At 30.5% G+C, this 72,089-nt stretch overlaps 1 long non-coding RNA gene across 1 annotated transcript; it reads right to left on the bottom strand.

Moving 5' to 3' along the window:
- Window positions 1-26,165: 26,165 nt before the first annotated feature.
- Window positions 26,166-70,047, bottom strand: LOC130898312 (uncharacterized). The gene is made up of 4 exons (XR_009059881.1): window positions 69,853-70,047; window positions 61,394-61,610; window positions 33,652-33,880; window positions 26,166-28,853 (listed from the first exon to the last, which is right to left on the bottom strand). It is a non-coding gene; the product is annotated as an uncharacterized LOC130898312 (long non-coding RNA).
- Window positions 70,048-72,089: the final 2,042 nt, after the last annotated feature.

Genomic DNA, 72,089 nt, shown 5'->3' with positions numbered 1-72,089 from the left:
GGAATAAGTGTATGACTCACGTAAAAATTACTTTCGAAGAACTCGTTACATGCCATGATGAAATAGCCACAGCGGGAACGTTAATACAAGAAGAAATAATGTATACCAGTATTCATGGTGCTGAGAGACCAGGAAAGCTGTAAACACTTTGCGATCTTTTATAATAGAGAAGTGCAGTAATACAGAGAATGATATTTTCTCTTCTTTATTCAATATTGAAAACTAAATTGATGTAGAAAGCGTGAATATCTGTCGTGAAATATGGATTTTGAGCGACGCATTAACATTTAGGTCTGTTTCAAGTTGGAAAAAAATGCTAAAGAAGTTTAAGTAATTATGTACCCTTTGGAACCTGTTTAAAAAGATATGATCAACTTAAAACTGGAAATTAGTTGGTTATTGATGAGAAACGATCAACCTCAGAAACAGGTGAACATGTGCAAAAAAATACAAACTAATTCCGACTGTTCCGAAGATTTGTGTGAAAATTCACATCTTTTACTGATCATTGCACATTATTTAATCATATAAATCCGAATTTTATTGAGAAAATTATTTATGATGAAAGTTGGTTATTGGAATGTGTACGAATAAAGAACTTTGACCCAATTAACAAATGGCTTTCTTCTCTAATGTGCCAACGTGTCGTTCCACAAGTTGCAGGTTTTGAGCTCCGAAAGTCTTTATGTCTTTTTACATGGCTGTGATTCGATAAAAAATATATATTCTTTTTTTTTGACTTTATACAGATTTTAGGTTATAATATTGATAAAAGTAGTGGAAAATAGTTCAAATACTATTTTATAGGTTTTGTATTGCACCAGAGTGTAGAAGCTCTATTAGAAGCACATCCGATAGTGTTTTTTCAAGTTCCGAGGCATGCGAAAATAAAAAAGCAATGGTGTGAAGTTATGAGAAGAGATAATTGTATTTTGAAAATGATGTTTGCATTGTTGTGAAGATCATTTTAATGTAATTATTGCTATATCTCCATGGTGACCTAAGATAATTAACAAAAGTAATACAATTTCCATTTGAACAACCATGCATAGGTTTCTCAAGGTACACCTTTTATTTTTCTATCTGGCTATCTGGACTATACTGACTTTATGAATTTATTTCAGATTAAGAAAGACACAGAAAAGTTATGTACAATATAAAATTATGAAACAACTAGATAGAAAATTAATACTACGGATAAAGAACGTATTTGTTCCATTGCGGAAATATGCGACCGCCACAAAGATAAATGAAGCTCTCCTCGACTTTACTGACAATAGTGATATTCCAGAACTGAGTGAATCCCCACAAATAAGTAATTATGAAGCAGGGGGCAATACTTCAGTCCTTGATATTTGTAATGATTAGGAAAGGTCACCAGTTCTTCATAAATTGAAACCTGTGAATGCAGACAAAATAAATTTTGACCATGCTGTTCACGTGATTATAATAGCATGCGGTTTGACAAATTTGTAGGATAGTTTAATTAAAAAATAAATGAATTTTATATTTGTTTCATTCAAGTTAAACATACATTTACCGTTTAAGTAATTTAGGAAAAATTGCTAGACCTCCAGAACATTATACAGTTTTCCAATTAATTTTCACACAGTTGCTTATCATAATCTCCGCTATTATAGTGAATTCTTCATATGTTTCACAATTAGTATTGGCAACACAAAAGAGGTACTTTGCTTTATTGGAAAAAAGCTGAACATATACCATATATTTGGAAGCTACTTTATTGTGTTGAGCAATGAAATAACTTGAAGTTTTTCTGTTGTAGCAGATGTTACTTCAATAAATCTACATCTATTTTTATTTTCTCTACTTCCTTCAATACTTGGCACTCCGAGGATTTTTCCCTATGCATAGCATCTTCTCCGTTAAAAACCTATCTCACAATGTGCAGCCTTATATACTTTCGAGGCTGTAACTCTTCCATATCTCAGCTCATGCTCATGTCATTTTGTTTTCGATGTAGCTTCTTCGCATGCATCTGTAGTCATTCAAATAGAAATGTTACTAAGTTCGCGTTGAAATTTCATCAAAAGATTATCTGTATCAAGTATTTTTTACCACCGACAGAATAGACAGTGTTTTTGGAATAAGATTACGCTTACGTACACTGCAAATATCATTCGCTTTTATTAATTTCAAGTAAGTACCAATCGATGATAATTTTTTTCCAATCATATTCAACATCTTTTACCTTACAGCTTTTACTTCTTTGACCTTAACCAATGTAAAATCTTGACTGTATGTAAAATATGCAGTCATCATGAATCCATCTACTTTCGGTAAATTGTCTGATTCTGATTTCACTTTCAGCCATCGTCGTAGATGATTATTAATGTCAGAATAATAATAATAAAAATCTCAAAACACTCCAGGAACACAAAAATAATCATTTTTCTTCCAAACAGAGCCAATACTCTGTTTGGTATAGATCCTGGACGTTTCATTTGACATCACGACCAATAAATATGCGCTTATTGAATTTTCATCGATTATTTTGCATTCTTCATTGATCATTTTTAGCAAATGAGAATAAACGAAATGGGGAAATAATGATCTCATAATATTGCGACTGAAATGTCTCTAAGAAAAAATAATAAAGTGAATTTAAACCATATGCCATATTTCCTATTGTAACGAGGTAAAAATTAAATAGTTTTGGGAGCATTTAAAACAAAATGATTGTGTATGAATTTGTATCAAAATTCAATAATGTGATTGATGAAATCAAAAGTGCGATTTGGATGAATAAAATATATTGTTTCATGTCTATAATCTGAACGAACTAAACCATGTTATATATTATATACAAGCACATGACGAAAAATGAAATTTTATTATAATCAACACATACCAGACACGATATCATGATAATATTAGTATTAAACCATGCAAATGAAAAATAGGAATCATTACCACAGATAAAATGCGAGTTCATATTATTGTTTATTTATGACCTTTCCTATGACATTATACTATATAACCTTTATCAACTCTAATCAACAGTATAGAGGTTCCTTTACCTATGTGGTAGGGTAACCTTTTATTGTGACCTTATTACTACATGTGACGCGTGATTTCTTCATTGTGTTTATTTTCTGGTATTTGCTCTTGTGTAGGGTTATATTATGTATATTCATTTTCACTAATATCGCAGCTATGCTGGTAAAAATGGTGCCATTATCGATATTTTGTAACGAAAGTTTTTTTCTTCTAATTAATACTTCACTAGTCTTTAAATAATATTGTTCAGTTTCTCTTCTTTTAAGTTAATCGCTGTCTTATGATTGCTTATTTCTATATCAGATCATACACCGTGGCCAGTGTGGAAAAACTAATTTTCTGAAAAGATTTCTATGTATAGCCACTCGCAGCTGAAAAACTATTCGAACTGGCTAACTTCAGTTTGTGAAATTTATTTAATAAGGGAAGTGTAGAATAGAGCTGTTGCACTGCAGATGAATTTTTGGTGCTGGGTGAGACATGCATTGTATTTATCAGCAACGATTGAGAATATATCAAATTGTTCCATTCTCGGCTACAAATTAGTAAGTGTAAGTTGTTGACAACGTTCTAGATGTTTATCTAAGAATGCATATTAGGAGCACTGGTATGTTGTATTAGGTGACATATGGGTACGAATTACTATTTTTTGGTTCCTAAGATGTTCGAAAAAATAATTTACGGTTACTCAACTTTTATTGGCTTGTTTGTTTTGTTTATTAGAGTTACTGAGATTAGCCGTTCACTTTGGATGATAATACTCAAAAATATATACATATATAATTAAAAACTATAACAATGAAAAATTATATTAATACCCAACATGAAGTGAACTGTACTTATTGCTTTTGTGGAAAGGGTACGAGGTATAGCTATTAAATAATGAGACTAGAGAGAGAAATGCTTTATTGTCAAAAAATTTGTTACAATTTGTAGACAAAAGCTTGTAAAAACTGAAAAACAAATATAAAAATAACTAAATAAAGATAAAACAAATTAAATAAAATTTCAATATACAGAAAAAACCATAATGAGTAACTAACTAGAGTTGCTATATGAGTAACCGATGGTTGAGTATTCGTGTGATTGCTGAGATTGTAGAAATTGATTAAGAATCCGTACGGCAAATTTTTCCATGACAATTTCAGCATTCGAAAAGTACGTGTCAATTAGTGACTAAGATTGATACGTTATAACAACACGAAGCAGACAGAAGATTTTTGTTCCAAACATTGAAAATTTCGTATTTATCGTTGTAGGGTTAGTTGATACTAAGTTAGTTGATGATAAGTAGAAATGTATGAATTAAAAATAGAATATTTTACAGTGGTGGTACAACCATAAAACAATAACAGACTTTTTGTCAAGGTCAACATTTTTTTTAAATAATGAAGACCATAATGGGACATAAACATATTCATCGAATATACCATCTATTTGTTGCAAAATAGCTTTATTACAAAAAATATTATAAACTAGCTTATTAAATAATATTAACATAGGGCACTAAATAGATTGATGATGAAATTGTGTTAATTAACCTGTACAAATTTACCCGAACTGCATAAATATAAAGCTTGAATACATAACTGTTCAAATATCTCTCGCATTAAGATAATTAATTGATGCATAGAGACAGACATACAGACAAGCCTTGGAGCAATAACTATTACATTTGAAGGGGTTGACTGTCATACAACAAACTTATAACAGTGATTGGCTGATCAAACCGATTATGATTATATTGATAGTAAAAATAATGAGAGATATTTCTGTGTTATCTTGACAAATTTGTTACTTCAATCTTATTTCTATTTTGTTATATTCCCCGATGTTATGACAGAAAGTTGAAATGAAGTTTTCACATTATGAAAACAATAAAAAAGAATTGATGAAAGTATTGAGAAAACGAATTATTTAAATTAAAAAAGTATTAAATAGAAACACTGTCATTTCGATACCTATTTTCATAGGTTAATGTTGAAAATAACTACCAAATATATTTTTTTCCTTGTCAATAACAAGATAAGAAAGTATAACAGAGTAATTCAGCAATATAATTTCTTTTTGTGGTTTATACAAGAACATACATAATGTCGTAAATTAAGAATATGGTCCTAAACACTTTTCAAGTACCCCCAGTTTCCACAGTATTGATATATCGATGGCCATTCAATTGGACTCCTCCTCTATATCCATTAGGTTGGAAAACTACAGCATCAACTTTGAAATGATCACGAAGAGGTCTTGCGAAATGGGTAGGCGAATCATCTTGTTGAAAGCATGTGTCTATTTCCATGTACATGATTAGGAAAATTCAGCTTTTTCTCAGCGTTCATATAGCTTAGATTCTCATTCATTCAGTATCGATTCATCTCACCACTGAACATAAAATTAGATTCATCAGAAATTTTTTTTCCAGAATATTCTGGGTGATCAAAGTATTATCATATTTTCAAAAAAAATTATTATATATTATTATATTTTGAAAATATTATCATATTTTGATGAAGACTTGAAGACTTTGAAGAAAATTTGAAACGTCAAAATTTATCTTTCTTTTAAAAACTATCATAAAAACTAATTTCAAAACAGAAGAGACCTAAAATCAAGAACAATTAGATACATTAATATACCTAAAGGTCTAAGAAATAAGAAATTGAAAAAATTGACAAATGACGAGACCAACATAAACATGATATTTAAGTCATCTACATATTGATTAGGATCCTCACTATATTAACATTACTTTAGTTACAAGTTATGACAATCGTAAAAAAAACGATCTGAATCTAGAAACAATTTTTATTTTCTGGAACATAAAAATTGCGATAAAATCTTCTTATATCTGAAATATCAATAAAAATAAGATAATATTTTTATCAAAATCGATTTTTTAGGAAATGTGGTATATACGGGATTGACGTTAACGGAAATTGGTTTTCTGGGTTTTTTTATGATCAAGTACATTTCACTGGTTTTATTAAATATTATCTGCGAGTATTGGAACAACGCTTATTCTCTTTTAAATTTTCTATTGTATATATATTGTATATGTATATTATTCATGTATTTATCAAAAACTCTGATTCAGACAACTGATGAACTGAGGATTTTCTTTAATCATTTTATCCAGATAGAGAATATCTGAGTAAACTTGATGACTTAGCGCAGTTCAAATATTTAATGGGCATTCCTATTATTCTTGGGCTTTTAAAGTAATAAATAATCACAGTTCTAAATATCGGAATGGTTTACGTATAACTGAGTTTTAAAACTTATTTTGGATAGTCCCAGTGGCAACCACGATCTCTGTGCAGAATGCAATGAAAAGGAACAAATAATAGAACACCTAATGTATCACTGCACAGCATTGGCGTCGAAACGACTACAATGCATGGGGAGTGAAACATTGGAATGTCTGGAAGAATCAGCGGAGCTGGGTGTTAAGGACCTGAATCACTTCATTGCAAACTGGAAAAGCTTGGGAAGGGGGCAACGACCTGGCAACGGAAGAGATAGGGAAGGGGAGTGAAATGGTGCTGACTGAAAAGTCAGCAAGGGCATCACAATGGGCCTAAGGCATCCAAGTGGATCTCGGCTGAAAAGTGGAGTTAACCTAACCTAACCCCTTTAGAAATCTAAAACGACGAACTAAACTGTATTGATTGAGTTTACTGAACAGCCATTTATGTGAAGTTTAAATTTATCGTTACGATATGTGAGAATTTTACAAAAATTATCAATCCTAGTCAATTCTAAAAAGTTACTAATCGCTTTTAACAGCTCATCAAATCGTTTATTGAGAAGTCAATACAATACAATGTTATTTGTGATTCTCGATAAATATGAAATTCGTGTTCATTATAGAGTATTGAGTATTAAGTAAAAGGTAATTTCATAGTTTTTTGTTAGATTACACCAAATAAGTATATTTCCTTATGACTCTGGTAAGGTTCCGATTTATTATTAATTTAGCGTTTATTTTGTAGATAAAAAATTGTTTGTGATATATAATATCATACTAGGATATGTTACAAAATATTTTGCAGTTCAAAGAAAATTTACTAAGGCAAAACAAACTCATAATTATATGTTAATTGGTTTGTTGAAATTTAAATGAGTACTGACATCTATGAAAATTATATATTGTCCAATTTCAAAATTCTTATCAGCAAACTCAATCCAACGTCACATAGTGACTTTTGCATTGTAATAATCAAACAGAAACTTCACAAAATAAATTTTCAAGAATAAACGTTACATCATTTACAAATAATTACAGATGCGTCCATTTTTAATTTTCAATCCACTTGACTTCTTGGTGTTTACGGTAAATTCTTTTATACCGTTTTAACCTTTCATTATTCTTGTACCACCACTTAATTTCACCAAATGAAATTTGTTAAGCACCACTGATTACGATTCACAATTCACCCTTTTGCATTAGTTTTAATTGGCGGAAACGTCGAGAGCTAAATGTATTTTGAATCAATATACGAACGTACGCCGTTGACATGCAAGAATAGTTAGTGATGCATTTGAACAGAGAATCATTTATTAATAAAATAATACAAGTCAAATTGGCTTATTAGTTCTGCTCTTAAATTGATTTGTTTCCAGACATTTAGATTCAAGTTGTTCCTAGTAAATTTATATTTCTATTAAAATTGTGAAGTATAAAGAGTAGAAGTATAAACACTATAGAAATTTGTGACAAATTGAAGGGATCAAAACAGTTTATACTGTTAGTACAAGAATATTAGAATATTCTGTCAGAAATTGCTTTATCATCGCAATAAGGAGTTTATTGTTATAATTTAAACAAATTTGTGAAGCTAATTATCATAGATAGCAAATTATTGGCCCAGTATTAAAAAATTTTAACTGTATTACAAGAATTTATTGGTCGAAATAATTTCTTGACACTAGTCTAACTGTAGAAGTGTAGAAATGTTGGAATAAATAATGAAAACGAAACAATTGGGAGAACAGCATAGAATTTAGAATACAAAAATAAAATCTGCATTTATCGAGGAACGGTCAGAATTAGCTAAAAATATTCAAAGTTAGAAATAACAGAGACGAAGAAAATATTTTTTTATACCACACAAACAGGGACTACAGGGCAAAAACTTCGGGAGTGAGTAGATGATGTGAAAATAATGCTGTGACATAGAAAAATTCTCATACAACTCCTCATTCTGAGTTATAGCCCTCTAAAGTAGCGAAATCAGAACGTATATTTAAGTTTATTTCCTAAATTATACATTCGAACATTATGAATTTTCAATGAATGATTACGAATGTTTGGATAAATAGATGTACACTACTATCTTAAGGCCAGGGGCGGCTTATGCTAAATGGTTAACAATCCGTAACTTTTAATGGGTCAACTCGTACAAAATTTTCTAACAAAAAGGTACTTTTTGTTTAACAGACATATGTAGATTTTTAGATCATTGTACATTCCAAGGACACCGTTCGTCATAAAGATTGAATATTGGACGCTTTCCGGGCAAAATTATATCCGACTGTATAACTTTGTTAGTGTTTTGGAGTAAAATGCGCTAGGCACAGTTACATTACAATTCATCAACGACAACTATTCATAGGATTCTCCAAGAGCAACATCTTTCCCCTTTCACATCCAGAAAATGGAAGTAGAGAATTATCCAGCAAGTCTGGCCTACGCTCGTTGGTTTCTATATAAGCAACGAGGTGATAATACATTTGCTGGAAAAGTATGGTTTACTGCTGAAGTTGGTTTCATATGAGAACATTTTATTAATTCCCATAATTTACATTTATAGTGAGATGAAAATCATGACGGTATAATTCAAACAAAGAATCAATATCGAGTTCGTGTTAATATTTGGGCAAGAATAGTGGGTAATAACTCAGTAGGTCCATATTTTTTTTAAAATGATTCCCCACCCATGTTATGTGATATTCCTTTAAATATTTGCAGATACATGTGGCTCATGCATGATGGTGGTGGATTTGTCAGGGAGGTTAATTTAGATGATTACCTCGTTCCCCTGTTCCCTGTTGAATACAATGGATTCATTTTTTTGGAGATATTATAAGAGCTTCGTATATGCAACACCTGTAAACACATGGAACGAAATTTTCGATAGTATAAACTTCCACTGTGACGCTATAAAGCAGAATCTTGGAATGCTCTTCCAAGTTCAAAAAAATATCCTCCATAGACTCTGGAATTGTGTAGAATTGCAAGGTGTCCACTTCGAACATATATTATAGTTTTTTTTTCGTTTCTAGTTGATAAGTTGTAGGCAAACCAACCAACTAAATTTTTTTACATTTCAATTTTTTCCTTATGTAAGTAACAGACAATTAGAGTTAAGCAAAGAATACCTTTTTGTGACAAAATCGATGGAAAAATTCATTTTTGCTATCTTTAGATTGTACAAGCTTGCCCTGTATAAGTTACGGATTGTTAACCCTGGCCTACAGGTAGTAGTGTAAAATTATTTATTTTGTCAAACACACTACATGGATATACGTATTCATCAATTAAAAATTCATACTGTTCGAATGAATAATTTAGAAAATGTATTCAAATATAATTTCTGATTTCGCAACATTAAATACCTATAACCAGAAACGAGGGATCGTAGGAGAATTTAGTGTCACGTGAAACTTAATTTAATATTTTCCAATGTACTACCTTTGACCACCAATTCACTAATCCCGATGATCGACACAAAATTTAATGGATGCGCTGCTCACACATAATATAGAATTTCTTCATTTCGTGCTAGCTTGGACTTTTGTGTGGTGATAATCTTAGAATAATATTTCTCTGTAGCTATTCCACAAAATAATAATTTATTACCGTAGCTGGATTTGAGAAAGGTACTCATTTTTTTTCAAAAAGTTGCGGGTATCAATACATAAGTGTATTCGCCAATTTTTCTGTCATTCCGTTAGCCTTTGGCCAGCAAAGTTTGATGATAGTTTTTCGCCATTAAATGGTGGTCCGTTGTCAGACTTAATTTTTGTTAGAAAACCTAACGTAATAATTCATATTTTATGAGGTGAGTAGACGCATTGAGGCGTGAAAATTAACAGCTTAGAAGGTAATCATACATAACTCTCAAATGCTAGTATTTTCAATCATCACACATTTCATTATATTTTTATAGGAGAATTAGAAAAAGTGGAAGGGGTAGCGTTAGAGAGGGTAGAAAAGATGTTCCCCTCCATAGAATTCTCCTCCAAGCATTTTGCCATTTTAATTTATAAAAGTTGACCCATCAAATTTATAATGAGTCCATATTTTCATTAGAATGCTCTGTATTTGTAAAATCAACTGGAGAATAAATATTACTAATGTATTCTATAAGTCATAATATGATCATAACTTATATTTTATTTTATATTTTTATAATTTGAAATTTGAATGTCATGAACGTCTGTTTATAGATTCATTAAATCTTAAGTTAGTCACTTCATTTTTTACTGATATTATTTCATCAGTAACCTAGCAGCTTGAATTACTATCTTATAGGTAATCATATTAAATTATCAGTTACAAATACGTACTTATATTGTTGGAGATATTTACCGCTGGATATACGTATAGGTGCATGTTAGATTTCCTCATTCTAATATAGAATAGTCTGTAATTACTACTGTACTCAACTCTCAGTACACTATTTACAGTTTATCGCCTTATGGTTGGATTCATAACTACAATACTGTAATTGTCATTACCACTAACACACTAATAGACGGCAGTCACAAATTATACCACTATGTTGCCAACTGCAATTACATCGCTTATTATATTGCTCAAAAACTTTAATATTAAATTCTAATATTTCGAATTCACGGTTCACTGGTGTTGTGTTCTCTTTTGCGTACAATTACGTTGGATTTTAAAACTAACATTTGTAGTTATTTTATAGAATTATTTTATGAGGATTTACACATTCCAAAGCTTTCTCGTACTATTTTAGACGCCTCATTTCATATTGGAAATGCAAATTTGCACAGGTACCTCAAGATATTAATAGTTGAATAAAGATGAGATTTGCTCGAAGAAATAAATCTAATAACATATTTTAAATTTGGTACAGTACAGAAATCAACTCTTAATTCTTATATACCCTTCTTTTTCGTTATTACCTATTACTAGGTTGAAATTCAATTTATTCGAATCCTATAAAATCTACAATCAAAATTCGACAGAATAATGAGAACGATTTTTAGTAAAACATAAAGTATACGATAATATATATTGTATGAAAAGCATAACCAACGTGGGCTTCAAGATATACAATGTGGGTCACTGTACCCCCAAAAAATGAATATTCTGTAGATATAGGTGGGCTAGTCAAGAAACAATGTATATATATATATTCATATATAAAAATCAACAAACTCTGAAGATCAGAATATGAAATACACATAGGATTATCTCATAGAAAATCTGCAAATAGTTACTTACAGTTTTCAAAGCAATATTGATGCGAAAGTATGAGTTTTAGAATAACAAATAAAGATGAGAATACATTGTAGATATGGGAAACAAAAATTGTCGGGAATATATATGAAGATGTCGAAATGAGAGAAGGTATCTGCAGAAGACGTACAAACTAGAACTAATAAAAACACAAGTCTGCAAAAAAAATTAAGAGCTGTTTTGGTTTTGCGTAATACTTATGTCACGTTTTCTGAAAATATAGCTATTTATTTTAAACCAGTTATCATCTTAAAACAAAAGATAAAATACTAAAAAAAATTTTTTTTCATTTATAATTGCAAAACAAAACTTATTTTTTCATCTAAAATACATTCATTGGTAGGCACTAAACACATGATTTTTTCCCAGTGAGATTCCTTTTGCTACATTTTTGCTTCTAGCAAGCATCTGAAAGGTCTCTCTGAAGCGTCCAACAGTAGTCTGCCATCAGTGAGATGCTCCATCTTCCCTGGTATCTTTTGTCTATCTCCTTAATATCATGATGAAATCATTCACCTTGATCTTCACTCACATTTCCTAAATTTTCTGAAAAGTAGTCGGGGTGGAAATGAAGAAAATGAACTTTTAAACCCATTAGGCAACCTAAAGCTTGAAATGCTCTTAGCATTCTATTGACGATTTGTTTGTGGTTAGGTGCTTTGCTATTGCCTAAACATTTCTCTCTCACCTCTTTGAAGGCAATCCACTCTTCTATTTAAGAATCCGTCATAGTTGTGATGAATTGTCGATTAGCCATAAGCCGTGTATTTGATGCAATTTGCATCTCTTGGAAGTGATTTTACAAATTGCTTCATTAGCTCCCAGCTTTATGCGAAGCGGTGGTAGAAGAGCTTTATGAGGAGGCATCAAAGTTTCATGTTGGACGTTTTTTTCGCCAACGTTAAGCTTCCTAGGAGGCCAACACTTTTTGGTCTAGTGATTTGCTCGGTCTCTACTATCCCATAGGCACAAAAGGCAGATTAAAGTCTCTCACCAAATCCTTTAGCTCGCCTTAAGAAACAATTTCGGACTGCTGTCATCTTCAAATTCAAAACGCTCAGGGTACGATATGTTTATGTTTGTTAATTTAGCTCACACAGGGCGTTCTTTATTTAGAAACTAATGATACATTATAGCCTGTATACATTTAAAAACAACAATCAAAACAAAAGTGTAATTTATTCATGACTTCAAGTGAGCCCAAAAATTTCCATTTTTTTTTTATAAAATTTTGCGCTTTGCAAAATAACCGGACGTTATAAATACATAGACATCAGTTAAAAACATCTAGACAGAATTTTTATTGCAGACCTATTTAATATACACAAATAGACCACAAAAAGCAAAATGGTTAGAACACATTGACAGAATGTCAGAGAATTGTGAGAATAGTGTTGGCGAGTTATAAGTGCAAGTAGAATACCTCAAAGGATGGATACCTCCGTACCGGTCGACGATAAGGATAGGAGAATGAGCCTTCATCGACCGTCATCAAACGACCACTATGTACTCCCGGTAGGAAACCAGGCCGCCGTGCTGAACATATAAACAGTATTCTAAAACAAGCAAAGTTAAACAAGAAATTGATTCGCCCACAGAAGTCATTTAGAAACTTTTGAAGCAGATAAGGACACTAGATAAGGTCATTAGGTATTCGTATAACCAAAAAAAGACGTAAAAGACACTGTATATATATAAATGTTCTTGATTTTAGGTCTCTTCTGATTTAAAATTATTTTTTTTAATAATTTTTAGAATCTAAATAATTTAATTGATTACCGTTAAATATATGAGATGTCTTATTAGAACAAAGTTCTAGTTTAGTTCAAGAACATTTAGATGCATTTATATATATATATATATATATATATATATATATATATATATATATATAAAACAGTGACTAGTTTGAATGGGTTCCTCAGCAGTTTAAAGGGCTCAAGAAGTTCCTGGAATGTTGAAACATATCTACGGTTATTTTCCAAACGGTATGCGCAATTTAAAATTGAACATGAGTCAGTTGACAACGTGAAATGGTCGACATCTTTGTACCTTAAAATAGATAATAGATGAAAATTTCCAAAATAGAATATACTTTTTCGTCCAATCCAGCGATAAGTATTATTAGTAAGTAGTATTATGGTTGCGAAACTATGTGAGAACAGGCCTGGAAAAATGTCCACTTTTGAGTAAAGCCTGCCAGAAATGGTTGCATCTAGCATTGGGATAACTGTTCCCTAGTCAGAGGAAGCACTTTCAACTAGCAGAATGCATATTGAATTTTACCCTCTCAGATTTTTCTTAATAAAATGAATGATTATAGTTTTTCATACCGTTCTACGTATTTTCCTATACCCACAAGCAATTGTGTTAGACACATATATGCGCAAGTCGCAGTTTAGATAATATTTTGATAGAAACAGAAGAATACAAAATATATTTCAATTTGGTTTCTGATGTTACTGTGATAGAATTCGAAAATTTATTTCAAAGAAACTATTATTCCATAAATTTTTCTTTTTCTTTAAATAGCATTCAGATATATTATTATTATTATTATTAATTAGTAGAGCTGGCAACAAAGTATATACATTTATGACTATGATGATTTAGACTTTACTTGCAACTAAAATCTTCCTACCTATATTCGGATCGTTCAGAATTTAATTGGTTCCCATTCCGTAGTCCGTCATATTACCATCACAGAATTACAGAAATTACGCCTGTCCGCTTTCGCTCTATACACTCTAATTGAATATTACTTCCACTAACAGATTATGTCTAGAGATATGTTTTACATTTAATCCCTCTATGAATAGATGGGCCATCGTAACTTTTATACTAATAATCTATCGCAAATCTCTACAATGTTTATGTTTATATACATATATAACTATTCAGGTAACTTGAATGCTTTTATAATCGGATTTCTAGAGAATATTTAATACTCTTAAAGAACATCCATGAAATGAAGGTAACCTGTAATGTTTACAATATTCAATCCTCTAAATGAAAGACACTGAATAATAAAATTTTGTGCTATATTATTGAACTTAATACGTTTATACTTGATAATGAGAGATTCAAAACTTTAGCAACACTTTTTTTCTCCGAATATAAATTTTCTTTCTATAAAGAATAAGCACTGATCAATCGAGGCAATAAACTCATAAGTTTCTGTTTGAAATTATTAAGAGGAAATCTGAATTCTTTCGTTTTCACAAATGTTGTTTTAAATTTACTGATACCTGAATACAAGAGGCAGGTAAGTATCCGAAAACGGAAACTTCACTATGGTTTTCACTAAATCGGTACACTTTAATTTATATTTTAATACAATAATATACTTGAAAACATCTCTACATTTAAATTTTTATATTAGATAAACGACTGAGAATACTTAAAAATATAATATAACATATAATAAAACACTTGGAAAATCGTAATCATTGTTAGAGCTCTTGAAACTCTTAGATTATATGTAATTTTGTTTCTTCATATACTGAAATATTATCACACTGCTGATATTTTGGAGGTAAAAAAATTGTTAGTGAGCGCGGTAAACCTTTACTGCGTTACAAACAATATGATTAATACCTGTAAAGCTGGAGAAGCTAGATGGAAGTGCCCAAAAAAACATTGCAGTGCATTCATTCAAGCCATTGGTGAATCCTTAAGAAAAACTGATTAATTAAAAAGGACAACACGAACATGAACCTTACACTAATGTTTATCGACAAATATTTTCTCCTTCCTGCAAACTAAAGGCTGCGAATTGTATGTCAAACCATCCATCATACATATGTCTATATCATATTTTGATAAAGACTTAAAGAAAAGTCGAAACGTCAATTTTTATCTTTCTTTCAAAAATTATTAAAAATAACATTTAGATTCTTTTATATATAGATCAGTTGATATTACAACAATGAAAGAACAAGTAAGGTGAAGACATTAGTTATATTGGAATCTAAAGGACAAAATTGCCAATAAAAGTCTACCATGTGTAAATTCTATTATATTTATATCCACAATCATCGGTGGGGATGAAACCATCGAAATAAAACTTCTAAAAGTGGTGAAATAGTTATTCAATTTATTTAAAAAGAATAAGGAACTTATTAATAAAGACAATTCATCAACATCATTTTGAACTTTTAATATTTTTACGTTCCACCTTCATTCGGGAACTGATTGCGTTAATCTGGTCGTTTTCATATGATATGATACCTTCTACACTGGTAGACCGGTGGGTAAATGCGATCACATGTAGGGTTGTTTTATTTGTTTATGGTTTATTGGACTTAAGAATTTTCTGTTCTCCTTAAATGGTTGTCTTCTATCAATTCTCGTGAGCAGTGTAATTGATAGGTTACTGAGGTTTGCAGTTTTCTTACTTGTTGGCGTTCCAGCATAAAAATAGATTATCAATATGAAGCTTGTAAAAGGTGCAAATTCTGTGTAAGGTAGTTAATCAATCGTTGATAACTACTCAATTACAATAATTATTGAACATCTAGAGTCTATTATAAAACTCAATAGAAATAAAAATTTCTTGTAGATCATGTTTTAAATTTGGATCGAAAATTGAAAGTGAGATTCAGAAACTGTGATCTGAATCTCATTCTGGGTTACGATCCGCAATCTGCTGGTAAATGATCTACCCAATCCCAGACTATAGTTTCCGAAAAGTACTTGTGATGCACTGGGAAAAGAAGTATCTATTCATAATCACTAATTTCTTATGTTTGGAAATCAGCACAACTTAAATCAAGGGTCCTTCACGACGGGCTGAATCGTATGCATATGGGAAAGTTCTGGGACTTGCATGGGTTTACCGATATGCTCTAAATCTGAACTGGAATTAGCTGTGGTATCAGCACGACGGAGCCCCACCCACCACACGGTAATGCGCTTTAAATAACATTTTACAGACTCATTTTGAGGACCGAACGATAGCACATGATGGACCGCATCAATGGCCTCCCCGTTCACCGGATATCACCCCATTACATATTTTTCTTTGGCGTCGTATAAAAGATATCGTATATGCTTAGTCGCTAACCACAAAAGAAGAGTTGGGGGATTGGGGGTAACCATTTCGAACATTTACTTTAGTTTAATTTTTAGTTTTGTTCTTCTCCTCTTAGTGTAATGTTTTTGAATATTTTTTAATTGACTAAAGTATTTTAATTCTTGATAGGTTAAGTTTTGTTATTCGTTGTTCGCCATCGGCAAGTGACAATTTAAAACCATGAAAATTTCAGTTTTTTCATTTTCTACAAAAACCGTTAATTTGAGATATATGAATTTACTAACGAAGTCCTCTTAATTTGAAGCGTAGAATCCAATGATAAAGAGAAAAATGAGGGTTGCCTTTTGAAACAATTAAGTTTTCAAATTTTTTATATAGCGAAATTCGACACCATTTTCTGAACACCCTATATAAATTTTTGTTCAGGTCTTCGCAGATTTTGAAAGCTGTAAGTGTTATTTCTTCAAATCCCAAAAATATTAAACCTGACTCACTTAAACTTAGAAATATATTTTTTTAGTGGAAGGCTGCATGTGTCCAAAAATTTCGAAAATGTGAAATAATTCAAAAATGGTTGACATTAGGCATATGATGACTCATATAAAGATAGATTGAAATTTTGCGTAGATTCTAAAAATGTAATAAAAATCATAGCTTTCCGTTTAAAATAACGAAGTTTGGGTCCATCTCTGGTGTAACCGGATGTTTCAGAATACTGAAATTCTTTTAGCTGAAACGAGCATTTTGGAGAACCCATGCCATCTAATTTTCAGAACCCTTGTCCCAGTATCTTCCCATATACTTATCGATTTAGCTCGTCGTGAAGGACCCTGTACAAGAATACGCCTATTGAAGATAAAATACATCTTGTATTCTACCTCCATCATGGTATGTAAAGTAGAACTTCCAAAAACAAAGGATACAACAATATTGAGTATTTCCAAAGAAACAATAAAATTGCACATAATAATGGAAATTAATAGTAAAGTTATTTTTTCGGCATAAGTAATTCATAAATTATTCAGGTCACATTTTGTTCAACTATTATCGATGGCGTTGGTATATAAAAGCTTATGATCGCGAAAGACTTTAGAAACATCATGTTTATTTTATTAATAATAAAGACTCGATAATAAATTATATTCATAAACTCATACACCCAATAGCAATGATAGAATATTTTCATCCATATTTACATGTTATAAAACAATGTTATACTCTTGGAATAGAACATTTATTTCAGCGAAAATAACTTAAGGGTATGTAATAAAAAAAGCATACTCCGGTTTATTATCAACAAGTCATGCATAATTAAGTGAGCGCCTACGGTAGTTTTCAATAGATAAAGAAAACAATATTTATTCCAATATATTTCATATGTGAATTGTAATTCACTACCCACAGCAAAAAATTCTCATCCTACAAGGCGGAACGTATGAATTTGACGATAGCATCATAACAACCTAAGAAAAATATGAAATATTTTTTTTTCAATATATATGTTAACATACAATTTTCGAAATCTTATCTTCTCTTATGAAAGAATATTCTGAAAATAGGTGGAATTCAAGTAAATAACAGTAAATAAGTAGCATGAACAAATAAATGGGAGTTAAATTAGACTTTATCTTGTTAGCCATTTCAGCATTGAGCCACTTATGTCTCACAGATGTTTCGGTAAAAAACTGTATATTTAGAACTTGAAATGAACTCATTTTCCTAAAATCGGTATTATTTCGAAATCAGCAGCTTCTTTTCATAATTACATACCTTTATTTGAATACGGTTTAATCATGTGCCATATCAGACCTTAGATTTTATGGTGTTTGACTATGGAACTACTGCATTATGTGTGGCAACCCAGTTTAAAAATATGTCTGTTGGCTACACCATTAAGTTCAATTTAACATTGTACATTTTAGTTCAGTTTTCCATATATTTTCAATGTTAAGATGAAGCCTTAATATTCGAAGCCATTGTATTCCATGGTTTTAACCCAAAGTTCAGCAAGCTCTTCATAAAACCACTATTTAAGATTTCATGCAAAAAATTGTCTCACTGCATTCTCAACATTTCCTTTCGATTCAAAATTTTCACCCCTCAAGAAATTTATTTCACATATTTCTCTTCATACCATGGCTGCTTTCATCTTTTGTTTCCGATAATGTCTTAACAATACACGAATTTCATATTTATCATACTCCCTACTATTTATGTAAAAAAGTACCGCGACCTCAATAAAAAAAGAGAGAATGATTACATGAAATTGAAGCATTTGTACTCTTTATAGAACTAGGTGCTAGTCTTCCACAAGTTACGACATGTTTAAAATAAAGCGAAGGAATTTTCACTTAAGAGACACCCTCTGTATCAACTTGCTACTAGAAACACCCATTATACTAATGAGCTGTTAGATCTACTTCTCAATAATTTATATAAATATATAGGAGCAAGCTAACGTATTTTGTCTTAAAAAATATTAGTAACAACATACACTCAATAAGTCGTGTGACTAACACATTTTTTGCCAAAAATTTGATACATCAATGTTATATCCGAGAATTTTTTGAGATCAGCGAATAGCCAGTAGTCATTGGGGGCCAGATCTGGACTATGTGGTGGATGAGAAAACAAATTGAAGTGCAATTCATTCAATTTAACCGTCATTGCCATCGACTTGTAAATCGGTGCATTAAATTGGTGATACAGTAGTTTTTTAATCGACATATGAGGCCAAATTTCCTTGATTTTTGCATTCAAACGATCCAAAAACTCTATGTATTATTAGCTTCTGATTGTTCCTTATTTCTGGAGATAGTGGATGAACAATATTCCTTGTGCATCCCGAAATACTGAAGCCATAACCTTCCCAGCTGACTTTTGTTCCTTTGGACGCTTCGGAAGTGGTTCACCGGCTGCAATTCACTCAGATGTGGATCATTTTGATTCCTAAGAGAAGTGATGGATCCATGTTTTATCCATTGTCCCATATCCAAAGCAAAAAATCTGATTAATTACGTGTAAATATGGCCTAACACTGCCCTGAATCATCAACACGTTGTTTCTGATCGATTGTGAGTAAATGCGGCACGCACTTTGAAAAAGCTTTTTTATGGTCAAATGTTCATGCATAATTGTAAACACACTGCTTTCTGATATCTTCACGGCCTCATCTGATTAACGCAATTTCAATTTGCGATTGGACGACTAGAACGTTCACTATCATCAGTGTCTGTACGACCATGTTTAAATTCAGCAAAACCAATATTAAATCGTTCTTTTCAATGAAGCATAGTCCGGATAATAATTTTGAAGTCATTACTGAGCTTGTACAGTATTTTTTTGATCAAGGAACAATGATAAATTAACACACGATATTGTTTTGAATTCATTGTTTTGAAAATAACAAAAGTAGCTTCACTTAAATGGCTTTCACACATAGTCTTCCGAAAGTTGGTACTTCATAAACGTCATATGGATTTGACAATGGTAGGGCCATCTGTGTGTCAGACACACGACTTGAGAGATGACATAGGTTTATTGGCCTAACGGTAATATTAATATTAGCATTTGTTCATTTGTAAGAGTTATGAAATCATTTACCTATATGTTATTAAAAATTATAATTGAACTTGTGAGAAATTATATATAAAATCTTAATTGTTTTTATGCTTGTTAAATCTGATAATTGAAACTACATAACGTTAAATTTATAAATTTGCGTTAAATTAAAGCTGCCAATGTCTTTTCTTGGCGACTTTGATCAATATTTATAGTAATATAAGCTTATACGGAAATAATACAACAATTCTTCAAAATAATTGCGTTTATAGTATATAATAAATTTTCAATTACAAGAAACAATGTACAGGACCGGTGTTTGGATCCATTACAAACAAGAATCTTGTACTAAAAAGGATTGGTTATGAGAATGATATTATAAGTACAAATGTAGATTTGTACAAGCACTCGAAAAATATATGAAAATACCGTTTGCGAAAGGAATATGCGCTGAATTTCTATTTTATTAATGTATTTGTTTATATTTGAAATTTTCTCTTACTAAACATCTCGAATCCAAAACTATAAGGTCGGACTCCTCTTAACCGTCAAATATTCTACATTCATTAGTTATGATATGACATAATTTTGAGTTTTCCATTATTTTCATTGGGAAAATTTTTTCAGAAGCTTAAGACAGGAAAAACCTGACCAGACGGAATATAGTAGACAAAACAGATGTTGTAAATAGAGAAAAATTTCTATTTTTGTTCAGATTTTTCCAACTGATTGTCAGTAAAAAATCTAAAATAGCAATTGAATCAATCATATACATAAAATCAGATGAACGAAGGGAATAATTGTAGTTAAAAAACAAATTTATTTGGTGTTTCTCTATCTACGTATAATTATAAAGATATATTACATACAGTATTTTATGTTAGGTAAGTAGATTTATAAACGTTTAAATAGAGTACAGAAATATGATATTTTTTTTTAATAATTATGTCATTATCCCTGTCGTACTCTATAGGTTAATACCCAAGGAGTATTTGGATTTTGAAGCATGATTAATGGATGTATTCCAGCTCTTACTCATTAAATTCATATCCGAAATCAATTTTCAATCACTATGATTAGTTTGAAATTTTGCATATTTATCAAGACCAGATGGAAATAAAATAAATTTATAAATCATACCATAACCAAGGATCTCCGGGCGTGTCAAGGAATCTTGTTATGTTTTTCGAGCACTTCAAAACTTCAGTTTAATTTGAAATTTTGCACATTTATTGAGAACCGGAGACAATTGGTATTTTAGTCTGAACAATGAAGCATAAGATTAAATTGCAAAATGATTAATAGAATGAACTGTTTTAATTATATATGATTTGAAAATATAGGGGTGGATCATAAGTAATGTTGGTACGTAAATATGTAAAGAATGAAGTGCTACGACTCAATTTAAACATGTCGTAACTACTTACCACTAGTTTCTAATTCTATGAAGAGTACGATTGCTTTACTTCTTTTTTATCTTTCTCTCTTTGTTTATTGACGACGCAGTACATTTTTATAATAAATAGTATGGAGAGCGATCAATATGAAATTAGAGTATTGTTAGGACATTATTGAAACAAAAGTTCCAAGCAGTTGGGGCAGCAAAGGAAACATATCTAAAATTAAAGACGAAGACACAGTTGACGATCGAACGGCACAGCGTTGATTTAATCGTTTTAATAGTGGATAGGGCTTCATACAAGACGAGACGTTTTCGAAAATATTATAGACGATACCGAAACCACATATAGCGCAACCCTAGAGTCTCGCTTTTAGTCTGGTTAAACTTTTATTAGAAAAATTAGAAAAGATCCACATAGAGAATGGTACATTTCACAAAGTATAAAATCTGGTGACCATCTGTGAAATAATTTATTATGAAAAAAACTCGATTTTAAACTCTAATTTTTGGAGTATATGTATTAATATTTATATTTCATATCCTAGTTTTTCAATGGCATCTTTAGCCAAGTATAATTTTTTCATATTTTTACTTTAACTTGTTAACTCTTCTAATAGTTAGGTACGTATCAGTATCAATTATCATAAATATTTATTTTTGCAGATTTTTACATTTTAGATTTGAATGATTCCTTTTTCTTCAAATTTGGAACAATTGAAGGTGAGAACAAAGCAATATGCTTAGTGTGTGAGAAATGAAAAAAAGATAAAAATTATTAGCCGAAAACATAACTACCGGTATTAAGAGGCATTTACTCACAGCTCATTCAAAAGCTTGTGCAGAAATTTATGGAAACTCAACTTAGATTAAAAAATCTGTACAATCAACTCAAAAAAATTGACTGATATGTTTTCTGAACAGGTGATTCAATTTTATATCAATCTCAAATAGCTTTAATAGTGTTAACAATAAGAAGCATTGTTTTAACGTAGTCAATTAATTATGTAAAATGCAATTTCTTTGCCTGTGTTAAAATACTATAAACGTCATTCAAAATCATTATGTACTATTTATAAAAGTGCCACACGGATTAATCTAAATTCAAGCTGAACGTCGAGTAGAGGTATGTAAACAGCTCTTGTCACTGCCAAAAGATGATCGTTTTGTTATTGCGATGAAATCCGGATTTATCTAAACAACCCTAGCATGAAAAATCAGTGATTAGATAAGTAAAAATTAGCAGAAAGGTTAAATGTACTTAGCAATCATTCCAGATGGACAAGCTATCAATGCTGAGGAATATAGTGGACAGTTTAAGTAAATATATGAGATTTTATCGAAGAAATGTCTATGTTTAGTTAACCGAAAGTTACAACAAGTTGAACCATATACTGCAAAAATTACGTTGAATAAGATCAAAAATTTTGGTGTTATTGAACTCCTATCAAATTTAGTTTCAGTCTGGACCTTGCACCGATTATCCGATGTATTCATATCAATAGGGAATTTCTTGGATGGAAAAAATTTTAATACAAAGGAGACTTTGGAAATTTAGTGCGCCAACTTTTGTATCTAAGCCCAAAGAATACCAAGGTCTTAAACAGGTTGTTGAACATTGGCATAAAACTATAGAATACGATGGGCTATACTTTGGATACCGGTAACCGATATTATTTATGAGATTTATAAATTAATGTTAAAACCATTGAATTTGAAAAGTTTATCGAAATTAATAATCCATCATAATTTGGAAAAAATAATTTTTTTTTACAAATTAAAAATTAAAAAATATTGCTTGGTGCAGAAAATACTTTTGCAATATAATATATTCACCACCCCACCCGTTTCAAATAGTGTTATTAATATTCTGGTCAATCATTTTATTTTATTGATATAATCATTTTAGTATTCTAGTAAAACAGAACTTATTTTTCGATGTGATTCAGGTATTAAAGGTTATTTTGCTATATTAAAAGTATTCTTATTATTATTTGAAATAAATCTCTAAATTGACAATTAACGACATTCTTAGGTTGTAGTTTTAATATTCCATATTCAATCAAATCTTTAATTCTAGGTTCTCAATTCATAGAATCATGTTTTCATTATTTTTGGCCTAACAGTAAATGTTCAATGAAGAATCATTATACTATAGGTTCTACCGACCCTGCTTTAGCACTTGTAAATTCTATTCAAACGCAGGCATCATTTATTATATTATATTGTAATCAATTTTATTCCCGTAAATGTTATCTAGGATCTTTAAAATCCGAGTGTGTGTATGTTTTGGTATTTATTGCAAAAACTTGAGACGTAACAAAGAAGAATTCACTATGCTGAATAAATTTCAAACAGTTGCAGTCAACATTAATTACCGTACGAAGGAAATACGATAATAGTGTAAAATTGAGTACATTTGTTGAAGTGTCAGTTGAAAATTCGAGAAATACGTCGTAGACACGAATAGACGTTTATTCGTTGATAAGCAATGATGGATTTTCTAATCATAAATTGTAGTTTGAGCAAAACGGTCAATCGTAACTGGAATAAAATGAAAATCGATTCAAACATTTCTACGGTTCGTTAAAAGACCAACACAAACAGTTATTATAACTTTATAAAAAGATATATCCAAATTGATAAATTTACTTTTATGTGGAAAACTCGCTCACCTGATACTATTCTGTTTCAAAATCCCAACTCGAACTCATTTGCTAAGAAAACCCAAGAAAACCCAAATATGCAAAGAATATATTTTGCATATTACGAGTATTTCTATTTTTTTAATATTTGCTTATAAACTTAGTAAAAAGTAAATTTCGCAGGTGTTCCAAGGTAAAAACAGTTTTATAAGTCTTCTATTCCAAATCTTTTATTGCAGTTATTAAGAAACTAATATAAAAACAGGTAATCAATAGGTTCAAAGAAAGTTATAGGCATTCCAATCTTTTCAAACCCCCAACCCTGTGTTTGGTTGGGCTGTCTGCACAGGCTGTGGATCAATTTTTGTCGGCTCTTATTAACTTTGTGTTTATAAAGAGATAACATTTATTTGCGCTTTGTATTTTAGTAATTTTAATTGGTAAAATAACTAAAGACAGTTCGGCGTCAATATGACAATATGAATTGAGTTATACAAAGAACTACGTATGGATATAGGAAAAGTTTACTATTCTGCGTTCATAACATGGAAAGTATAATTTTTGTATATTCGATACAAAGTATTATGCGAAATAGGTCAATATGTGTTATATTTTTGAAAATTACAAAAACAAGTAGAAAGCAAGTTTTTTTAGTAACATACAAAATGAAAGATATAGAGAATATACAGGGTTGCAGCTTTGATTTGTTCTCTATCTCTATTTATCAACAGACATCGACCGTTTTCGAATCATTTAGGCCCTTGGTGCGCTTTCGTTTAAATATTGAATTTATTTGTTAGTATTTCATATCTAAGTTTTGAGATTGTTGATTTTAGATATAATCAATTTTTTGATTGCGATAAAAATTTCAAATAGACAAACACGTGAAAACTTCCTAAATTGGTTAAGAGGAAATCTGGGGACGTGTCACAACCCACATTAACACAATATTTAAAAAGCTAAACGAACAAGACCTGTTCAACCGAAGCCTATGTCAAGCAATAATAACATCCAATATTCCATTGTCCAAGCTACGTAATCAAAATTTCATATCTTTTCTTCAAAAGTATTGCAAATTCAATGTATGATGGTAACACTACGAAGGAACGACGTTAATTCCTAAAATTCAAAGTTAACAGGAAATTCAAGCTAAAATTTAAATATGTATTGATGAAACCACAGATTTATTCATAGATGTTCTTATCGACAACATTCTACCAAAATCTTACTTCATTTTTTCTGAAGATTAGAAAAAACAAATGCACTGACGGTGGCAAGATTTGTATAAGAGCCTGTTTTTGGAGATAATTTTCTCTATTACATCAGTTGAAGTGGAAAGAAGTTTTCCTTTCCTAAATTTTAGTTTTTAAAAAGAGAGAAAATTTTTGAATCAAGAAGAAGAACAAGAAAAATATTTATTGGTTCAATGTTTTTATAACTAACGAATATATGCATATTTGTGTTTATATTAGTAACTGTGTAAAAAAATAGAAATGCCTGTTTATCAAAAATTGATATATTGAATTTTGTTTTGCATATTTTCAACATTTTTGGGCATAAATGATATGCATATTCATGCGCAAATTTTGGGTTCCATTTGCATATTTGGGTTCCCTTAGTAATTGCAAATAATATTAATAACAGAGATGTGTAAATTTAAAGTAAATATAAAATAAAATTAATAATAATAAAGTCCCAAATATCAATATAATACATATTTAGTTATACAATTTAATGTTTATAGTTCTGATTTTATCACTTAATATTGGATTGGATATAAACGTGTTTATTGACTTCTGACAATATCAGCAAGCAAGATGAGTCAGAAACAGTAATAAATTTTTTATTATAATATTCACATTTGTATAATTCTGGGTTACTGTACCGACTATAACACTGATAAAAATTACTGAAGTATGCTCAGAAAACTTCAACTTGGAATATAAAGTGGATATTTTCGTGTCAGAGACGTATCTAACCTTAGGAAAATATATTTACTTTAAAAATATTGATGAATTATTACCACTGATACCACTGTACAATGAGAAATACAATGTCTGTAATTATGAATGAAATTGGTGGATCCAACAAATCCAGAGTCAAAACAAAAGGAAATAAATTTAAAATATACTAGGAGTGGACCTCCTATGTCTACAGTTCTCTAGACCATTGTACCATGAGAAATTAATGGTTTCTTTTGGTTTCATCGTTTTTATGATCAAAATCATCCGTTTAGATTAAATTAGATACTAACTAAATTTCCTATCCTGTCTAAAGAATTGCGAGGAATGCCACTGGCTCATAAAGAAGAATGGCCAGTTTGAATGTTTCGAAGGGCAATGAATGTAAAGGAAATAATATCAAAGAACTAAAATTTCCACCGCATTCGAAAGGTCAAACTCTTTGTTGTAAGTACAACAAAATTTTAAAATGTATGTAGATTACATATAGTTTTTCACAAAAACATGTGAATGTAGGAATGCAGATTATGTAAATCTATCCATTTTATCACATGCTCTAGTTGTACAGGAAAACATATTTAAACATTTTGGTACCTATATTAAGACAAATATTCGATTTTAAGTGTACTAGAGATGGATACTAATTCATAGGTTCAATAGCAATATGAATCTACACTTTTATTTGTAGTGTATTTATTCGAAAGCTGTCGCTATACTGGTTGAATAAATTATTGACTGAGAGAAAAATCTTTTTTATTTGTTATTGGCAATTGTATACTAAGGTCGGGTTTCAAGTTAAATGTGCATGTTACTATCAAAACGGAGACCAACATAAACTAATTATTTATTGAGGATTGAAAAAGACATATTAGTTAAATAGGAAATGTTAATACGTTTGCTCTATTAACAAAAATAAAATCGGTATAATAAAATAAGATTAAAATTAAGTGTGTTGCTGAGGTTAGTCTTTTGATTTTTTAACAATTCAAATTCTTATTCATTGAGAAATTTTATAATATAATACAAGCGATTATAACTAGAATGGATATTTTTGAGAATATCTAAGGAATATGTATAAATGTATAACAATAATAAAATTGTACTTACAATAATCAATTGAGATTTGTGGAGGCTTTAAGTTGTATAAATTCTTGTAAAAATTTTAAATTCATAGGCTTTGTAATCATCATCGTCAGCTTGTAAGAATTGATACAACGATGTATTCTCACAGAGCAATAGAATGTGGAGTGCCTGAAGGCTCAGTACCTGATAGGACCTATTTTGCTTGTTCTGTTTATCAACAATATTGCCTATCTAGACATCAGCAGTAAATATATCTTTTTACGGACGATACTAGTTTCTCTTGAGTGCGATTCTAATCTTTTCTGTCTCAACTTTTATAAAACTAAAGTTTTATCTTATAAAAATATGTACTTTTGTACTAAATAACACAACCATTAACGACATATAAAAAATTTTCACATGTACATTTTAAAAAGAAATATCTTTATTTATTGTTGTTTTCGTGCGCATACTGTATATTTCGATTTTATTCTATTTGTGTTCTTTTTAGTTATTTGTGTGAGTCTTTTGGTTATTTACAAGTTCTTGCCTACAAATTGTGAACACTTTTTTGACAATAATGCATTTTCTGTCAGGTACAGAAATTATTGTCAAAGTAAAATTTAAAAATATGTATAGAAGTTTAACAATAATATATATTTTGTACTTTCTTTTAAGAATCATTACATTTATAGAATTCAAACATCAAATTTCAAATTCACGCTTGATAGATATATTAAGCGTATTGATTCTGGTTTTTATAGAAATCGTTTTTAATTTTAATTGGTTAGATTATGAATGACATAAAATTTTTATAGGTTAGATTAGGTTAGGTCGTTATGAATGATGTTGACAATTTCTATAGCAACCAGAGTCGATTAGCTCAATATTTGTATAAAGCGTCAATTTGTATATTGATTTTGGAATTCGTGTATTAATAATGATTTTTAGAAGAAAACACCGCCTTTTAAACTAATTTTTGTCAGTAATTTTCATTATTATTACACTTTAATTGTACCCTGACCATAATTTCAGTTCTTAAAGATGAATACAAAAGTATTCGAAAGCTCGAACATATATTAAAAATAGTACATTTTGGTGTCTAATTTTGTCATCGTTTCATTAAAAATATTTTTAATCGTATTTAGTATATAACATCTTATAGTTATTGAAATATTATGAAGGAATTTCCTCGAAGTTCTTAACCTAATCTCCAAGTTTTACACTTTTATCGATAGATAATGATTGTTTAGTATTAATACAAATTTTAGTCCTTTCTGTGTATATCTGCTTAAGAATAAGAAATTATTAATATAACGTCATAGACATTTCCATCATTGATTGTTATGACATTTCATTTTCATGTATCTCCAACTATATATTTTTACTGGATATATTGACAGCGGCCTTCTTCACAAACACGCAGATAAAAATAAAACTACTATCATTTCCACAATCATAAAGTTGTAAGCGAATGAGAAAAGTCCATTCAAGGGTAAGTGAAATCTCAGTTAGTGATGGAGCATATGCCATAACATTCCAGTTTGAAGTTCGTGATTCCCATTTACGGCGCCTAAGAAATAGTCAACTAGCTCTCCAAAATGATCTGCTCTCAATGACACAATCTTCAGGACGTAAACAGTAGCGGTACGTTGCATAATTCACTGAATATTTTCTATAGCATACAAAAAAGAATTTTATGTTTATTTTGAATCAGTTTAAAAGCGAAATTAATAAATGAAATGGAAAAATTAAGTTAAATATGCACACAACAAAAAGAGGTTACGTTTACCAAAATGTGTACTGTGGAAGTAACCGAATTTAAGATGAATATATGAGGTAGGATCAAAAAATTAGGTGACTGAATAATTATAGCAGCAATTAAGCACCCTTGTCTGTTTCAACTACTGTGTAATACAAACTTAAGTATTCATAGAAGCAGTGACATGTGTTAACCTGTTTTTCTTTTCAGTCTACTACTACAGCTGCTTTAACTACATAAGTCAGGAAAAGACAAAGAATGGTAGAGGAAGCTTTTCGATTTGAAAGATTAACAAAGGAAAACACTTAAAAATGGATCATTTTTTTTCATCATTACAGCGCTTGTTCTGACTCTTCTGCAAAAAAGGGTTTAAAGGAAACGTTTTGATCCAATTTCCGACATTAAGAAAGCCACAACAGAGCGGATGAAAGCTATTCCAAAAGAAAATTTCCAAAATTGCTTCAAGATATAAGTTTAACGCTAGGATGTGTGTATTGCTAGAGTCTCCTAGGCTCTCTATATAAGAAAATTCATTTTATATCTGATTTTTATAACTTTTACATTCTCTAATTAAGGTACTTCATAAGAATAACAGTGCGAGTACATAAAAAGAATAGAATTTTAGCAGTAAACTGAACAGCAACAGCCATCAGCGATATTCCCTAGAACTCCCTCCATGCTACCGGAGAAGTCATGCTGTTTTCGCATTTAGATAATGCTAAATAGTACAATATCAGTCACCATATTCAATACCAGTTAACATATATTCCCAAATTCGCAGATATTGAACAATATCGATGGTATATATTCATTGAAACAGTGGATGTCTTTATCGAGTCCTAACGAATAACGCTGATTTATTGTTCCTGTCAAAGTCTCTTACGTATCCTATCAATGGTTAACATCATCATGGTCAATGTTTCCTTCCATTGTGTGGGTCCACCATCACCAGATTAAACACCATGCGGTGACTCTTTCCGAAAATATAATAAACAATTTGACACCTGACACCATTCCTGACATTGAAACGGCAATTAGAGAGCAAATGACAGTGGTTCGAAAAGAATATATTAACAATAATAATTTCTACGATGTTTAGTACTTCAAATATACGAAACTGTATTCTTACTGATTGGTCCCACTATATGAGGAATTTGTATAAAAAATTCCACATTTCTAAATTATGTGAGTTAATAAGGATGTGGTGCGGCTTGTTTTCTTATTACAAACCCTTTTTGACCTTTGGTCCTCAATTAATAGGAAAGTTATGCAAACCGTGGCCTCATATACTGTCAAATCTATTTTTATAGCTGATTTATACTAAGCAATGAAATATGTACAATAATCGAGCACTATTTTCCGTTCTAATCTGTTATCTGAATATCTCCGATTATTTTAAGCTTTTGAACCATTTCAAAATGTCAGTATTGTCAACAAACTTGATAGCTTCAAATTGACATGATTTAGGCTTATCTTTGCTATCTGATAGAGACCCTTTTTACAGATCTCTGAGAATATATCTACAATATCTAATACCTGTCAATTATTTGGATGTTACTTTCACTGAAAGATATATTTAAACAAGTACAACTATCTTTTCATATTTTATGAGTTTGTCCGTGAACAACTTAAAAATTGTTACCAATACTTCTTTTGGAAACTAGCTCTGCTCATTTCTTAATTTTATTTTTAAATCCTGTAATTGGTAATTTGAATGTTTGAATGGTTAAAATTTCATTCAGTTTCATCTTATATAATTTGATCGACTTAAGCTTAGCTTATGCAGCCAAAATTGGTACTTGTAGTTCATGAAGAAAATTAACCGTAAATGCAAATTAAAATTGAACCAATAGTTCGCCAACTTAACTCAAATCAGTTTAATTCCTTAAATTTGTGAGGTTATGAGGACAGAATCCGTTAAGTCAGTCTGTATTGGTGGTATTGTTTTGTTTACAACATCCTTGTTCTTTGGTTATGGAAATATTCTTCGCGTTATTGAGCTGTGGTATTTTATTTTTAAAACGGATATCAAAAAAACAGGAAAAGCCAATATCTGAAAGTTAGCAATGTCCTTTATGATGATACACTGATAGACAGTGTCAGGAGGTTTCTACATTTTTATAACAAAAAGGACTTATACAGGGAATTTGTATTGGTTTACCAGTAATTTATTCTTAATTAACTGTACAAACCAAAAAATTAACAAGACAGTTTGGTTTAATGTTAATTTTAATTTAGTTTTAACTTTGACTGCATAAACCAAGCTTCAAACATTTCATTGGTTTTGTGATAAGAATTCCAATTGTAATTGTGGTGTCATCAAAGGTGTAATATCTGAAAGATACAGCATGTGAAAGGTAATTCATATACTATTTCCACATGGTATGCCCTATATTGAGAGGAAAATATTTATATTTGCATCTCATTTGGTTCAAAAGCACGAGGTGTGGTTTTAAAGTAACGAGACTGCTCGCTATATTTTTTTTATTTTAATACTATGTATACTAATTTATAAACACCTCAAATATATACTCCTCCCTACATCGCTCCATGCGAATAATTGTTCGAATCAGTGCAGGAAATCTTTTTCTGTCAGTTCCTTCAAGACACGTGCCACAGTTTTCAACAGACTATAATCTTGTTATTTTAAATGAGACACCAGTTTTGCATACACTTTTCGCATGCTGAATTTTTCATGTAAAATTTGTCGTCCACATTCATTGTCAATTCGAATAGAGTCAGCAATGGTACGAATACTAAGCCGACGAGATTATCGACTGTTTCGATATTTTCATCCGTTTTTGACGTAAAAGGGCGACCCTGATATGAATCATCTTCAACATCTTCTTGACCATCTTAAAAACGCTTAAACCACTCAAAAACACGTGGACGTGGATAACAATTATTGCCATACTCAACAATCCGTTGCTAAATTTTTATTCATTTTTATGTCAAAGCATAAAAAAACCCATCGAAAGCGACGACTACACTGGTTTGTTTACAGACACGCATTCGAGAGAGTAGGCTACGAGCTAAACAGCTGACAGTCGCTAACCTTTGGTGCATGCGTACTTTTTCTGTAGTAGTGTCGATTTACTTACTAACCACACCTCGTATATATAAAAAATATAGCCCCGTTATATTCATATATATCATATGTAATCCTTCTTTATTGAGAAAGACTACCTTTTAGAAGATATTTTCGATATAACTTTCAAATTTTAAAACGTATGATTTTCATAAGGTGAGTTAGATTGTCGCATATTATCCCGCATTATTTAGAAAACCTTCTTATACATTTATCTGAAGACGTCGTTAAAATTGCAAATATTTATTTACATATTTTATCTCTTCCAAAATTTAGATACAGAGATAGCCTAACTCTTTCAGTCAATTGACCGGCCATAAATTAACATACGAATCCATAAACAATCACAGTCAATTTAGTTTGTCGACACCTTAGAGCCTATCGTAAATCTAAAAAGGGTTACTCCGAATAATTTACATAATATTTCAGTGGAGTAATTAATTTACAGTGTTTTATGTGCTACGCCAGACAATTGTAACTCACTACCGAATCACATTAGATTATTCCACCACTTATGCCGAAAATGCCAAATTAGCGCTTTTCGTAAGCATAAATAACCGTTTTATTCTGTACTTGAAAATTTCATATAATATTAATAAATATGTACGAGTGATTGAAATTTATAATATAAACTATAATCTTCTTTTATTCGGTTATTATAACATCTGGTGACATTTGCTAAAAACTAATTTAGAATACAATTTAGAAGATTTCAAACAAAACAAATTTTGAGAATTATCCTTATGAAACTTTTTGAGTTGTTGATTAAAAATTGATAGTTCCTTATTATAATCAGATGGTTACTATTCCTAATACCGTATGAATATAATTTCTAAAATAAATAGTTATTTGAGTAAAATACTCAGCAGCTAATAGTCGAATATATGATGAAATCAATACTGCCAAGGGTCCTAAAAATAAATGAAAAAATAGGCAAATACAAGTGAAATTATTGAATTTATAAAGTTTCGCCAATTTCAAATAGACAATTTAAGCTGATACTATATAATCGGAGACGTTATTTTAAAAAAATGTAGATTCAGAGATAAGTACAGAAAAGAGATAATTTTCAAATTATACACTATTTAGATCCATAGAGGTCACATCCTACTTATCTAAGAGCTCCTTCTGAAGTACAGACTTTTTGCTACTGTCATAGACAGTGAAGAAAGTTTTTGACAAATGGCTTTCTAGGATCTCAGCTTGGTATAATCTATGGATAATTGGCCATATTACTGTATCGAATGGAGCACATATGAACACAGTTTGTCACAATTATATCACATCGCTGAAGTATGATTTTTCACATATTGCGGCACGATAGAAATCTTTTTTGATAGAAGGGCTAAATTATACAATTACTAAACTTCCACTCTAAAACAATGAATGAAAGTTGTTCCGGCTTTTTGACTGAAAGTAAGGATCTTTGCTGCGAAGAAAACAATTCAAAATGATAAAAAAAGTGCTGGGAGATAGTAGTAATAGTGTACAGTATATAATCGCCGATACATGACATAAATGTATTTAGTACATAAATAAGAAAAAAAGATTTAGTACATAGTTGTTGATGAGGTAACCAATTTGGAAAAATCAGTGAATATTAGTGACGAGTCTAATACATACCTGTTATTATGACATGCATTATTGTCAATAATATAATGAAGATTCAAATTAGTGTTGTTTACAAGACGTACAAATGGTTAATGTCAAAGACTGCATTCTTCTAAATTTTTCCGTCAATTAGCGGTTCTGGAAACCCTTGACACATGATACGCTTATGTACATTCCAACCTCGAACTATAACAGTGGAAAATTCATTATTCTCAGTCGGACTTTCATATACAAAGGAAATCTGTAATTTGGAATAAATTCAGTACTTCAAATATTGATTTATCTCAAATGATTGCTTCCATTTATTAATATTTACAATTTTGCATACAATAATAAATTAAGAGATATGAATCAATGATGATTTTGTTAAATAAAGTTACGAAAAATTGGTAATAAAATGTGATAATCTTAATTTTCATTGACTATTTGACAATATCCTAAAGGTGATAGAAATTCGGTTTGAAGACGGCAGAAAAAATTTCACAGTCGTATTCGAACTTTCATATCCTCGAAAATTGCCGGTTTGGTCTAAAAAGCTCCACCGCCTCATCTACTTATCCATCTTCACAGAATCAAGATACTCAGGAATATGTTTTGTGACATGGGAACGCGTACATTTTGTTGAAAGTAGATGTCCCTATTCGCGACATTACCATGTATAGGGTAAGAAACAAATTAGCCAATTGTGAATTTCGTCAGAGAATATTGCTCATGCAGCTTGATTTCATACATTCCATGTCCATGGCCTTTCCTCGTGCATCTTGGATCCTCATCCGCTTAATATCGATTTATCGATTTACCTCAACAGAAATCAAAATTCTCTATACTATTGAATGTTGATTGTGTCTTGTTTATTCGAAATTTGATCATAAAAGTACATTCTCCTATCATAATGGTTCCCTCACTGTTTTTGTTTCGTTGACCACTTTAAAAATTCTGCTCGATCCGGTGGACCCCTTAGATATATTTCCAAATCTCGAAAAAAAGAAAAGATTAGATCTATATATGGAGTTTTATGGATGAGTTTCAACGAAGAATCAACAGTTTTCTAAGAAAAAAATTAGTATTGATTGCTTGATAGGGTTAATTATTTGATAATAAAATCGACTAAACAAATTTTCAATCAAATTTTAAGTGATTGTGCTGTGACTCGATATCAAAGAAGCAAAATTTTCCAAATCAAAAAAGGGACTCTATCCACCTTTTCCATATATAAAAAAACAACAACGTGTTGATGATTCAGGGCAATTTTTGGCCATGTTTACACGTAATTAATCAAATTTTTTGCGTCGATATGTGACAATGGATGAAATATGGATCCATCACTTCACTCTAGAATCAAAACGATCAACATCTGAGTGGACTACAGACGGTGAACCACATCCGAAACGTCCAAAGACACAACGGTCAGCTGGGAAGGTTATGTCTTCAGTATTTTGGGTTGCGCATGGAATATTGTTCATCGACTATCTCCAAAATGAAGAAACAAACAACTGCGTTGGATCGTATGAATGCAAAAATCAAGAAAAATCGGCTTCATGTGTCGAAAAAAAACCACTGTATCACAAAGACAATGCACCGTTTCTCAATTCGATGGCAACGATGGTTGAATTGAACAAATTTTACTTCTAATTGCTTCCTCATCCACCTTATAGTCCAGATTTATCCTCCAGTAACTACTGGCCATTCGCTAATTTCCAAAAATGCTCGTCGGGATGAAATTCAGCTCAAATGAAGAAGCAATTGCTAGAACTGAAGCCCATTACAAGGCAAAAGACAAATCCTTCTACAAGCATGGCATCGAGAAGTTAGAAAAGCGTTGGAATGATTGTATTGCTCTTGAAGAAGAGCACATTGAAGAATAAAATCGATTTTCGGAAAAAAAAAGGGTTTTTCTTAGTTAGTCACACGACTTATTGAATGATGTGTTACTTACGAAAGTATTTGTAACAATACTTATTGTAGTAAACGTTTTCTATTTCATAGTTAGTGAATGTTGAACAAATACCAATTGATATCTCACCCTTTTAAATTAAAATAAATTTGATATATCATTAGTTCCAGTTAACCGCCAACGATTGCATTTTATTTGAAAATAATTGCTTTCTATCGATAAAAAAGTCCCTAGTTAAATCATTTCTGTTTCCTGTGCTTATTATTAAACATATTAGAATCAAATTAACCCTCTTGATTTACGTGACATATTATTCCATGGGCGTGCTGAAGTGGAAGTGTAAAATCGCAGGCAGCTGAAATCTCATTGAGTGGTAATTACCAGTTTGAAAGTGTAAGTTTGAAAACTACTCTTTCGTTGTTATTTAAATGATAAATTGCTTTGAAAAAGGCGATACAAAGAGTGTGTTTGGCTTATAATAACAGACCTCAGCCTGACATACGACAACGATTAAAATGCAATATACTACTTAATATCATTCACCCTCATATTTATTTCAAAATGTCAGTGACTATTGTTACTCAATAAATCATAAAAACCAGTATAAATTCACTATCTGAGAAACAATTGAACATAATTTATCCAATTTTATATCACGTGACTTGTTTAGCTTAAGGATACTCCTGGCATATTGAATGTGAATTATTTTGTGTGAATGTACGAATTAGTAGCTTTAAAAAATTGTTTGTCAGAAGTCCTCTACAGATTCAGATCTACAGGAAAAGAATGCCGAATGTATCTTTACTAACCATTGATGACTAGATAAGGAACTTGGTTGGAAGCAGCAATCTTTTATTTCTTAGCAAATAAGCAATTGCTTTTGAGGTTCAATGCTGGAAACAGTTCTATGACAATATATTAAGAATAGCTTCATTGGCAAATCAACTAACCTTTATCAAAATGATTCAGTTTTGTAGTGAAAAACAAGAAAAAATTCAGCAAAAAATATTTTTCGTAGAATTCGTTAAAATTGTTGGAGAATTTGAAAAAATATATCTAAGGTTTCAGCCGAATTTCATATTAGTGAATATAAAACATTTATACATTTTATAAAAAAACTGTGGCTTCACAACTCTCGAATACATTCAAGAAATTATGAATGGATACTTTGAAATTGATGCAGGTATAGAATTTTCAGATTTAGTTCACTCTAAGTATGCTCCAGTTACCTTGGTATATGTTGAAAGGAGTTTTTCGAATCATAAAAATATATTGTCATAAAAAAAGCCATAAACAACTTGCAAAAACACCTTATCATAAATTATAATAGAATATATTCTGAGTTTCATTAGAATAATATGTAAATATCTAAATAAATGTAATAAAATTGTAACCTATTGCATAAAATATATAAAAATTATGCATTTTTTGAATTTTAGAGCTTACTTTGAGCAAATTTCGTTATTTTTGAGTGCATATAATACCTATCCTCAGATTGCATTAAAATTTTTGGCATATAAATCCGCTATTTAGTCAAAACAGTGTCTAATTTCTTTGTAACCAATTTTTTGGTGAATTTCTAACCGATTTTCCCTCTTTCTCCTATTTAAAATAAGTGAATGTATGTATCAATGTTTTTGTCAGATTAATAAAAAGCAAATGTAGCATTCAAGATATATTTGGGTAACCTTTGAATGGAAAAGAGTGGTTATAAAGAAAGGAAGTCAAGCTTTTTGGAAAAGGACATTTTAAGGGGTTCTTTCTAAAAGCTGACCACTTGAACTTTTGTCAGCGCCCAAGCGTATGGACATTATATCCAACTGAAAAACGATCGTGCACTTGACATAAAATCTATGAATAAAATATCATTCGTTTACGTACCGTTTAACTTGAATTTTATTATTTAAACGACGTTTTCTGGTTTAAAAGTCTCTGAATATGTTTCAGTTTAATGTCTCCGACGTAACCATATAAGCAATAACAACTCTTTTACTTATTTTTAGTTGTAAAATAATAATGTTAAAACTGAAGTACATCGAAATTCCATTCCATAGATTCATATTATTAGATACATGTTATGTAGACAGTAATAAATAATACGAATTGCTCATTAACTGCATATACCCAGTGGTCGATCGAAGACGGAAATGAGCCCGAATTGTATCGTTCTTCAATTGTCATTATTTTTCGATTTTTAACAAAACTTGATACAATAATCTAATTTAGATAAAACTATTCACATATTTTTGTGTGCTTGAGCGTTAAATAAGACGGTTTTAAGTAAACATCATCCATATAACTGGAGAAATAATTAAATCGAATTCTTAAAATTTAAATCCTGACTCAACTCATAAATTCTTACTCATTCAATCTTCGGCTCTTTAGTCGACACATTCCTGGCCTGATTTTTTTCCAATTTTTAACTTTTATTCATATTTTGACTTGTCCAATCCTCTTTTCTATTCTACTCATCCTACTACTCTTCATTCTTTTGCGATGGATGTCCGAGCCACTGTAATCGTTCAGTTTTTATAACCTTCACTTATCTTTTTCTCTGTAAATCTCACTTAACTGTAAACTAATTCTAATTATCCAAATACTTCCATGTTTCACGAATCCTTATTTTTTCTTGGAATTTGCATAATTAGCACTTCACCCTGATTTTAAGTGGTAGACCCAGTTTTGACTGACAATAGGTGTTATTATTTTTCATATAACTTCAATGTTTCTAGGTAATAGAGAGGATTTTTAGTAACTTAATCAATGAAAAGTACCTAGCATCGCTTGCTAACAACCAGCCCAGCATTAATCTTCGAGTCAAATTCATTTTTTTCAAGGAGGTTTGATCCAAAATATCCAAACTTCGTCATCCTTTCAAAGCCAAGTTCAGCATTTATTGCATATATTACCATTATGAAAAATTGTGAACATATTTTTTAGGCTGAAGAAAACTTCTTACATTTTTGTTTAGGATGGAATCATACATTGACATTCTATAATCTCTATATGTAAGCTGGAACTACATGGATATTTAGCCTAATTCATTTCTCGAAAGCAAAGTATTATGTTAGCTTGACGAGTGGAATCTTGGAATTGGTTTATTTAATGATCCTATTGATGATATTCATAAATATGATATTCAGTGGTAAATTCATCTTTGGTAAAATCTTTATCTTAATTGAATTTAACCAACCTTTTGTCGCCGAAGAAATACTTACTGTATATATTTTTATTGTTAATTGAAAAAGGCAAACTATACGACTTTTAGATGGCATATCATTGTACGACATATTATAAATTAGTATGAGTTGTAAAGCTAGATCTCTAGATGTGCTCATAAAGTTAATTTAATTACTTTTAATTTCATAAACTGTATAATTAGGATTTTCATATTTTAGTTTCAATTAAATTCAATTTAGATATCTGATTTAAAGTGCAATAAAACCCACACATGAAACATAAATTGGAATTCTTATGAAAGAACATACTGTCTTAAAACTAAAAGACATTTATTGGTAACCAAATATAGATATGTTATTGTCAACAATTCTAGTAAATGGTTATTGTAAATGTATTTTTTCAAACCGTAAAAAGTAATAAAATGTACCAATGATTTGTCTCTAAATAGAATCAGTGGAAGATTTGGTGAGAAATAGTCTGCAGCCGCTGTAGGGGTGTCTTCTAAAAAAATAGGATAATTCATTTTCAATTCGTATGTTCCAGAAATGATTGAGTGTTTACTCTAACTTTATAGCGTAATTTCCCGAATCTAGTAACTACAAAAAAGGGATTATCCACCCACACCATACACTTTCAGTTTAAAACTAAATTTGTTTACATATGTTTGCTTTCCTTTGCTAGGTCTTTAAATCCCCAACTTTTATAAATTCTTTTTATTCCATTGGAATAGATACCGTGACGATAATTGCTCTTCAATTGCCGTTTCTGATTCGGTACGACAACAACAACGATATTTGCGGATGGTTATTTCTATTTGTGAATAGGAAATAGGACAAACTGATATGTAGATATTGTGTCATTGCCGGAAATGTCGGTGAGCAATGGTCTCTTAACTAGAGTGAAAAATTCATATTTTAGAATATAATACTTATATGTATATACAATCAAAATCTCTTCTAAAATTACTCAAATAGTGTAACGTATTTTTGAACATATTCAAAGCTGCTGTTAGTTTAAAATAGATATCAAGTTGGAATAATAAACCTTTTCTCAATATACCTGCCAATTTTTCATCGATCGATTGACGCGATAATATGTGGGAGGTTGGTCGATGACTATGCTGAAAATGGAAGCAGATCCTATCCGTCGGCGATGAATTGATTCTATTAATAAATGCTGATAATACAATGTCAACTTTTCCGTGAATTCACATGTCAAAAAAACTATTTTCTAAGGAGACGAACTTGTTTGTCACTTTGGATACATCAACAACTTCTCTATAATAAAGAATTTTCATCAAAACAAACAAACAAGAGAACCTGAGTTTATCTAACGTTTTTGAGAGCAAATACTATTTAGGGCCAGTGACCAGATACTTCAGAAAGAAAATAGCAGTCAACTTTAGGATTAGGATCCCAATCCTAGCGTGGAATAGGTCACAGGACAATAGAGACAACAGTAGAAATGAACATATATGGAAAGAAATCAATTATTTTATAATTTACAGAGGCAAATGTACACTTGGGTTTCCATAATCGATGAAGATCTAATGAATACATGAACCTACGTGGGAAGACACCATGTTAAGCAGAGATTGCAGCATGCAAATTTTGCTATGCAGAGCATTATACCAGGGGTGTACGAAATGAAAAATTAACATCTTCACATTCCCAATGCCACAGTAAAACAAGGGGGACACAATATTTATTTCTTTTTGGTTGTATTGTATATGATAACCCGAACGATACATACATACTCTAGGAAAGGAGCTTGTTCATTACAACATGTTATGCGAGCGATTGTTTTTGACTTGATATAACCTCATTAAAACGTAAGCACTTGTACTAGCAGTATTTTCCGCTATTTATTGGTAAAGTAAATATTTTTGTGATTTTGGCAATCTCCGTATTACTCTAAATTCAATTTGCGTTTCTACTTGCCATCTGTCAAGTTTTTTGAGAATAGCTCCTTAATGGAGATATTCCTCTCTTATAATATATTTGTCCAGATTAGTGAATTTGACTCAAATTTCAAAGTTATTAGTTGCTTGGAACGATTTGCCACATACAGAGATCGACAACCACTTTTTGCATATACCTACATATTTATTGAGCTACAGTGCCATCAAATAATATTAATTTTTCTGAATACCAAAAATTTATTACGAATGTAATTTACTATTTTATTCTTGATGTAAGTATATCACATTACCAATAAATCAAGGATAATAAATTATTCTTTATGGGTGTGGAGCTACAGATAAAAGACCAGTATATATTTGAAAAATATGACTGGACTAGTTCTGATGAGGACAATTTTAAACAAGCACAACCGAAACATGTGTTCATTTTTCTATTCTTGTTGAACGTCACTTCTCAATTAAAGGAGGTTTTGTATTGAAAATATTGCTCTAAGACGTTAAAGCGTGGAAGAAACATCTTAGGTTTATGCTATAATGTGACAATAAATTCAGTATATTGTCATTATTGATTTCTTTGTATTGTTATACGTTAGACCTACCGCACTCTTAGGTAAAGAGTATGACGCATAAACGTAAGAAAATTATACATGGCAATAAAGTAATAAATATTAGTCACAAATGTTATTGTTGAAAGGAGCAATAGTCAGTAGTTGTTGACAATAGAATTGCTGAAAAGTCGGTGAAAAAATAGTGCGGGCCAATACGTAAAAATAGTTCTTTATTTTAAAATATTTACACTTTATAGATTTAGTATTCCAAACATGCCCATATTTTACAAAGCAAGATTTGCCGAAGCCTCTGATATATATATATATATATATATATATATATATATATATATATATATATATATATTTCTTATTTCTTAGACCTTTTGATATATTAATACATCTAAATGTTCTTGATTTTAGGTCTCTCCTGTTTGAAAATTGGTATTTAATAATTTTTAAAAGATAGATAAAAACTGACGTTTCGACTTTTCTTTAAGTCTTTATCAAAATATTATATTGACAGTGACAATTTGCTTATCTATATTGATCAATAAATCACCTTCATCATGAATATCAAAATTAGAATAAAATTAAAATAGAACTTAGATCTATCCAACTATCAGATCCAGAGCTATTCAAAAAGCATAAACTGCATCGAAAAAAAAATAGTCAACTGGAAAAAATGCTAAATAACATATTCAAGAAAAGGATAAACAGATACTACAATCAGTTAAAAAAGAAAAGAGAAACGAAACATCAAAACATAAAACATTTTTCCTTACCATATGTATATATTTTTCTTAGCTGGACATGGAAAATAGTTTTAATTTCATTTGAAAAATTGAACTTTTCTCAAATTACTTAATAGTAGCTTATGTAAATGATAAAATAAAATCTTTATCTTTTTTGTCAAAGAATCTTAACACGCTAATGCATAGTTTGTAAACATTTTGTTTAACTCTTTCACATATCAGTAATAATCCGTATATCGTAGGGGATTCGTCTGCACTGTATTTTGTTATTTCTCTTTTCATAGGTCATGTAATTTTCATTGTAATATCTTTTCTGTATACTTATTTATTAGTGTTTTCTAGTGTTATACTTCAATTCTCTAAGATCTGATTATAATTGCTTTTACCAATTTCTGTCATTCCTTCGTTCTTGTATTTAATGATATCAGGTCTACTTTGTCATGACAGTTTCTCTTCTCTGTATCTGTTACATTATCTCATCTCATTATGTTCTCTCCACCGCATATCATGCTATTTTCCTGGTTCATGAGTAGTCTTATTTTGTCTTTATGCCTGTCTTGATTCCATTATTGCTCTGATAATTTGTCTTTTACAAAATTTGTTATTTGCATACACTATTATTTTAACTGATGTTTTATTTATATTCTTTTGTTTTTCTGTATATTATAGCATTCGAATTATTCTAATCCATAAATACACAATGTTTATTTCGAGAAACTTTTGGGTTTTCCTTTGCATCGGGTGTATTTTGCTTCTGGATTGTTCCCTTTTTGTTTTATGTCCTATTATATTAAATATTCGGCTCAATTATTCTCTATTAGACTATTTCATTTGTATATGCTATTATTTGAACTGATTTGCTAACTTTCCAATCATTTATCGCAATATTTTTCGTCATTCGTCTCTTCTGCTAAACTTATTATATTTACAAATTCTTGCTTATAAATAAGAAATAAGATGTCGTATTTTTAATCTTTATATATATATATGGAGGCATTTCAATGTTTAACTCATCTAAATAAGAAAACTTATAAAGTAATTACTTATCTATTGTTTCTTGACAGAAATATGTTTTCAATGTTTGGAATTCTTGTTAGGATTATAATTTATAAAAGTCATGATGAAGTTATCGTATAGGGTATGTTATTGAATAAAAAAAATCGGACTGTCCATTCGTCAGCGATAATCCCCCACAAGAAATGCTCTCGTGAACAAACATGTCCTAATAAACTTCAACTAAAACCTGATATCAATCAAATTATATTCCAAAAGATCTTATCTTCTTTCTGTGCATAAAACACATTCAATAGACATTTTTATAAGGATTATATTTCTCACAAAGAGGATGATGGTACTTTAAACATCCAAGGCACATACCAGTCTAACTGTTAATAAGGTATATCATTATCCCTTTCCAAAAGGGAAATGCACAATGTCAAGATACAGTGTAGTACAAAGACTTCACAATATATGCCCATTTACATAACTCCTTAATGAAATGTATCGTTGCATTCCTATGTGACATGTGATGAAGTACCTACCTTTCTGAAAAATAAATATAATAGAAACTGTAATTTCTTGTTTAACTATATTATGCAATAATAATTTACAATAACGAGGACTTGGTTAAGTAAATTCATTTCCAAAAAGAAATAATAATTATCATATAAAAAAATATTTACTGTATTTAATGTATTTCAATAAAATACTACAACAACAAGTTGAAAGAACGCTGAAAATGCAAGCTTTTTAACATCATCAGATCTGTATATAAAAAAAGGAAGATATATATGAATAATTTAAAATTGGGTCGCTGAAATACATATTTTTTACCCAAAAATAACTCAATTGATTAATGTTAATACTAATTTTGGAAGAAAAGTTTTTTGTAGACCCGTCCGCACTTACCAAATGCAAATTCATTTTAACAAGTTGTTTGAATGATTATGGGACATCTATCCAAAAAGCAAATGTGAAGCCGATCGACCTTTGTCAATAGAAACATCCCTATAGTTTATTTTCATGTACGAGGGAGTGATAAAACTACTTACTAATCCAAAACTATAGTAAAAATTGTTTAGACTGTAGAAAATCCCAGTGTATGAAAGATTATAATTTTTTTTTATTTTAATTCGAAGAATTTGTTATATTATTAACAGTTCAGTTTAGGTGCAACTTGCAATGAACAGTATGCACCTATGCATGTATATACCTTTATAACCATTATAATACCAAGTTGTATATACCTGGTGGAAAAATGAAACATTTAAGAGAAAATTGATCTTTTTTACCATTAGGTGTTTTGAAGTTATAAGCTGGTTAATTATATGAAAATAAAAGTGTACATCCGCTATATTCATATTTATACAAATGTTATTTCATGTGAAAATACTCAAGGTATAATTTACTATATTATATTTTAGTAAAAAAAGTGATATATATGCCTATGGATTACGAATGCTTCATCATTATATAACTAAAAATATAACTATATTTCACCATCGCAAGAAGAAAGGCAAAGTCTCCATCTTGTTGGATCTATTCGGAATGGTTTTTCTCAGTCCATAGCTCTATTTCAATCTGAAGCTAACACGAGCCACTACTGTTACTTGGTTGGCTATGCACGCACCAGCGGATTCTATCTGACGCCATCCTCAGTCCCGTTTGCGAAGCATATGGTAGGAGTTTCAAGACGTAGTCACCGATAGTGCGATTTAAAATTTTGTAGATATATTATGTGCAGCTATATATATTGAAAGATAATTATTTCTTTCACAGTTTTAATAATTCTAGTTCATCTTCAGAGGAAATGTTATTGAATATTTATAATTTCTCGTCTTGGGCGTCTTTATCTGCTATCTTTTGTTTGAATTCGTTTTCATAGTTTGGATAATTTTTTTGCAGGAATGGGCAGAAGCTTGATGGTGAGAAAACTATTTTTTAAGCAAATAAGGTCGTTTTGCTTCAAGTTCGACATCAAAACGTGTCATCAGAATAGCAAAATATTGACTAGTTAGTATTTTCCTTACTGGCCGAAAAAACTTGAAAACATGTTCCTCAAATATCCATTGTTTAGAATGTATTTTCAAGTCTAGGGTAAAATGGTGTACAAAGTTTCATTTTGATTCTATCCAAACATTTGTTTTTAATTTTTTGTGCGAGCGACCTTTTGATAAGCATTAAGCGATCGTGGCACCCACCATGAAAATTGTTGTTATATATATAACTGTCATGCAAAATATTATATACTAGTTCAGTTGAGATATGTATTTAATTAGTTGTCTTGCGTACTTAAATTCGATGAAGCAAAGCACGGTTATTAAGTTATTAACCATCATCCGTCTTTATTTTACCCCTTTTACAAGCATTTTACCATTTTCAAAAAAATACCTATATATATATATATATATATATATATATATATATATATATATATATATAGAAAGTTAATTGCTATAAAGCGGCAGTAGTTAAAGTATCCTTTATCGGTTAGTGTCCTTTCAATTGAGAAAACCTACATAAAGACTCTGCTTTTGTCGGAGGTCTTCAGTGAAGCCGTCAACACAAATATTTTACGATCCCACATTTTACCTTGTTTTGGAACAAATTGGGAGTAATAGAGAAACACCGAAAACCGTAGAAAGACGACGTCGCTTCTTTTTATACGATAGATTAACCAATTCTACTGTCACAGTCAGAATACCTATAAATCTATCACACCAATAAAGCTTTTCTCTAAAGTTTACTTTGTAGCTCAATGCAATTTTAATGTATTTTTGTTTCCGTCAGGTAATTTAAAAAGTAACTGGAGTCACTTCATTGCTTTTCAAAGTGTTCCGTAGTTTACAACACGAAAACGTACAAAACTACATATAATGAATTCCCATTTTTTAGACATCTTTATTGTAAGACTTTAAAAATAAGAGAACAAGAGTTTGTCGGGAAATATTCACAAGAACAAAGCTTATCGTGAGCTTAAAAGCTCGATCTTTTGAATTGGATTTTAAAAGAGCAGACATACTTTAGAACGCATTTAAACGACTACTGGCATTCAGCTATTTGTACTGATTGAAGACCAAATTTAGCATATAACTTCTCTAAAAGAATTGTGAATGATATGAAAGAACACATTGACGCGATTTGAATTAATTAAATTTTAAAATATGTATAAGTATAAATGAAATATGTTACTTACATTGTATTGACAGCCAATTAACAATTGAAAACTTATAAATAACATTATAATAGCATGTGTAATGGTACAGTAAGGGAGAACTCAGAAGGTCATTCATTGATAGGTTCAAATATGTCACATATCAACTCATGAGCCTGAAATATTTAAACCAAAACAGTCAAATAACATATCACTTGTTTCTTCAAAACAGTGCATATTTTATTATTCATACTTGGTGGTGGCTTTAAGTATAGAAAGCTATACAAAAATTTGTCAAAATATAATAGCTATCTCCTACCAAGTGAATACAAAAGGATCTAGATGTTTAACCTTTTTAAATTCTAGGCCACTGGCAAAATTGAAATTTCGTAATATTTTTTTATGTCTCTTTTGATCTAATCTTTATTTACAGTTAAAAATTGGCCTACAAGATTGCCTGTGTTCAAATCTGTAGGTATATAACGTAATAGGATTTGCCATCATAAGGATTCATTCGTTAAAAGAACAAACAACAAAAACAAGATTGCTGTTTAAGTTTCAATATGAATTAATACACTCTAAAACATAAAAATTTTAACAGTACAATCAATGTAATATAAACTATGTTGAATAGCATACAACTTGAAAATAATGTGGTTTAATAGCTGATTATTGTCTAGAATAAACATTTTAAAAGGCGGGATATCCTCAGTAAAAATAGAATAGAAATAACTAACCAATACTACTTCAATATCGAAATATGCAAGAAATTGTTTATACTAAATTTTCAATGTGTCCCATTCGACTAGATTAGTTTTTTTATTATGTTACTAGAATATTTCCTGATTTTGAACAATACTCATGGCTGAATAACCACGAAATTTAGAAGTTTATTCATTTGACTCCACACTTCTGACGACTATTACTTCCTTTGGATTAGAATGGCTTGATATGCCCCCAATAATAAACATCCTTACTGAGGAACATGAGGATTTTAAATTTTCCAACTTCGACTAATTTCTACGATAAAAAGAGGTCTATGAAGAAAAATCCCACCTTACCCTTTACGTTTCCTTTGATAAGGAGCGCATACTGATTGAGAACAAAATTTGATTTAGTTCCATACCCTTATATCCAATACCAAATATGTAAAAAAATACCCAATCATATTTAAAACATGAGCCAATATAATTTTCATATATTGACTTAAAATGCACCAGATTTTAGAGCAGGTCTATGTTTTATTTGAATATTTTAGTTTGAATCTTCATTTTTTTGACGCAGGATTGAGTGTTTAAAATGTTTATACACTATACTATTCAACCTGTATATTAAAAAGATTCCAATCTGTAAGATATCTTCCAACCTACAAAATTACATTCCATTACATGAGCTGAAATAGAGAGCCAACTTTAATACCCATAAAATTTTTCTAACTATGACATTACAAATAATGAGATAACAGGTATGATTTATATGCTAGCAATTATGCAATAACAATGCAAAATGACTTAATTCAATGGTATTGCCTATTGTTGGGCGTTTTTAATACCTCCATAAATCTTCTATAACGTAAATCAATCAAAAATATGACAGGAAATAACCACATACTTCAAACATTTTATTGGAGGATTATACAATAAATGAAATTTTATTATACTGTCCCATTCACACCAGATTATTATTTTGACACCGCTATCCAATAACTATTTCTCAGATAAATAAATATGTAGAAATATTCGAAGAACCCATGAAAAGCTAGAATATAAGAGTTTATAACACCAAATTAAAAGTTCCTTGTGAGTCTAGTAGAGAAGTGAAAATATACATTGCCTTCCATAAAGTGAAAATAAAATTAAATTAAAAACCTTATTCTATTTAAAATACATTAAAAAATAAAAATTTTGGATTGAATTTGGCTGCAATTAATCTATAATTATAATATATGCTGAAGATGACTAGGTTAAAAAGTATAATCGTCAGCTAAGTCGCAAACCACGTAACGTCATTTTTTTTCTTTATCAACATTTTGTTACCATTAGATAGATAATTTCCGAACGTATCTAATAAAAAAACTAGTAACGACAAAAAAATCCGTTCCAATTTGAAAGTCTACATAAAAAACCTTGAAACTCTAGACCGTCAAGTCTCAATTTAATTTCTTCCATTGTTTTTTGTGCCTACTGTAAAATTTGCTTGTGAGGAGATTTGCTGCTAAAGCCGAAGATATTGTGAATATATAGGAAGATAAAATGTGAAAGAAAGTTGGTACCGATACGAACTATCACTATAATAATAAGCTGAAAAATCCGTTATAAAGTGAAGTTTAACTTCATTGTCTCTTATAATAAAGCACAAAGTGATAAATTTGAAATTATTAAAGGATCGTTGTAAGGTGTGAAGAAATATTTGAAGAATTAATGAACGTAGTAATACTATAAAATGTGGACGTTTTAAATTTTACCCCTCTGCTTAATAACTCACTGTATACATTAAACGCCCACACTTTATGCTATTACTGTGTTCATTTATTCTTTAACTGTTTTCTCACACATCACAAGCAATTTTTCATAATTGTAAATAAATTTTTTTCATGTATAACAATTATGCGGCATTGTGTTAACATTACAATCTGATCATAAGGTCAATCAGTAATTTACATCTAGCATCTAACTTAAATTACCACTGTGTAACTAGCTAAGGACTTATTCAACAGCATCCTTAGATTCATAATACATTTTTTACACTCATTAACGTACACTTGAATACTCTGCTTTTAACAAATTCACTTCACCAACTCGAAAATTTTAAACTTCTTGAGTGTTTTCTCTTAATGACAATAAACTTTAACTTTACTCAATAGTTGATTTTCAGCTAGCCATTGGAAGGTAAACTATTTCCACTATATACCATTTTTCTATATATTTCTGTAACTATATATTCACAATATACTTAAAATTTATCATCATCAGATTAAAAATATTTTTACAGTAGAAATTTATAAGTTTTTTATTAAAAATTGACTTAATGGGATTCGATGTGGTAACCATAGGATTGTAAGCCGCATTCACAAATCATTGCGTGATCAAAGCTATTTTACATCTGAAACCCAATTTGTTTCTTATAATCGATTCATTTCTTGTATTTTATAATCGATTCATTTCACAAAAAATCGTTATGATTTCCAATAATCACGGCAATTTAATTACAATTATTATTAAAGAACGACACAAATATAAAATAGAACATTGATAAAAAATATATAAACTAATAGAGTAAGTTAGATGGTTGGTAAATTGGGGCAACAGCTTAAATTTCAATGCACAAACAAATATAATTATAGAAAAAAATTGTTAAACCTGTGTAAAAGTTTATTCACATTATAAACACTTCGGATATGATCCATCTCGAAATATATTATGTCAAGCATATTATTTTTTGATTGATTGATTGAAACTTCACTTATCACTACGAACTGTCACGTTGCCAGATTGTCTAGTGTGCAACCAGCACAGTTAGTCTTCATTTGCGAACCTTTATACAACGTTGCAAAACAATACACACACACACACACACACACACACACACACACACACACACACACACAAATATATATATATATATATATATATATATATATATATATATATATATATATATATATATCCCTCCTGTTTGTTTACTACTTGTACTAACCTTGATGTCACAGACGTAAATAGTTCGTTTGTAATATTGGAACCATTAGTGATATTCAAATTGAACACTCTGTTGCCACTACATCAACACTCAACACTGTCTGACGTATATTTCAATAAACTAGTTATCATATTCAAATATCGCAGACAATTAGCTCACCTAGCTCACCTTCTGTCCCTGAAGACCATGACTTGATTATCGGAACGCGCGACGGACAGGATGATTGTAAGGGTTCCTGTACTGGCAGTAAATAGTATATTTCGCACAGTTTTCTTGGAACACATGCTCCAATTAAGAGAGATATTCGGACGATTCGTGTAATATTCATTCAGTTATACCAACAAGTTAACTTATAAAAGTTATCGGTTTTCTACCCTACCTCTAACTTGTGGAGTAAAAAACGAATTTTATTTCAACATCATATCTAACGGTGGATTTACTTTTCAATATATTTTCTAGCTTTTAATTCATCATAGCCATCCATAATCGAATAACCAATACCTTACTTTTCATTTGAAGATAAATTATCCCGTAATTTGAATTTATCAGTCAACTCATAGCATTTCACTTATTTTCTTCAGCTTAATACTAGATTAAATACAATTTCCTCATATATCACAATCATAATGAAAAAAAATTCATTAGTTACCTAAAATTTCGAATTCAATTTTTATTACAGACATCATTTATCAGATATGATTATCAATCTATTAACTGTTTTCTCAAAATTTGGCAACGGAAGAGCTTCAATTTCGAGTATGTTGCTATATAAGCTATATATATCCTTACCATATAGTAATTTGCAAATTATACTAGTATAAACAATTGAATCAAGAACCGCAATATCACATTATATTAGCCAATATCAACCTACACCGACACAAATACTATTGACCAAACATAATCTGTAATTAATCCCAGAGAAGTTTAGAGTGACTTCTAAAGCAATTGCAGGTAGAGATATCAATTAATTTGCATACGATGTTGTGTTTATCTATATATTTAGATCAACCAATAGTGAAATAATGTGCATGGATCAATAGATCTGCTGATTAAAATAGTAAATATTAACCGGTTCACACCTAATTAATATTCATAGGACTTTAACAGAAAATGCCAATGAAATATAGAACCGTAGCATGAATCATAAAATTCATCCTAGATTATTTGAAAGGGCACGATTCCACTGAATAAATAAGTTTTATTCCAGTATTGGAATTATCCATGTTTTTCTGTATTTCTTCACAACAGTTTGCTTTCCTTCTTTCTCCGCTATCTCAATATTCATAATCCATAGATCCGCAACTATCTGGTATTTCTATGTAGTTTTGAATCTGTCTTGTGCTATTCTATTATTTTTCTCAGTGTACGCCTACAAATTTCAACTGCCATTGTATTAACTAGTGAGCTTTTCTTCTATCTTTTGTCTTATAATACTCTCTTGGTACATTTACTATATCATATAGGTACAGATTTTTAATTTTTCATTGATAATACGTGAAAATTTCAATGCCTCAATTTAAACATAATATGGAGTGCGACAAATATGAAATTCTTGCATTGTTATGACGTTATTGGAAAAAAATTTGAAGCAGCTATGGCATATCTGAAATTGAAGGGGCAGACAAAGTTAATATGGGAACGGCACAGCGTTGGTTTAATCGTTTTAAAAGTGGAAATTTGACGCTTGAAGATCGTTCGCGTTTAAGTAGTCCACCTGCGTAGGTTATTGAGGAAAGCTGTGGAAAAACCAACCTAGTATCGGCACTCGCTGGTTATCGGTTTCCGTTCTAAATATACCATACATCACAATTTCCAATTATTAGGAAGATCTATAAAAATTGTCGAATGCCACACGAATTAATCTAGTTTTATAATTCACATTGTTACTTGTGATAAAAAATGGATTTTTCTAAACTATTAAGATTTAGTGTACTTTTGTACTATTATCAATGACAAGGTATGTAGTGGACAGCTAATGTGAATGTATGAGGAGAAATATACAGGTTTAGTTAACTGAAAGCTGGTTCTCTCACAAAAAGACAACGCTCATCCACATAATGCGAAAGTTGCGCGGAATAAAATTTTTTAATAGAGGCCCGAAGAATAGTTCTATTAAGGTCTCTTGTTGTACTTTAGAGATTGATGTTCGTTGGGTTAAAGCCATAGAATACAATTAACTATACTTCGAATATTAAGGATTTTTAATTGTATGTTCATTTGATAAACAAAGTGACAGACAATCTCTTTATTTTCTATGAGCTTTCTCTTCTACATCTACTGATCACTGAATGTGGATTGAATCTTTATAAATTCAAAACTTTATATTGTTCAAACAATGGAACGTACCTATTTTTTGGGTTACTCCTTTCTCATATCAGAACTAGAGCTTCGTTAGCTACTAGAAGAATATGTTTTTCTGGTAATTTTACATATTCGTCTCTCTTACGTAACTCAACCACATTTTATGCTACCTTGGGGATGACAGTCAGACGTAAGTACTCGTACCAACCTTATTTAGAACAGGGTGCTGGTATTTGAAAACACTCTTGTGAGTAATCTATTACAGAGTTTTGCATATTAAGAATATCTTTCAAAATTTTCTATAATTTTCAGATTTGTGGCCTTCAGTCTGATTAAACTTTTTCTAGAAAGACACATACGATATAGAGCAGTCAAATGAGAGAAATTATTAATAAATAAAAGAGAGCGTTTTGGGAAAAACGCCTGGATTTGTATTTTCAATTGCACAATAGAACAGAATTATATAAGTTGTGTCATGTGACGGGGGCCAATACAATTTCTCTTATTTTAAAAGCAACACTCTGTTTATTATTTATTTTTTAGATTCATCAGAAAACACTAGCCATAATTTATGGACTATATCCTATACATATCTTCAACAGTTTCGGAAAAATTCATATTTATTACAAAAAGTGACATAAAAGAAGGAAAATTATTTTATATCACAAAATTCTCTACATTATACTAAATACTTATTTCCCATTTAGCTCTTCGTATTGAGATAATAAGCAAAAGTGTCCCTTTGTACTGATATGATTTAAATGGAATATAAAAAAGTTTTGCTTATTTTCGTTTAAATCTCAATGTCTTAGGAGCTTGTCGTCTGCCTAAATAACAGTAGTGATCAATGTCAGTGCTATTGTGGTATGAATTTCGTTAACTGTACGTAATAATATCAGAAAAATAAGCATTCTGGAAATAATTGGGTATGGGGATAACACCCGACACAAATTGAAAGATCGAACACCGCTCTATTACCAAATCAATGTCCGACAGTACCTGAACCAAAATTTTCCAAATCGGTTAATGGGAAGCCTCGAATCGATAAACAGATTGAATAGTACGATTTCCTGATCTGATGTATTGTATTAAAAACTGAACTCCTCAACTTGGATAACTATTTATCAACGAATTTATTCTATTTGGCTGTTCCACGCCGTAAAGTCTAACCAAATGAAAAATATTTATTTTAGGAAAACTCGTTTCATTTAACTTAACCTGTAGAGACCAGTACCGTTAATGGTTAACTATTTGAGGAACTGTGGAATTAATTCTAATTAGATTTTGAGTGTTTAACAAAACTTCTCTAGCTGATTAGTTGATACTTTAATGGTTGGTGTACAATGCGGCACGTCTCATGTCCTTATGTCCTTTTTTTATTGGAGGACATGAAAGACAATAGTAGTAACAAATTTTAAGGCCTCCGTTAAATATTGGTTTTAATACTAACCATGTTGAAGTGGTTTAGCTTCGCAAGCAATAAATTTTGTGATTTTATGTTCAGTGTTATTCTGACGATATTTTACATTCTGAAGTTGTATGATTATTATTCCTAGCTAATTTTTCGGGATGTTTCTACAGTATCTCTCCTGGAAAAAAGTATATTTCAGAAATTCTTTGTTTAGGTTGATGGCAGTAATACAATCAGGCCTCCTGTGTCGACGTGTTGTTTTTTTAATTCTTATTTCTTCTTTTCCTTTTGAGTTTAGGCGTTTAAATAATTATTGTGACTAAATTACTTCATTGACAACTAAGTAACTACTTTGAACAAAATTATTTATTTATTACTTAAATGCCTTCGTATTAACATCTAAAACATTGTATTTACTCATGTATAATGTTCGTGACGTTAAGATAAAGATCAAATCCATCGACTTGAATGTGAATCAAGCTATCTACGACGACATTGCGTTTTTTCATTTTTCTCTGTGTAGAAGTGAATATTACGGATCTGCATTTATTGGTGATACACAACATACCGAATGATTTGTAACACTTGGATATATATGGATACGTACATGGCAGTTTATACAAGCAATTACGTTTTACAACTTTAATCAGGATATAATGAACTGCAAGTCTATTAAAGCCTTATCGGTTCGCTTTGAAATATAGAGTGGATCAAACTGTCATTTAAAACCAATACATGAAAAGGTCTTCGTTATGCACATTTGTGAATTTTAATTAGTATATTCGCATAAAATGCTTTATGGCATAAACGGGTCCGGAAGATAATTATTTACGATTCAATAATTTTGTGCAGGTGTGAATAATTGATTCCCATATTGCACATCAAATTTATAGTTATTAAATTTCTTGTTATAACAATAGGAAATTTCTACACAGCCAAAATTCATGTTTAACATCATTATAATTTCAATCGTTAGCTGTTATTCGCTATTTTAATTTTGTTTTCTGTCCACATCTTCACATGTTCTAGGAATAAAATTTGTTAAGAGTGCATTTCCAACTCTACATTTTTTCTCTATGTTTTTCATATGGTTTGATTCAACATTTTCCATAGACCAGTTATCTATTAAAAAAAATATATTTGAACTTTTAGTAAAAATATATCTATAATTATACTTCTAGATAACTTCAAAACAATTCGACGATTCAATGGTCCTTATACATTCTTGTCGACATTTACCATGCCCATTTTGCATAAATCTGGTTGGGTTATGTTTTTACATTAAAAAGTCAAAAATAGTTTAATTACTCACTCCACGTATTAAGAAATGTGTCATGCATACATTGAATTGTTTCACACCGTCTGATACCTTCCTCTTGAGCAAATTATTTACATCATCTTTGTCCAATTGAAATTCAAAGCCAGATCAATATAGATATCTACGTATATAAACAATTTGAATAATTTTAATTGGATTACTATATTATTATTGAACGATTTCTTTATTCCTTTTTGATTTATTTTATTCTAATGAAGACATTAGCTTGTTACGAAAAAGTCCACGATATGGGCCCAGATGCCGGACCTGTCTGGTTGTACTGGAATTCTAAAATTGGGCAATACACGGAATTCGTTTGATATTTGTTTTGGTATAAATTTTTATTATAGAAGGTGATTTGTTCACATTATTTCTTTTGTAATAATTTCTAGAAAGGTCTTGTTATTGATTTGTTTCGTTTCTGTATTTTCTAGACCCTCTGAGGATTTCTTGAGTATATAAACGTTTGTTTAGCTGAGTGGGTTAGTTTATAATGAACAGTCATAGTGAACGGACCGAAATAGAAAAGTAACCGAAGAATTTAAATAAATTGTTGGTTAAGTGTAGATAAGTTAATTATTATAAGTTAGTTAAGTGTAGTGTAAGGTTTTCAAATAAATTAAGAATGTAAGAGACAGTGTTCATAAATTCATCCACCTAATGGTAGTTGGGAGTAGCAAAAAATGGCGATTCTATTTGATGTTTTGATGTTTTAATGACTACTTGTCTAAAGTATCATCATAATAAATTCCTCTCTCTAGAAAACGAATATCGTAATATCGCTCCATAAACCCTGTATTAGAGATACCATCACAATTACCATCCAAATAGTTATTGACAACAAGATGATTTATTCTGTATAGGTGAATATTATGCAGTTTCCAACAATTTTTTACGAATGTCTATCATATAACTCACGGTTTTATATTGAAGAGGAAAGCGACTATTGGGAATGGGAAATCCGATCATTTCAGTAATGCCGCCTAAACCGTGTTGTGTCCGCTGTGTTGCTCCCTATATATGCATATTGGAAATTGAATCTGGGCAATAGCGATGCAATAGCTTTCATCCGACGGTGTATAAATACCCCTGCACACTTGCACCCTGCTGCATGTGACTATGCATTCAGTCGATTCAATATGTGACAGCCTTGTTTACCGATAGAGAACGGATTATTCAAACCTGTCAACTGAAATTCATTTAGCAGTTGCCGACAAATGCTTGTGCTGCGGCCACCGAAAGAACTATTTGGGGTTTTATTGTACATTCATCACCTGTCAAAATGCCAATTATTTGTTAATTGTGATTTAAAGCTGCGATGGTGGAGTGTAATTAACTGTTCTCAATTTTTGTTACAATATTCACGTTTCCGTCATAACATTTAATTTCTCATTCAATTTTATTAAATCTCTGCTTCCATGAAAAATTTTCATTTCAATTCAAAATCATGTTGTCACGTCTTAAACAAATAATGGTATCAATACACAATAAAATAGTGGAAAAAACAAAATTAAATATTTCATATACCTTAAACTAATTTTATGGAGTACTAAAGCAATTGAGAACAAAAAAGTTATATAATCCGATGTTTATAAATAAGAAGAAAGGAAGTATAATCACGTAGGAGGATAAAGAAATAAAGAGATGATTAGATGATAGAAATAGTAAGTAATGAAGTTTCCGAGAAAATAAGGAAAAAAGAATTAGTAGAAGAATTAAAACATTAAAGTTAGGAGAAGCTCTAAGAAGACATAATATAATAGCTGAAGGGATGAAAGCTACGAATGAAAACGGAATTTTATTATAGGAAAGAAATAATGATATTCAAATATCCCGCATTAGTTTTAATATTAATATATATCATTAATTTAATTTATTACTGATTCTAGTAGGTACATGCATGCGCAGATAGACAATAGTACCAAGTTGTCAGTCATTCCTTCTCTGTACATCGAATAAACCAACCATTCTCAGCTTAGTCTTTTATTTGGAACCAATGAAATTGAAACCACGTGATCGGAGACATCACAGGAATAAATGAATTAACAGAATTACTAAACGAGATAATGCGGTAGGACAAAATACCTGAAGATTGTAAGCTAAGAATTATACTACCCATATAAGAGTGGCGACAAAAGAAATTGTGAAAACTACCGAAGTATGACAATAACAAGCATACCAGCAAAAATAACGACAAGAATAGTGTATAAAAAAATAAGAAATAAGATCGAAGAAACTCTAGAGGAATCACATTGATTGACAAATTGATCAAATAAGTAAAGGAGATATATTTAAAATACTTAATCATAATTTAAATTAGACAATAAGACAATAGCCATGAGTAATGTACAAAAATAATAAAAATGTACGAACAAACAACGCAGAATAGGGATAATACAATAAATAGAGTAAGATTAAAGAATATAATATAGGGACTTGGAGGATGAAGTCAACATATAAAATGTAATTTATATTCGCGGATGATTTAATATGGTTAAAAAGATCGAAAGAAGATCTTTCGATCTCCATAATCTGGAAATATATAATACGACAATGAATGAAATGAATATGAAACTATACACCAATAAAACTAGCTATGATAATAGCAAGAGAAGTACATAATATTCAAATACAGGGGAAACAAATTGAACAAGAAAAAGTACAAACAGCTAGCTGCATTAGTAAAAAGAAATGCCAGGAAATAAATAAAAAATCTGGAAAAGTGGTTAAATTATTCAATGCAATTTAATCATAATTCTTTGAGAAGACCCACACGACGGTAAGCTGCCTTTGGATTCAATAAAAATGTGCAGAATCTAACAAAAAATTTTATTTTTTAAAGCATTCAACTGTCGAGAGAACAGATAATCATAAGGTCGTTAAAAAGTTTCGCGGCTATGGCATACACACTGTTTTTCGGGCGATCGTTGAAATTATTAAACTAGATAATTGCAAATAAAAATAATGCTCTAAAATAAATAGCAGCTCAATTTATTTAACAATGTCACCGTGTGGTATGGAAATGATATGTTTCAATATATACAAAATATTTTAACAGTTCTTGACAAAATATTTCAGTACTTTCTACTCCTCCTGAACCCAAAAGCGTTGTAAATTCGGCGATTTTCCTTTTAATACTCGAAAAATCTAAACGGCAGTAAGAAAAATGTTACGGCAAGTTTCAAGATTGGTAAGACAAACAGAATATTAAGACGGTGTCTGAAAAGATTTTATTGGCTTATTTGATGCAGATATCAAATGTTGCAGAAAGTTCAACTTTATGGAGCATTTATTCCATGCTGAAGTGCATGCTGAACATACGAGACAATATCGAAAAGCAGTTTTCAAAATTAGTACCATTCCTGAAAAGAAAAGCAGTAGGTCATTGAAGATATTCAGGAAGAGAATGTTGTATTAATAGTAACCATTCCTGATACCAAAACAGATAAGGAGCGTTTTTTCACTGCTACTTATATTGATTTCATAAAAATTCGACCAAAACATATTATTATTAATAGTCGTATATTCTTGAGATACGTACACGGAAAGTACGCCGCACAAGTTGTGTGCATACCATTGGGAAAATACCCAGTATGATGCCAAGTATCTCAGATAACCAAATCCTGAAACATATAGGGGTTACTGTTTTCGGAGAAGTTCTGCCACGCTGCTTGCCAATACTGGGGCTGATATGTCAATTCTTAGACGTCACGGGGGATGGAAGTCCACGACAGTAGCGGAAGGATATAGAGAAGAATCTATCGAAAATGAGAAGCAAATTTCCAACTCAATTTCTGGCGATATAGTATCTAGTTTGAATGTAGGTAATAACCATTATTCAGAAACACTAGATGTAATTGCTCCAACTTCTGGAGTAAATATAAGTAATAATACAAACTGTACAGTTAATGTTATTATTCTTCATAAATAAGTACTTATGTATTTGTTGGTATTCAATAAAAAATAATCCTTGTCTTTGTAGTATTTTAGAAATGTCAAATTGGGAAGTGATATTCAAATTAGGTGGTGACGTGTGGTTTCGCGGCAGTTGATGTGGGTAAGGGCCGCAAAATTAAATTTCGCGGACTGTGATGAGAACGCGAAATACTGACTTCGCGTGCAATTGCACGAAAAATATTATTCGAGGCACTTCTAGTATTAAAAAAACAAGGCTTCTGGAATCATGAAGCGCTCATAGTATTGTTGGCCACGAGATTATTTTCAATTATGTGCAAATTAGAAAAAGTTTGCTTCTATTTGCTCCTTCCACAAACAATTCGTTCGTTTGAACGACCCATTTCATTCCTTCGTCACATCGATAGATACATTTTTCATAAATATGTTGATATTGTATTTTATGGAATACCAATCTTCTTTTGGGCTTTTGGGGAATGATACGGGGTCTAATACACATAAATCTTAACCACATTCAATAGACCAATACTGAATTGGTTGTATCATTTTTACACTGTTTTGCTTTATAGAGTTAAGTTATTTTAAACACAAATCTCATTCAAATGACACAACTTTTCAATACATCTTATTATGTATCTTAGAAATATGAATAGGAGCCCCTCTATGTCGTTGAATAAACTTACTTAAAGTTTATGTTTGCATCAAGCATTGAGAAAAGAGACATTAAATTCACTTTGTACCTATTCTCTCAAAACAATTACTTAATAATTTTTCTGATACAAAAAATGAAGCTAACCTTGGCAGCAGTAATTATTTGATCAAATATAAAAGACGGTTACAAAGTAAATCACGTTCAACCATTAGCAACATTGGAACAATACTTGTCAGAAAACCACTGAATCGTGTGGTAACATAAGGGTGAGGTATTATATTGCTGGCTATAAGGTATTGAATCAGTGAAGCAAAACATTTGATTAAACATAAACTGCTCGGAAAACTAGAAGTTTACGATATTTTATTTAATTAGAAGTAGTAGCTTATCGATTTTTAAACCTTATTTCTTATTTTCTTCATTAAATATCTTATTTCATTGACGCCATGAAAATTGTTTATTACACAATTATGGGGGATAATTGTATTTGCACAGTGATGATTAATATTACTAAATCAGTAAGAAGTAACAAAGTTTTTTGTACAGATTTTTGTATTTCTAAAGATAAAAAAATAATTTTTCTAATAACTAAACAAACTGGAATACGGAGGAAGACCAATAAATTTTAAGCATTTTGTGCTGATTAACAAATTGAGTTTACAAGAAAAATATACAAATATTGCTGGAATAACAGCATACTATTCTTCGATAAATTACCCTTTTGTTCTGTTCGGATCATATGAGGTTAATATCTTAGTTTTTCTCAAAATTATTTTACACCTCAATATTCCGATGATTAAGTACTAAGTTATAAGATTTAAATCCCGAGGCTCAATCCGTTCGACAATGTATCGGATGAGACGAGGGAATTTTATTCGGAAATTCTATGAGATTATCCCTATAAGAGTACGAAATGAGAAAATTATCCGAAGAATGATATTCAAAATCTTATACAACCCATTCTTCGTCGTTTACAAAATGTTGCCATTACAAGAGAAACGGAAATCATACTATTCGAATGAAATTATAACGTCTCGTATCAAATTACAATAATTACTTAAAATGTATCCTTAATTTTTTATAATTCTTGTAATGCAATAAAAGCAATTGTGGTGAATGTGTAATGGAATATTCCATTATTTTTCGTTTGGAGAATGGTTCTTGGGAAACGGTAGATTGTAAATCATGATCATAAAATGAACTCAACGGGATTTAGTATTTCATTATTCCAATTATTAGTGATTATTAAAGAGAGGTTTCATATGCTAAAAATTTTGATGAAACATGGGCATATATATGCACTAAAAAATTTCAAAATGCATGTTTTGTATATTTTTATTTAAAAGAATACAAATTATTTACATTTATTGATAAAGCTGGAGATACCTACAAATAGGGAATTTGTGTATTATTCTAACAATTCTCAAACAATCTTTTGTAACTATCTATCCGGAAATTTTTTACTTATTTCAATTTCTATTCAAAACTTTGTAAATTTTCTCGAAGGTTGTGCTGTTTTTTATAAACGGTTAAATATTTTTTATTTACTATCTGAACAATGTTACCTGAAAATTTTTAAATATTTTTTTCAAATTCTTCATCAATTTCAACGGATTCTATTAAAATATTTTTTGTTTCTCTAAATTATTTATCGCTTTTTCTACAAAACTGTGATGCATTTTGATAAAGGTTAGTTGATTTGCCAATGAAGCTTTGTGCCTTTGCAATAGCAGTACTGTCCTCAGCATTAAATTTTACAAGCAATTTCTCAATTGCTACGAAACGTTCAGTATAGAATATTACTGCTTCCAACCAAGTTTCCCAAATATAGAACCGAATCCTCGAAAGACATCTAATATTTTTAGCCACTCTGTTGCATCGCATAAGCTAAACAAGTCACATGAATTGAATTTGAATAAATTATTTTAAATTGTTACCTACCTGTAACCATGTGAGGAGCATCTGATATAATGAGTAAATTTTTTTCAGTAGGAACTATTATATTACGTGCAAAATAATCGGTTTTTTCAGAAGTACATTCGCAAAATCATCGCCTCCCATCAATCAGCATTAATTCTTGTTGTTCATTAGATGAAGTCATGAACGTCGGTCTACCGTCTAGGAGTACTTGAATTTTTTTCCCAATCATTCATCTCCTTACATGTTGACTTGTGTAGTTCTGTCCCAACATGTTAGATCACCGAAAATTTCCGTTTGTCGGTACCTAGAATAAGAAATTTTTTTCAAACTTACCAAAACGAGAGGAGGACAGTAATCTTAAAAAACTCATCATTTTTCTACAGGCTTCAGAGAAGATTTTTCCAGTGATCTAAGCAAGCTTGAGATAACTTCTGATCTAGAAATTTACACTCAGAAATAAAAATGCTTTTACCGAAAAACTAAACGTTTATATTAATCGACCAACAGCCATTGATGAAGTGATGAGGTAATGAATTAATGATAAACTAAAATTGAAAACATCAATCCCCACCGCATCTATTGAGAAAATGTTTGGGAGTCCCTAATTAACTGCCTGGAATATAGTACCCGGAAGAGGAGAGCAAACTCTATGAGTCACATTAGAACAACCACATTTTCTGAAAAATTCAGCATTTAGCATATAATCCGATCTTTAATTATGATAAAATTGCGTAAACTGAGACTATTAATGAGGAAATTCTTTAACCAATTATCTCTAGAATATTGAAATAAATATTTGTTAGAATTAATTGAATATAGTTTTCTAGATGCAATTTTATTATAAATATACTTCCATTTCATATAAAAAAATACGAACCACTTGGTCTTAGCTTCGGTGTCGCTGTAAGAAGTATTGCCAATGCAACGAACAGCAATTTCTGTGAAGGTTGTTATTCGTAATATTATTTTGCCAGACTTCCTTTCAGTTTTCACTAATAATAATATTTAAATAATTCAACATATACGTACTAAGAATTCATAATAAATACTGACATTTTACCCGTATATTCCATCAACTCTGGGTCAAAATGTTTATATGTATTGAGATAACCATCTTTCACTAGGTTAATAATATTTGAATCTATGAAAAGCGAATATATTATTTTATCAATTTTTATAGCGGTATAGAAACGAGTGATCAACAACTACAAGACACGAACATAAATTACCAATTCAGGCAAATTGAAATTTATAATTACCATTTTTTTCACCGTTGCGTTTGGGTGGAAAGTTCTTAAATGCTATTTTGATTGAAATTTTTAGTTTTGGTACTTACACGGAGATAAGTTAGGAGAATATGGAGAAAAGTCGATAAAAAAAAGTCACAAAGGAAATTTGTTTTTTGTGAGAGGAGCTCTAATACGTGATAAGGTTTAGTTCAATCTTCTGGTATAAATGTCACATAAATAATAGGAAGTTTCCAATAATTTCTTGATTTTCAACTTATTAAAATGAAACTGAATATCTTGAATCTTGACCTCTGTTTCTCTCAGTTTCAGGATCGTATTTGTATCAAGTATCATGTTTCATATTTAGATAAGATGGAGTCAAAAAACTCTTTAATATTTGCTCTGGAAATTATTTCTTTGTAATGGTTCACACAGATGTACATATCGCCCTCTTAATAAAATTATGGCTTAATGCTGTTGTAATTAGTAATAATCTGTAGCAATTATTTCATCAACTTCACGATTTGATACACTTCATCTTCCTGATCTTGCATAATCTATTGAATCATCTACTATGAACCACATGTATATTTGGGCTTTAATATACGCCACGCATCTACCAAGTTTGAAAAAAAATGATATTTCCTCTTTAATTCATTATAAATTTATGACATACAAAACAAAAACAACTGTTGTTAAGACCTATTAGCAAGAACTCAGCACGCTGGAAGCAAATTTTATCTTTCTAACGGTACATCAAACCACACAATAATTATTACATTAAATGACTGTAATCTGAGTTTTCCAATTAAATGAACAAAATGGTAGTGTCTGTGTTTTTATATAAATTTAATTACCTCCACGTATTCTTCAAATTCATATTTTTGATACCTATTTAGATCTCATAGATTTCTCATATTCAGTCTACATACGAGGTGTAATTAAAAATACAGATGTTACTATATATTATATATATATATTGTACTCAGTATATTTCGAAGCTTTTATCCTTCCTATGTTGCTGCTACTAAGTATCAAACTTCTATGTCTTTCCATTCAGTGTGTACGACGTGTGTTAAAAAATAGTTTGAATAAAGTTTCATAGTAGCATTACTTACGTTATATCTATTTCAACTGGTATGTCTCATATCATGGTGTGTTTAGACAAGTTAAACCCATTGGCTACTATATAATCAGGACGCCATTAAATGCAAGCAAGCAAAATCAGAAAATGGCAAAAAGTTAACCAACTTCTTGTTTCAAACAGACTATTCGAATGAGCTAAACTAAAAAAGTTAAATTCTACGGGCGTAGCAATTTACTAGCTGATTTGTAAAAAAATCGGATTTATATTTACGTGCTTTTTAAAAATCATTTTTATACCGATCCTGATGCCGATCCATTATCAAAATTTTTACTGGAGACAAAAGTTAGGTTTATACGTATTACTTAGAGACTAAAATTTAGAATTCTTAATGGAAAACCGATGACCATCTCACTCGTCAAACTCGAACACAAAAAGATAGTCATTCGATTGTGACGACATATAACGACCATAACCATTTCTAAGGGCAAGCAACGGCTCCATTCTCCATTCTCCATACTTTGATTCGAGTTTTTGGATGCTAAAAGTTTTCCTCTCTATCTACATCCACCTTGATCAACAGATTTAATACTATTTTTGACATTTATATAGAAATAAGAAAGGAGAAGGAACCCATATGAAAAAAAACATTCCAAAAATGCTACCAGTATTGGAATCTTAGTAGTAGAGTTCTCAAATAGAATAATTGACCTTATTTTTCGATAATACCTCAAAGGCCTTACAAAGACCTGCATATGAAGATAGGCTTTTACATAAAAATTTAAGAGAGATTTATATATATATATATATATATATATATATATATATATATATATATATATATATATATATATATATATATATATAATATACACATGCATAATTTTAAGGATCGGTATTTATTAAACAAATTTCCCAGATAGCATCTTCTAGTTAATCAGTTAAATAAGTGCAAATTTATCTCGGTTGGATTCAGTGACATAGTTATTGTTCTTATTTAAATGTGTCATTCGCATTCAAATATTTTATAAAACAAAATGATTTAGAATTATTCACCATCAGCGGATGACTCGGAGTCTATATCACGTGATCGTAATATCCGATTGCAGTGATTAATAGGTACGAAATGCGGTTTGGGATTACGGATTATAAACAATTAGGATGTTAATACCTAAACATAGTAATGCAGATTCGTGAAATTATCAACGTTCGTCATTAAGTAGAATTAGCGTTTCAAAGGCAACAAACATTTATTCACAGTTTATGAGTCACTATTAGTTTGGTATACAGTATACCTATTATTTCAAAGCGTACGAAGCTTTTTCAAGATTACTTTCCAAAATCAAGTCTCAAATATTATAACAGGCGAAAACATGAAACAATTTATCCACATATTTTAATACATGATCACGGTTTTTGTTCAATTTAAATGTATAACGTGTTAATATTTGTCGACGCTTCGACTGACTTTCAGCCTGCATCGAAATATTTCGATGTAAGCCATAAATTTACGTACATACATCTTGTCGTTCTCCTGTGCTTCAAGAATTAATATAGATTATACTATTAAAACATGGTGCCTCCTGTTTCTCTTTTTTTATTATATCTATATGTTTGAATTGGGTCCCTGCACTGTCTTCATCATTATAAATTTTGTTTCCTAATCTAGTTTATAATTTGTTTTGTATTATAGAACTTGTCCTCCAGGAAACTACACCTGTTAAAAATAGGAGGATGGCTGCAACCAAGTATACTAAAGGCATAAGGGAACTAATATTTAAAAAAAATTCCGAAGAAAATGGTAGCAATCTAGAGCCCCACTAAATAAAATTATTCTCAACCATGTTACATAAAAAATTGAAGAAGAATCGAAATCACCTAAGAGAATTGACAGCAGAACTCACTACCCACTCTGGAAAACCACTACGAGACTAAAAAGACCCCTAATGAAAATACCACCTATCACATTGGAAGATGGCACATGGGCTAGAAATAATGAGAAAAATTCAACAATATTTGCAAATCATCTAGAATAATTTTTCAACCACATGAAGATCAAGATGAAGAACTCACTCTGAAAGAACATCTGCAGATTCACCAAGAAATAGAGTTCACTCCTCCCAAAGAAGTGTTTACCGAAGTAAAAAAAATATCAATCCAAAAAGTGCTCCAGGCTTTGAACAAATCACTGAAGAAACTTGAAAAAAATTACCCAATAAAGCAATAGTCAAACTAACTAGCCTAATAAATGCTTTCCTATACTTACTGTACACGTGTGATATTCCAGAGTGAGAAAACATTATCATAGCTACCTTCGCCGACGACACTGCCATTCTAGCAGTAGGAAAGAGCAAAGATGAGAAAACCAACAAGCTACAAGCAGTTGTCCACTGTATCTATGACTAAATCAGTATATTAACAACAAAAGAACAAATAATAACCTGATTGTACACTCAAACTAAGCAAAATACTTAGGTACTACCTTAGATACCAAATTTCGAAAGAAAGAGTATGTTAAAAAGAGAAGAGAAAAACTGGGATTGAAATATAGAAAAATGTACTGGCTAATTACAAAAAATTACTTTGACTCTACATAATAAGCTTATACTTTTGAACCAGATATTTAAGCCTGTATGGAAATTAGCCAAGAATCACAAAGAAAGGATACCGTAGTTTTAAGTTTGAAACTCTAATATATTAAAATGCTTTATAAAATACATATTCTGAGAGTTTCAAGTATTAATCACACTTTTCATTAGAAAATATTAGTAGCTTGAAGAAAAATGGATAACAGCATGAAATAAACTAAAGTAATAATAGTTCATCTTGTAATATGAAGTAATCAATTATAATAAGAATAGGCTTTTGAAGGAGCTTGACCTACATTTAGACAGTGTGTTGCAGATGTGCAATTATCAGGCACACAAAGACTGCATTAGGAAAAAAAAGGCGACGAATCACTATTACGTGATATGCAAGTCATTGATATACACTGTTGTCACGTCTTCACGTAAAAATTATAGAGGTACTCTTTAATAAACATTTCTCCTAATCTAATATTTTAATGTTTCCATTTAATCGTGACATTTCTTTTCAAACTAAATTTTTTCCAGCACCTATTTGCAATTTTATTCGTAAAGTGTGGGTTTTTATTTTGATTCACTTTATTACATTTTATGATTTCTAATGTCTTGGTGTCGCGAACACAATTTATCTAACCAGTTCACATCAATACTCTTGTTAAGGGCTTTTCCTCGTTGTAATAGAATTGTTACTTCTATGTAATAAATAATCGTGCGTAATTTTAGTCTTATCTGGTTACTATGACTTGTTTTAGGTAACTATTTCATAATCGTGGCAATTGTTCAACACTTTCCTTTGTCTTAGTCTTAACTGAAGATGAATTTTCAATTTGATGGAAGCTTTCACTATAAACCACACTATTCATTATATGTACATCGCTGCTTAGGGTAAGTTCTTCGTTGAATTCTTTGAGAGGGCACCCACAAATAACTGACATCTAAAGTGTTGATTTGTAGTGGATGTAGTTAAATCTCCATTTGTGTTTCAAAAGGGTTGTTTGAATAAATAAATAAAGGAGCTCACAACATTTGATTTGTATCTATACAGCTTACGTCAGGTGATTTATATTTCAAGCTAGGGTTAATAAGAAGTGATAACAGCAGTTCCAACCCAATTTGGGGTTTTGGGTACAATCTTTTTGTTGTATGTATAACTAATCTCCAATGTTCCAATAAAGAGAATAATCACCAATGGAGAAATTCATGACAAAAATCATATCTTAAATATTTGCTGATTATTTGGTATATCTATTTCAATTGAAAACGTAATGTAGTCCACAAATTAATATTTTCTCTCCACCACAGGCAAACAACATTGGAAGTTGGGTAACCCAAATAGAGAGAATGCCTTATAAGAAATGTCGATTTTCATATGTGAAAATTCCTACGTCTCACTTCAAACATGTCGTAACTTGTTAAGACTAATCTTTAATTCTAAGAAGAGTACAATTGCTTCACTTTTTTTAAATCATTCTCTCTTTTGTTATGGACGACGCAGTAATATGTAGTGAGATAAATATGAAATTCGTGTATTGTTAAGATATTGGAAGTAAAAGTTTAAAGCAGTTGAACCAGCCGTGGCCGCAAGGAAATATTTGAAATTAAAGGAGAAGACACACTTAATTATCAAACAGCACAGAATTGTTTGGATCCTTTTAATAGTGGAGATTTGACGCTTGAGGATCGTTCGTGCTCAGGTCGCCCACCTGCGTGGAATATAGAGGTTACAAGAGAAGCAGTAACTAGTACTAGCACTAGCCAATTATTGGATACCTGGAACTTCTAAAGATACTATACGTCGCTATTTGAAATCATTAGGTAGGATATATGAAAGTTGTCGAATAGTGCCACACACGAAATAACAAGATTCAAGCGAATGTTCGAGTAGAGGTGTGTGAACTATTTCTCGCCCTGCCGATCATTTTATTAGACGCATAGTTACTTGCATAGAAAAATTTATCTTAACATCGCAACATGGAAAATCGCTAGTTATACAAAAGACAATTACCAGAACCCGTAGCAAAGAGGAATCGATTTTAAACACTTGGTGGTATTGAACTCCTACCACATCCAGCATTTGATCCGAACCTTGCACCGTCAATTACTACTTATTTATATGCATGGCATTCTTCCGTGAAAAAAAAATTTGTATACAAAGAAGATGTTGAAAATGCAGGGCTACATTTTTTTGCACCTTAAACCAAAGAATGGTTTTACCAAGGTCACAAGGGCCTCATAAACTTCGCATATAGATGCTTTCTTTTTTGTATAATTATTCAATAAACAAAAATTGGGAACCGACATTACTTATGAGGCACCCTCTTTACAACCCAAGGTAGATGACATGATATTCACTTGTTACAATATATTTTTTATAGAGCAAAACATAATTATAATATAATGCTTATCAAAAAACAGTAACTTTAGCTGTGGATATCAATTGCTTATGAAAAATTACATTGGAGTAAATAAATGCTGCTCTTGATTCCATTTTGAATGGTTTGTGTAGATGACGAGATTACAACTCATTTATAATGTTATCTTCAAGGAAAGATATTTGGAAAGGGTTCAGGATATAATATGTGTCGAATTTTTCAAATAATGTTGACGTTAAATCAGAGGGAGCATACAATAAGTATTCCTCATTGAATTTTGATTCTGTCTCTCCGAGCTAGATAGCCTTTTTTCAAATCCCACACTTGAGGAAATTCATTTGAATTATTATTATACAGTTTTTCTCAATAATTTAACAACATATATGGTTTATAAGTCAATGTGAGAAGATATTTTTAATTTCAATCATGGTAAACGCTGCTCAATGGCGTGTATATACAACGCGGTAAAGAATAAATTCAATTTTTGCGTTATTATGTACTAATAACCTTAAACAAGTCGATTGGAAGACATGGAACGATCGATTGACCGGCTAGATCCCCAGATTTGACTCTTCTCGATTACTTCTTATGGGGTTATTTAAAATCTAAAGTATATTTTAATAGACCAGTCAATATTGCTAATTTAAAAGTTGTGATAACGGAAGAAGGTACTGTAGGGGGATAGGAATAGGAAAAATTAAAATTTGCGTGCACACAGAACTCGTAATATTTGTATTATGGTTCTTTGTAAAAAATGTTAATCTGAAAAAAAGATCTGTCCAGCTAGAACCACGGGCCGGTATGAGCTTTCCTTACTAGAAAAAGATGTCGGCCGGGCATGTTAATGATAATACGGAACTTCTTCAATTAAACGGTACCTACTAAAAATACTAATAATATATAAGTTGTGAAACCTATTAACATTCCACTTAATTTTATTGGGATTATTACTCCTACCATTTAGTCATTTTTGCTCTAGAGAATGATCAATAACATATAGTTATAATAAAATAAATCTAATTGAAATAAATTTCTTGCTGTATATACTTTACACTACGCACTTTACGGCTTCACTGGTAAGAGAAGTAAGTATTCATTAAGCGTGTCACAGATACAAAGAACCGCGTAAGTAACTAACCGATTTGGTTTGTGACAATGGAACATATTTAATAAAACCACTTTATTTCTTCTTTTATACCAGTACCCAGCTAAGTAATGAATTCATATTAGGAACGTCACGATCTAATCTGAATAAAATATAGAAATTGTAGCTCACCTTGCTTTTTTATCTTCACACGGACTAATGTTTTACTATCGAATGAAGAGCTTCTAATTTACTTTATCCGTTTTACCATTTCTACACATATAACTGCTTTGACTGAGACACATCTGAGATTTGAAGTCTGCAAATATCTAAACAATATAATAAATGTTTAACGACGAAATATTGTTTTCATCAAATGAGATATTAGTCATCAAACTCGGCGATAAAAACAATTATTATCAATGTGCCGATTGGTTTGATATGTCACGCATTTTGCTCATACACAACAATAAATTCAAAATATTATTTTTTATCATGGGATCCTAAACAATTCTTTTCATGTGGAAAAAATACCACGTAATTTCTTTTAACCGTTAACAACCATTTGTAAAACTACTGATTAATTACTTTTGGCGACAAAGGGTCATTAAATTTATCTTTGGTCTCGGATAATTCGTCTCAGCTACAGCTACCGATCTTTCAGATTTAAGTGAAGTTGGTAGTAATAAACAAAGTTGGGAAAGATGAAAATTGTAGAAGTAATCTTTTCAACATACTAATGAATCAGCTACTCATAAGTGGTTTATTCGACATGCACCACTTAATCTGTACGGAACTATTAAATTCAAGCACGGAAGTTTAACAAGAATCAAAAATTCATAAATTGAAGATGTATATCAAAGCAACATTACTAAAGTTTATGATTTTTCATTTTACCCGGCAAATAACTATCAGAAAAAAAATGGTCAAGTTTGAGCTACGATATCACTGGATATTTGCAGTTTGTTTCAAAATACGAGTACATCCAAATGCAAATATTATTTGCATATATTACACATATGGATATCAGTACTCAGTTTCTTAATGATAATACATTTAATCTGTCTCTGTAATCCAAAAATTGTAAATACAAATGTAGGACCACTAAATATGTTCTGAGTTGTGTGAAATTCCTGAAGCCAATGGACCAGAAGTAAATTTAAAATAAAAAAGTGATTTCTGTTGCTCTTAAAAAGTAATTTATCTTATATTATCCTACCTTTTCAGGCCACAATGTGTATAGATGCTTCTCATACTGTGTTAAGATTTTGAAATAATTGATTCAATATAATATAGCCCAACAACCATTTAAAACAAGTAATTTGATACCCGTAAAAAATTTTGGAAACGGCCACAGGTCATCTGTCCTGCCATTAGATGAACCCTATAAGGGAGTCGAAATTGCCACCATATTGTTTCCTGTCTTGAATGCTTCGACGTAGATAGTTTTTAAGTGCCTTTTTCTTCTTTTTTACTTAAAATAATTTGAACTGGTGCAGTATATTCTTCTGAAGATATTAAAAACAAGCATTCATTTGTCCGAAATACCCAGAAAAATATGATTTGTTGAGATACTTTCTTCCTTTTCCCCGGTCAATACAAATATACTAATATATTCCTTGCTGCTATCCTGGATATAGAATGGTTATAATGTTGCTTATTATATTTGCATTTTGAAAATAACAGCAGCATACAAACATAAAGGTATTATATTTTGTTTTGGTTCACACGCACCTTTATAATTCAAATAATTCAATAACAGTTTTGATTAATCATAACCAAGCTATTTCAATATTAATTCTACCTATGGTTATCCCGTGAAAATAAAAAGATTTAACTTATTTTATGTTAACAACATCCGGAATCTTGTATTAATCAATTGGAACCAAACCAATAAAAAGTACTTCAAAAACCTAAATAAAGAATAACGAATTTCTTTAGTGAGCCTAGCGTACAGAGACAGTCTGCGACCCTCTATCCGAGGTCCTTTGGGAGCATTACCTTACAATTCTGATCTGGCTGTTGCTGTTTCATATATACAGGTGAATGCATTATATATAAATTATATACGAACCTCAACCTCACTTGTCGTTTCACTTGATTAATTGTGGTCATATTTATTTTTATCGATATGATTATAATCAAATCATATCACATTGAGGCAAAGAATGTAATAAAAAGCAATCGCATTTAGAATTGCATGTCCTAAAATATATTTTGTTACAACTATTAATCGGACCATATAATTAATTTGTAATAAACTACTGATCTTTTTGAAATATTAAGATGGCATCCCCTTGTCACAAAATGTCACACTCGTCGACCCCCTCCCACCCCTTTAACGTGAACTAATTTTCAAGTAAGTTTTTGCTTATAAAACAAAAAATGGCTGTATCACATACATCAAAATTCTCAAATTTTTAACAAAA

Source organism: Diorhabda carinulata, chromosome 1 (genome assembly GCF_026250575.1).
Source record: "Diorhabda carinulata isolate Delta chromosome 1, icDioCari1.1, whole genome shotgun sequence".
In the NCBI taxonomy this organism is placed as follows: Eukaryota; Metazoa; Arthropoda; class Insecta; order Coleoptera; family Chrysomelidae; genus Diorhabda; species Diorhabda carinulata.
This window is presented reverse-complemented; position numbering and strand designations above follow the sequence as displayed.